General features: G+C 38.7%; 1 pseudogene; it reads right to left on the bottom strand.

Annotated features, from left to right (window-relative positions):
- Positions 1 to 58,277: 58,277 nt before the first annotated feature.
- Positions 58,278 to 58,480, bottom strand: LOC132684519 (small nucleolar RNA U3; annotated as a pseudogene).
- Positions 58,481 to 72,089: the final 13,609 nt, after the last annotated feature.

The raw sequence follows: 72,089 nt of genomic DNA, 5'->3' as shown, positions 1-72,089 counted from the left end.
TTGTGGATTAACTTATTAGGCATCTTACGTGCCTTTCTCTGCCAACTCAGGATGGGTTCAACTAGTTTCCTAGTGGTTTGTCCAGTCTAATTGAAAAATTAGCAAATGAAGGGGCTTCAGCTCTCTGGGGAAATTATTCCCCCAGCCTTAATGGATTTTGCTGCTAGGAAATGTTTTTCTGATAATCTGACCAAATTTTCCTTCCACAATTTTATCTTATTACTTTCAGTTTGGATTTAAAACCATCTGAATGCTCTCTTTTCCTTTTAAAGAGCCACATAATCACTTAATGTTAAGATCAGTTTTTTGTTATTGTTTTTACTTTTTTACTTTCCAGACCCCGGGTTTTCACACATATTTGAACTTGGAATGTTTTTTTTGTTTGTTTGTTTGTTTGTTTTTGTTTTTTTCCCCTCTAGATGTGTTAGCTCCTACATTTTAGGTCCATTTAATTCTGGGCCTTTTTTTTTTTTTTTTCATCTGGGATTTAAGCACTTAAATTCCCCTTTTATTATCATCTCCCCCAAAGGTGTTTGCATCATGCCTCTGAAGAGAGTAATTAGTGAGCATTTTGTTCCCCTTCGACAGCCATCCATAAAGATATGTGAAATAAAGCTCTCACAATCTTGCTGGGTCCTCGGGGAGACTTCCTCATAGCTATGTTCTCTGCCATTATCATGAGTTACTTTTTCCCTTTCTTCCAGTCTTCAAAATCTGTTAACAGCAAAACATGCAAACCAACTAAAAATGTTCAAAGGCTTGTTTGTGAAGTAGTCAACAAAAGAGAGCCGATTAAAATGAGTTCTCTATTCAGATGTTATGGAGACTTAGTTCTTAAGGATCTTTTAAAACAGCCACTGCATGACAACTGGCACACTCAACAGAACCTTCGAGACTGGGTCTTGGCCGTTCTTGTTAATGGGAGAGAAATGCTTAGAGACGAGACCTTCCCCAGTGTATGGGGTATTGGGTTAAGGACTGAGACAGAAGATTTGGGAGGAAATGTTTTTATCTATGTCTGGCAACTCTTGATTTGGAAGAGGCATTTATTCTAAGATGAAAAACCCATTTCTGTGTCCTCGGGACAGTATCATTAGCCGTTCTTTGGTTCCAAAGATCATCGCCCAAAGTGACATTCTTTGTGCGGTCTTGTTTGAAAAGGAGTGTCATGGGCGAGGGAAAGATGGTGGGGGAGAAAAAGGGTGAGGAGTATGAGCAAGTATTTAACTATTATAAATGTCGTTATATATATAGTCATCATGTATATAAATGTCAATATACATGTGAAATGTCAATATATATGTGTGTGCATGTATTTTATATAGCTACATGTATATATTACATGTAGTTTTATATATTATAAATGTTAATGACATTTATAATAGTTAAATACTTGCTATATAGCCCAGACACCCTCTGGAAATGTTAAAAACAAGGAAAATCTCTCATTCTGAATAAGGCAATTGTATTCAATAAAGTGTCTTCTGTCCAAGAGAACCTACCCCCAAAGCAGAGGTGCACTGATACCCACACACTGTTTTAAAGACTGCAGGTATCACTTTCTCTTATGTCTTAGCACAACCCAGTGAGAGAAGGTCAAGTGTCACTTCCAATTTTCAGGAATAGGAAAATGAGAATTAGAGAGTTTTACCGACTTGTCAACAGGCCCATCTGAGTAAATACTGTAGCTGAATTCAAACTCAGGGTTATCAGATAGCTGAGCAAGACTTCAACCACTGTATATATCGTTCTTATATGTGATAATATATGTAAAATGTCATGCCTGGCCCATAGCTGGTGAGTATTATACATTGACTATTACTACTAATATGAATTCATGGTGTGGCTTGTTTTTATTTTTATTTTTTTTAAGATTTTGGTTTTTTTTTTTTAGTGATCTGTATACCTGTTGTGGGGCTCGAACCCACAACCCCGAGATCAAGAGTTGCATGCTCCACTGACTAAGCCAGCCAGGGGCCCCAATTTCTTGTGTTTTTGTTTGTTTGTTTTTAATGTTTATTTATTTTTGAGACACAGAGAGACAGAATGTGAGCAGGGGAGGGGCAGAGAGAGGGGGAGACACGGAATCCAAAGCAGGCTTCAGGCTCTGAGCTGTCAACACAGAGCCCAACGTGGGGCTTGAACTCATGAACCATGAGATCATGACCTGAGCCAAAGTTGATTAACTGACTGAGCCACCCAGGCGCCCCCAATTTCTTGTTTTTAGCCAACATTCATTTTTTTTTTAAACAGCAGCTCTACCCAAAATGTGAAGGTAAAACTCTTCTAAGAGACCACTATAGACTTGAAGATACACAGAAAAAAAAAAAAAAAAAAAATCGCACCAGTAAGTGTATTTGCTTGTTAAGCAAGCAAACAAACAAACACAACTTAAAGTGACACTGTGGTCACCTTGCTGTGTCGTTAGTGAGCTTTGTGACCCCCCTGAGGCAATTCTTCCAGGTAACATTGTCCATGTAAAATGAGATAGCTGGATTTGGGATACGAGGATATATGTGAAAGCACCTGGAGGAGATAAAGTTGCTATGGGGAGGCACACGCATGGGATTGTGACTGTCACTATTCCAGACTTTCCATCTGGACCTGTGGGGGTGCTGAATGGTGGCCCTGAGAAAAGATATGTCCGTGTCCTAATGTCTGCAACTTGTGAATGTTACCTCATTTGGAAAAAGAGTTGCGCAGATGTAATCAAGTTGAGGCTATAAGGAGATCATCCTGGATTATCTGGATGGACCCTAAGTCCAGTGATAAGTGTCCTTGTAGGAGACATCTAGAGAAGGCATACACACGGAGGAGATGATGTGAAGACAGGAGGAGGACAGGGAGCCATGTGGCCACCAGTCCGGGGAAGTCGGCAGTCAGGAGCTGAAGCAGGCTTGCCCAAATGGAGCCCCCAGAGGGATGGTGTCATTGTCAACAGGTTGATTTTGGACTTCTCATCTCCAGAAGTGTGAAAGAAGGGATATCTGTTATTTTCAAGCCAGTTACTTTGGAGTAATTTGCTATTGCAGCCTCGTGAAACTAATAAACTCTTAAAATGGTATAATTTCAACTTCTTTAACTGATTTAATTTAATTGAAGTTTCTAATTTACTCATAAAATGACAAATCGGAATGCATGACTCTTAAATTCCTTTCCAAGGGTGATGCTTAGTAAAATGTGAACCTTTTACCAGTGCATTTTGGAAATGTACCCATTTTAGAAGGTAGGGACTTGAGGCGTTAAAGAGGGTGGCTAAAAATGAGCGAGGCACTGAAGCTGTAGGTGTCCGAGGAAAGAAGGAGCCTTTGTAGAAAATAGACCATTCGTGATCGTTAGCTAGTCTTCAGCGGGGAGAAAAAGGCTCCGTAGGCTGTAGATAATCCATTTTCTACATTTTACCTCAGCAATTCAGGGTTAGATTCAAGGAATCTTTTTATGCCATATGTTATTTTTCTAGGCAGAACCCCCTCTATTTAAAGTGTATGTTTGAAAATAAGAAAATTCAGAGGGCTGTTTCAAGTGATAAATGTTAAGCTTTAAAATAGAATGTTGCTACTTTCCTACATATCTTGGTAACACAATTACACACATCATGTTTCCACTTTGGGATAAGTCTTTCTGTGAACTAGACAGTTTTTAGAAAGCGGACTAATTTATCAGTGGCATTTTATGGAGCTGTTAAAGACATTTTTGCCTGATTGAAAGTAGGTAGGATTGATGCAAACTCACTGGTACATATATATTTAGGGATAATATTTTTTTCCCACATTGAGTGAAAACAAATTGAGCAAAACTTGCTTTCTCTGTGAGTACACGTTAAAATTCTAGCGTCCTGAAAATGTAAGTGATTACGGACTAATTCAATAGCTTAGTTATTGGCTTCTGAGCCAAAGTGTTTTTGTGTTTTGAAAACAGTTTGTGATGTGTGATACGAAAGCAAAACAGAACAATAATAAACCAAAAGGCCGTTGAAAGGCATTTAAATGACTCACATGGAAAGGGGAATAGAGAATTCTGAATGTAGGTCCCATCCGTTAGGTTCTGTTTCTATCTAGAAAAGATGTGAAACCTCGAAGATAAAATTTAACATACTGGATACTTCAGAATAAAATTAATTTTAACACTGCCTGTCCTCAAACTCTGCCTTTAGAATGCCAAACTTAGCTTAGGAAAATGTACCAATAGCTATGCTCATCACGTAAGCAACATCAATTGCTTTTGGACTCCGCAAATGATGGATGATAGGCATGTTTCCAGAGGATGATTTTGATCATGTGATGTTTCTGGTCATTAATTAGCTGACAGATACCTGTTTGTTTAGACATTTGTTTAGACATGTGTCACGTAAGAACTTTTGCACATACTAGACAACTAGACATTGTCCTAGAGTGGCAGACTGTGACAAAAACCAATGACATGTTTCAGAGAGGTCCCAGTGCAGCAGGTGTTGGTCACACACGCAGAGATCAGCGAATAATCATGAAGGCAATGACAGATAAAGCGATACGGGCGTGGCTGGATGGCAAGAAGCCAAGGAAGCATAGAAGTGGGTGGTGTGGGGAAAGTACTGGGGCAAGAGCGGACCCCTGGGGTGGGTAACGAGTTGAGAATTATAGCAAATGTATGGAGAAACCAATGGCAAGGTCCCGAAGTCTAAACATAAACGACTAAGTCTAAACATAAGCCACCATGGTTTGCAATTTTATTTTCCTTGAATCACCCCATAGCATCTAGTGCCAGCAGCCCAGAAAAACCGTGATCTCGATTCCAGGAATTAATGGGGGCTAAACGTGAAAAGGGAGAGAGGTGAAGAACCTACATTTATTGTCTCTGTAGAGGAAACATTATTTAGTCAATTTCGTCTTTCAGTTATGTTTGGTGAAAGCTGAGCTTTTCCTTTCGCAGCCCTGTCATTGGCTTTCTGGAGTTAAATAGCCACACACTACAGAAACTGCCAACCGGCCAGTCGGAGAGAATGAATTCTAAATCCCATCTGAAGGGACCCTTTGAAGCTGTGTGTTGACTCTTTTTGGTTTGTTAAGGATGTTTCTGGCTCCTTCCATGAGAATTTGAGATGATATTTTAGAAAGCATCTACACCTCAATTTGTCAGAAAAATCAGTTTCTATTTTCATTTTTCGTCCCCAGGAAAAAGTGGCAGAGACTAACCTGGTGTGGGGGAATGAGGAAGGTATAGAACAAATCATTTTTAATCAAGGTAAGTGTCAATAGAAGTCATAAACAGATTAGATTTATGAGCCATCTGTAGATCTCAGAGTCTTTAAAGACTTTTCATGGAAGTCTAGTCATCCACATTTCTTTTTTCTTCTTCCTTTTTGGAAGAATATCCCAACACTTTTGGAATATGAATGCTGGGATGAGGCACAATAAAAACAATGGTTTCACCAAGAGGTGTTTAAAATACAAATAACAATATAAACTGATATTTGGGAGGTAGCGTGATTAAACCATATTTTTAAGACTAGAATTCCAACCAATTTGGTTTTGCATATTAGTGTTTAACACATAATATATACTTGGGGCGCCTGGGTGGCTCAGTCGGTTAAGCGTCCAACTTCAGCTCAGGTCATGATCTCGCAGTTCATGAGTTTGAGCCCCGTGTCGGGCTCTGTGCTGACAGCTCAGAGCCTGGAGCCTTTTTAGGATTCTGTGTCTCCCTCTCTTTCTCTGACCCTCCCCCTTCATGCTCTGCCTCTCTCTGTCTCAAAATAAATAATTTTAAAAAATTAAAAAAAAACATATACTTAAATATTAGTTTGCTGTTACTCTTCCCTTTCAGATTTGGTGCCTACCCTGACGATTGCATACGGGGGACTATGAACCAAGTTTATACCAGGCACTATACTAGGCACTGGGCATATAGTGGTGAACAAACCAGAGTGACATTGTTGACCTCTCGAGCGTATTTTAATTTAATTTAATTTAATTTAATTTAATTAATTTAATTTTAATTTAATTTTTTTAATGTTCAAAAAATCTATTGATTTTTAATTTTCATTTCTTAAATCCATTGCATTTTTAAAATGCAATTTATTGTCAAATTGGCTAACATACAGTGTGCTCTTGGTTTCGGGGGTAGATTCCCGTGATTCATCGTTTACATACAACACCCAGTGCTCATCCCAACCAGTGTCCTCCTCAATGCCCATCACCCGTTTTCTCCTCTCCGCCCCCTCCCAATAAAGTCTTCTGTTGGGCTATTAGGCTTTTCCTGTTTTTATCCTTTGCCCTGTAATTTAAGGTAATTTCACTAAAACTCAAGCCACTCCGTGCAGCTACCTTTGTGCATGTATTCAGGAAGGCAGCATGGGCAGTGAGTGCTGGGTTGGTGTGGGCAGAATAATAACACTTCTAATATTGTGGAATAATCAATGACTGTCATATTTACCTGCCATAGCTTTTAATCGCAGGCTTTCATAATTAAGATTATGCACACACACACACACACACACACACTACTTACAGTGATAAAAAAGAAATTTCTTGGAACATATAAGCAATCTTCTGCCCACCACTACATAGTCTAGGAGGAAGTGGGTAGAAATAGACAATTACCATCTCCATTATACGTGCAGCATTAGATTTGTGGGGCTCCCAATGGAGAAGACGAATCGAAAGTAATGCAAGTGAGAAAATAAGAACTGATGGCTATTCTTTTTGTTTTAATAGCACTTGAAGGGCGAGCATGGAAATTGGTCTTAAGGACAAGAGGATTACGTTTCAAAATGAAAAGTAGAAAGCAGTAGCATTACCACCCTCTGGCATCTGGAAAGCTTACTCAACTCTCCTATTGTTGCTTTGGTGAAAAGCAATCATACTTTAAAAGAGCTGCTTCTCTTAGCTCCTCTGTGATTCACAGCAGCTTGATCTGAAACCATGTAGGAGAAGCAAAATAAATCAGTGTTGGTCTCTGTTTGTATCTTCTCTAAAGTCATTCTGTATCCTTCTATGTACAACTTCCTAATTCAAGATATGTAAAATTTATCAGGATGACATCTGGATTGGGGGTTTGTCAATGAATAATTCAAAGAAGAAAATTTCACAAGCAAAAAACTCTTAATCTGGACCTTCCTTCCTACTTTGCTTCCTTTTTTAAATTTCCTTCCGTCTTTCTTTTAGTAGAGTCACAATGGTACTTTTTCATTTCTGGATATTTTTTTACATGAAGGCTTTTACACACGGGGCATAGGGTGTCATGAAAATACAGTTTAATCTACCCAGCAAGCACAGAAGGTTGTGTGTTAGGCATTGTTCAAGATGGTAAAATGTGCCATCCATCTGGGGGAACTGAAGTCTAACCGGAGACTAAGGAAGGAGCGTGTACAATAACACGCCCTGTAACGGAGCACCAAAACAGGACTTGTCCATATTCGCAGAAAGCGGTGATTGTTCTCAGTAGTGGAAACCCGAAAAGTATTAACCTGTTACGTGCTACAATGTGAGATGGGTATGAAATGCAGAGCGTTTACTATTACAGCAAGTCTGAGAGAGGGGACATTTTAGGCAGAGAGGAGTGTGGTGGAGGGCATAGAGTATTTGGAAAGTTAGTCAGTGGTAGAGAAGTGTCAGTCTTTAAGGCAGGTCCTGGCCACAGAAGATCACGTGTGCCTGGGAATGAGGCAGATGGCCGGAAGACAAGAGTGGTAGCAACGTGAATGATGGATTAAAGGATGGGAAGTCAGAACTTTGTTAAGAGGCCTCTGTGGGTGCCTGGGTGGCTCAGTCAGTCAAGCGTCCGCCTCTTGGTTTCAGCTCAGGTCATGATCTCACGGTTCGTGAGTTCGAGCCCTGCGTCAGGCTCTGCACTGACAGCATGGAGCCTGCTTGGGCTCGTCTCTCTTCTTCTGTCTGGCCTTTCCCTGCTCATGCTCTCTCTCTCTCTCTCTCTCTCAATAAGTAAAGAAACAAAAAAAAAAAAAACTTTAAAGAAGACTTATGTGATATACCTCCCCTGAATTGATTTAAAAAATACTAATGAAATGCTTTGAAAAGAGAAGTGGAGAGTGAACAGAATAATGGGTCTGAGAGACAGCGAGGAAACAGGAAAACAGGACTGGCCGAATGATGAAGCGTCATATCTAAGTCATATCTAGGGTGACTCAGGATGATAGGTTGACGGTGATATTCACAATCGGTACAGAAAATATAGGAGGACATAGAGAGTTAAGGAGAAAACTTATTGGAAAAAAAAACACGAAGTACCCATCGCCTTTTCATGTGGGATTATTGCAGTGGACTGCTTCCCTTATGTCTCTGAAATTATGGATGCAGAAGGATGGGCTCCTACAGATGTGGCTGTCACCACCCTACCACCTGGGTGTTAGGTCACTAACAGACCACCTGGGGAGTAAGTCGCTAACAGACAGTCTGAGAGAGATGGCTGAAAACATAGCCTCCAATAAGAATTGGGAGAGACAGAAAATAATCCTCTGCTGTGTGACAAGTGTTTTAAATCAATTAGAGACACAAGAGGAGAGGGGCCAAAGAGCCAGAATAGCGGCGCATACTGGAATTCAGAAAAAAAGAAATAAAGCTTTACGAAAGAGCAGGGTACCAGTGTTACAAAACGCTATGGAGGGTACGAGAAGTGTAACTGAGACAATACTACTATGTTTGATCGGGAGCGACCCGTTAATTTTTTTTTTTTTTTTTTTAGTGTAGTTGACACACAATGTGACATCAGTTTCAGGGGTACAGCATCGTGATTCAACCGGTCTGTATATTATCCTGTGCTCACCACAAATGTAGCTGTCGTCTGTCACCATGCAGCACGATCACAATCCCATGGGCTGTATTCCCTCTGCTGTGCCTTTATTCCCTTGAGTTAGTCATTCCCTAACTGGAAGGCTGTGACTTTCGGCACGTGTCTCAGCAAGGCGAGACAGTAGTGGGCTAGGTGAGGAGGGAGAATCAAGTCACAAGGGCTCGTGAAGACTCTTTAGTTCAGGTGGAGGCAGAAGGTTTGGCTTTATTTTACTAAGTTTGCAGGCGAAGTGAAAAAGATAGAAAGCTTAAAAGAAAGCTAGTTAGAAGAGGGATATGCAAATCTGAGCCTGTTTATAGGGAAAGAGCATAAATCGATCCAGTAGGGACATGAGCCGAATGGATAGCTGATAGAACAACACATTGTTCTAGGCAGGAAGGTACCCAACAGAGATATTCTGACACTCCTAACGTTGGCATTTGTGAAAGGACGAGTCTTCCTCTGAGGAGGTTAGAGCGAAGGAAGAAAGGCATGGAAAAAACACAAAGACCCTCGGAGGAGAGCAGGGAAGTGGAGAGCCCATGTGCCAGGTGTTCTTGCTCATTTCAGGGAATTGTCAATGAGGTCATCGTTCATCTGTTACAATTTATGGTTCCAGGGAGGGCTGGGGACTTCAAGATGCTGAAGAAGGTTTGGATCGGTTGTTATAGTGAGTGAATAATATAGAGTCGCAAGTCAAGTTTGAATCGGTTGCGTTTCTCATGAGATCACCAAGTTGAGAGACTTTCCCCCCGTCCCCAGCCGTGCACCTCGGTACACACAGGAGTGAAGGGAACAGACAATGAGGATTTCTCGGGGCTAGAATTGGGGGGAGTTGAGCGTGGAGCCTGCAGCAAGCACTACAGTGCAAGAACCTTCTCAACCTCCTAAGAAGTGTCAATGAGAAATCGCCAACTGGGTTGAAGGAAACGTGGATTCAGATGGGCATGACCGATCACCACAGCGTGGAGGCATCAAAGGCAGGAGGATCCCAAGAAAGGCACAAATGGGGTCCGGTGTGCATCGTGGAGCAGCAGCACGTGGTACTCAGGTTGCGGCCCTGATCAGAGCCCGAGAACTCAAAGAGAAGCGATTTCAGGGGGGACCCAACTGGGGTGTGGACCAGCCAACGAACGGGTGCGCTGGAGTGGAGATGGAGGTCACTGGAGTTCAACAGTTTTAAGACGTGTGAGGCCACAGTGTGGGTGATGACAGCCAAAGGGAGGGAATGAGGTTGCGAAGCAGGTGACGAAACCTCAGTGAGAAAAACTTCATCAGCGCTCACCCTGCCAGACAAAAAACGGAGGAGGTTGGCTATTTAATTATCAGGTTAGCTATTTATTTCCATTTAGGTGGGGGCTGTTTTCTGGGGAATTTTTTACCATGTGCTGTGTCAGTTTTGGGCTGAGTCCATGGGTTTCCTACAAACTCAGACAGCCTTAATGTGTTTTATGGAAACAGGATCATGCACAGAAGCATAATGACTGCTAATCCAGTCCGAACTAGAGCCTTGCATGCCTATCTTGGGGCCTAGATGAAAGCTGTACCTTCAGACAAATCCAGTATAGGGCAGACGAGGTGGCAGAGAGAGCTCAAAATCATTACTGTGTATCCGAGATGTAATTTTCAAGGAAAGAATCAAGGGGAACATATTTCTTGAGTTTAGTCTTTTTTTTTTTTTTTTTTTAATTTTTTTAATGCTTATTTATTATTGAGAGACAGAGAGACACAGCATGAGCAGGGGAGGGGCAGAGAGAGAGGGAGACACAGAATCTGAAGCAGGCTCCAGGCTCCGAGCTGTCAGCACAGAGCCCGATGCGGGGCTCGGACTCACAAACCGCGAGATCATGACCTGAGCCGAAGTCGGGACGCTCAACCCACTGAGCCACCCAGGCGCCCCTAGTCTTTTATGTATAAGAGGAATTAGGTTGAGCAATTGTGATTCTGGAGGCTGGAACTAGGATAAATGGATGGAAGTTATTGAAAGACAACATGACTTTCATTAAGTAAATGACTGACCCTGAGTCAGAAGCAGAAGACCCTGCTTCTTCTTGACATTGGGAGCCCATGCTATGGAAAGTGTTCTCAACAGACGAGATGATTCTTATACATCCCCAGGTCCACAGAAGAGCCTAACTGATATGGTTCCGGAGCTTGTTGGAAATGCAGATAAACTCTCAGGTTTATCTCTATCTTTAACAATCTCAAGCCCCAAACAAACAAACAAACAAACAAACAAACAAAAACAAGCCTCCTGAGCTTTGATTCTTCTTATTGAGTTGAATTTTGTAAGATTATTTTTATCAGGCAGCGCACCAAAGTTCATTTACGTGGGAAGAGCGTTGAAATGCTACATTTTGAAAAGAAAACTTCTTGGTGCCCCACGAACACTACAACTGCAATGATGGTTTGACAATGCTTTGCAAGCGACACAAACATCGGAACACCCCTGTGGCATTCTGCTTCCTTTCTGATGATTCAGTGATGAGTCCAGGGGTATCCTGTGGATTTCTTCATTACTAAGGCTTCATCGTAAACTGCTGGTGAAACACTGCTTCCAATGAGTGATGTAGAGGGAGAACAGATGCCATCTTGCTTGAGTGTGCTCTTGGTTTAGTCCCTCCGTTGGGGACACAAGTTCAGTGTGTCTTATGTTTATTACTGTGCTTTATCTAAGGTCGTGGAATTTTCCTTCTCAGACAGCTCAAGCCTGGTTTCACTTTTAAATGCGCAGGAGAAGTAACAGACAGTGAATCATGTATCAACAGGGCGAAGAAATCGATACACTGCGGTAGTCATTATTGCTATTTTTATTCTTTGTCCAGAAAGCACATTCCTTGAGTTTTTCTCTCCGAGTGGAAAGAATGTTTAATTAACATAAATATGACACAGCTCCCATAAAAATGAATAGGGCTTTGAGCTTACAAATCTCTCCCATGCCCTGATAATTGTTTTGTGTGTGGACAATAACAGGACTTCACGAGAAACCTCCACTGTCAGCAATGGTACATCATAATTTACAATGTCTCCCTTCCGAAGGGAGTTTTATCACTACTTAGAAAAGTAGCTGATTTATAGCAAGTGGCAACAAGCGAGAAATCATGGTGTTTACAGGGGAAAAAGCGATGGCAGAGTTTATTGTAAAGGCTCCCTCCTTTTAAATTGGGGAAGCATTTGCTGTTTGTCATAAATAATATGTTTGGCAATCTAGCTGAAGCCTTGTTATGTCCAATTGTCTTTTGTCTCATGTCAATTGCATTATGGACAATTTTTTTTTTTTTTTAATTATTGGTGTCTCTTCTTGCTTTGCAAGTACTTCAATAATATTTTTATATGTGAGGCCCAAATATGATAACAATGCCAAACAGTTTACTTTGTGTGTTTATTACTCTCAAGCCCTGCTCATTGTTTTCTTTTATTTACTGTTCACTTCCTTGTTTATCTTTTTCTTACTATTCCCACCCACACATCTCTACATTTATATTTATTCTTTTTTAATATAAGTCTAGTCCTCTACGTGAAACCACGAACAAATGTCAACATAAATCCCTCAAAAGCATGGAAAGATACTTACTAATTTTTGAAAAAAAAATCACTAGTTTTAAAAACTTGCTGCTTTAACTGGCTCTCCTTTGCACTCTTGACGATTTAAGCCATTTTCTCATTTGTTTATAAATTCTATTTTCTCTGGAGTGAAACATCTTTTTGCGATCTTTTCTTATGCAACTCTTAGGATTTGCAACAGGACCCTCTTCTTCCACTAATCTGCTTTTCCAAATGTATCCCCTTTTTCTCCCGTTTTTTAAAAAATTTCTTTAATGTTTACTTTTTATTTTTGAGAGAGAGAGAGACAGTGAGCATGGGAGGGGCAGAGAGAGGGAGGAGATACAGAATCCAAAGCAGGCTCCAGGCTCTGAGATGTCAGCACAGAGCCCAACGTGGGACTCAAACCCGCTAACCGTGAGATCATGACCTGAGCCAAAGTCATGCGCTTAACCGACTGAGCCACCCAGGTACCCCTCTCCCTGTTTTCTTCAGATCCTTGAACTCCAGTTTCATGGGGGCTGCTGACCCTCTACCTGCCTTGCTTACTTCAACTTGATGTCCTTCTTGACAGGATCCCTCTCTGTGAGGTGTCTTTCCCATAAATGTCACTCTCCTAAAGCATAGTCCTCTTTGAAGACCTGTGTCCAATGTATGCTATTTTCTTAACCATTTCAATGGTATTTCAGCTGGGGAGTCCGTTTCTCCATTCTCAGGGCTTAGGATACTCTCCTTCCCTAGAAAGCTCTCAAAACTTGAAGCATTGGATGATTCTCTCCAACATTCCATGGCTGTGTATCTGTTCATTCCCTCGTGAATCCATGGCTTTATTCTGTATGTATTACTGTATCTATTAATATATTGTATACACGTGAGAAGTTTGTGGAAGTCGCTTCCTGGAAGAAAAGAAAGGCTTTTTCTCTAAAAATGGCAATGGAAGTTATGGTAGTGACACATGCATAATCCTGCCCAGTGGCTCTGGCAGATGAAACAAATGCCATATAAATGGATTTGTCTACCACTGATGGGATGTGTCACGTTATTGTTTGAAGTCATGCAAACAAAAAATACGTGCGGCTGGGCTATTAGTATTTTTCTGTTATTAATAGCGGCGCCTTCCCTTTGTAAAAGGAGGAAATAAGAGAACAGAAACCACATCACAATACAAAATGGGAAAAGTACGCTAAAATAAATGCCGGGTATTCTTCATTTGCACTGGTCTACTTGTATCTAATTCCCTCAGAGTTCTAGAAACACCAAGAATGAGAATGTGACTATGATCAAAGTGGGGGAAAAAAAGTTTCTGTTTGGTATACTTATCAAGGCTCTCCTCCCCCAAGAATTGATAGATGGGAATGCCTCAGTTTGTGGCAGAATTGACAAAAGCGAGGTATAATATTGACATGTCCCCCCAGCATGCTAGGCCTTATCAGTTATTGCCTTGAAATAGAAGTTAAAACTCTAAAATGCCTATTGTGTTGTCAATGTCTTTTTACCTCATCAAAAGCTGCCATAATATTTTAATACTCTTGTGTTTTTCAACTATGGGGGGGGTATAATCATAAAAATATTACCATTTATTTAATTCTACTGTGCATCTCCAACCTTTCATTCCTGTCTCAGTTTCACACCTACTCTGCAAAGCAGGCATTCTTGTCACCTTCTTGTAGCTAAGAAAGTCAAGACTTAGAAAGGTTATGAAGTGTGCTCAAGGCTACGTTGTTACAAAGTAACAGAAATGAATTAGGGACCCTGGAATGTCTAATTCCAATCACAAACGTGGCCCTTCCCTGTACCCAACACTGACTGTCATAGGAAAACATAAGGCTTAATGTCCGTGAGGCCCACGAGCTAACCCCGTAGGGGAATCGCTTCTCTGTGTCTGGAACCTCAAGTTAAGTCCAGTTTATAAGTATAGTGTGAGATTGGCACTAATGGATGCTTTGTAAGGGTTTGAAAAATACTTCTTTGGTAAGGTTTTCCAGAATTTCTTACTTAACAAATTAAATGGTATTTTATTTTTCCTAATCAAGAGCTCTGAAGGCTTGTCTGTAAAACAAGGCATTCCTATGAGCCTGTTCCACAGGTCTATAACACAGGACGTGGCTAGGATCTAGTATGATCTCCTTTTTCTTCAGTTCCAGGATAGCCATGTTCCTTATTACAAGTTAAAACAAATTTGTTAATTTTGTCTGTTGGGTAATTGGATCCCCACTGACAGAAGGTGGAACTGATGTTATGGCCATAATACTGACTTAAAATAAGTTGAGCAGATGTTCTTGGTATTAGTTTACAGGGTATACGTCCAGTTCATTGATTTTATTTCTAAGTGAAGGGTTCTTCTCGGTTGTACACCTGCCAAACTTTGACCTCTGTACTCAAAATTAAAAAGGGATAAACTTTTTAAAAAAGAAATTGATTGGTGTTCTCATTATTGGAAGGCACACGAAAGTGTAGTGGGAGTCACCTTGGAGTTACTCCAACCAGGAAAGTCGGAGGATTATAACAACGAACGCAGTGAAATTCAACAATGTAGGTAGTCAAGCCAAGCAGATGAGGTAACAGTTATGAAACCCAGAGTAACCCAAGAAATCTGTGGCAAAAATAGATGAAGTTAGCCAGAGTGGTCCACAAGTAGGACCTGAATCAGAGATAAAGCTAAAGTCCCCATGGAGATGTATACATTTGCTGTTGAGACAAGTAGTCTCATTGTGAGAACAAAGATGAGAATAAATAGGCATAGGGACTGCTTATTCCTGAAAGGTCATAGAAATACAGAAACCACATTCCAACTTCACAGACCCCAAACATGGGCCTTTGTTTACACTCAGAGTGACTTAGACATACACAAACCAGTATGCCAAATTCTTACGGGAATATTTGTAATATACGCAAAATGTATTACCATGGCTAGAGTTTCCTTCTCCTGCGGTGAAATGTAAATGAAATACTACATTACGACCAGTCAGTTGACTTACTATAATGGTAAATAAGGCAGAAAAGTGCCTGGCCTTATTCTTCTAATAGGATAAAACTGATAATGGATGAGTATATCATCATGTAAACAAGATGATTTTAGATTGGTAAGAGGGCTATCGTGAAATAAATAGGAGCGATATGATAGTCTGTGGGGAGAAGAGATTTGCTATTTTAACTTGTTTTCTCCTAGAGGAATCTTCTCCGAAGAAGCCATTTACCTAAGACCTAAAAGATGATGATGGACAAATCCTATCACAATACAACGGAAGAGCCCCCTGCCAGCACCAAGATAAAACCCTTGTTCATACATGTTGATGACAGATTGTAACTTTCAGAGCTTTAAGAGAACATTTCTGGCACTTGTAATGGTAAGTAGAAAAAATATATATAATTTCTTTCCTCTTTCGCACCATTGCGAACATCATCACCATGCACCCCACTACAACCAACACCAATCACAACATTAATGAAATAATAATCTTTAGTCTATACCAAAGAAAATTGACTGCCCACAGTGTGCCTAGGATGGATGTACAAAGTAGCTACTTTTTTTTTTTCTATTTTAGAGCAAATAAGAAAGATTTATAATAGAGATAATCAACTATGATCTTGTCTGTTACTCATGTGTCATCAACTTTAATGGATGAAGTGTATATGGCTTTCAGATCAGATTTTTAGTTTGGTTCTATATGAAAAGAATTGGGTCTAAATTGGTCTAAAGTTACTTGAAAGTAAATTTTCGGGTATTGTTTTTAAAATATTAAGTATAGAATACATATAATACGTAGAAAAATTAGTGAAGAGATAGAACAAAGAAACACTTAGGGACATATTGGATTTTTTAATAAAATTATCTGCAATTTGAGGAATATGAAGAGTGTTGAAAGGAAAAATAGCTGGGAACTTTCATTTATTATATTACTTGTCACTACTCATAGACTACAAACAATCTGTATTAGAGGAGTTTTCTGAGAAATGCATATGATATTTCAAATGCTTTCTCAGTGAATTATTAACATTGAAAAGGAGTGATTAAAATCTTGGACTCTGATACTGATGCCTTTATCATCTAAAGGAAAATTTATGCCAGGAGTCAGATACTTTGTCATTAGAATTTCAGAACATTGTTTTCTTTTGGAATTTTTACCTTCTTATTTTCTTCCTCTAGAAAACATGCTCCAAAACACTTCTCAACTTTGCGTTTAATGAACAAGCAAAGCTGCTTTATCTTGCCTCCCTGTTTGCCAGTCCAAAATTCAAAAAATGAGGAGGTTGTATTAGATGATTTCTATGGTCCCTCTGAGTGTTAAAGCCTCGGATTCTGAAATCGTATGAGGATGATAAACAAAAATTCAGGGAATTTGCTTGGGTGTGGTTGGATAACATTACATTTGGCATTTCCCTGCAGTGCATCAGGGAGTGTTTTATTTTCATTAACATCTTTAATAGGGAAAATGTCATTTATTTGTGAACATAAACATGACTAATAAGTGATACTTTCAAAATAAAGGCAGAAGCACTGAGAAATTGGCTAAAGACTTTAAATTAAGAGAAACAAAGTTGGCTATTCAAGAGAGAGAAATTTAATCTTGTGAATCTAAAGATATCCAAAGCAGATAGGAGAAAACATTTTGGAAAACATTATTGGATATAGGAACATAAAAGTAAAAAGAAATTATAGATCACGTATGAATTATAATAAAATCTTCTAAGACAAAGTTACTATAGTTCTGGGATGCAGAGACATTTACCTAATAAACCTGCCAAGTTTTATGACTGATAACCTCTGTGATTCAGAGTCTGAGGGTAAATTTAAGACATGTAAACAGATAATAGGGAATTTTGACTTTTAGAGTTATTAATAGAAAAATGACCAGATATATACATTTTTCCACCAACACGTTGTCATAACAGCTAACCATTAACGTGATGTTGAAGAATGTGCCAAGCACCTTACATGCCTTCACTTATCCAGTTCTGCAAAAATCTACATAAGGATTTTTGCCATTATTTTTGCCATTTTACAGATAAGTAATTGAAATCATACAACCAGATAGTAGCAGAAAGAGGATTTAAACCCAGAGAAGCTTACTCCTGCGCCCTTTTAAGCACTTCGTCCGTGACTCCTTGTGGTGTTTGTATTTTGCAACTGTCACATACTAGTGAATAGAAACAGAGTTGGTCAACTTTGAGCACATTTAGCAAAGCAGGGCTTTATTAGAGCTGAACTTTGATACACTGCTCAGGGGCATCACATTTCCATTAGATTTTATATACAGGCTTCAAAGGCCACTGAAGGCAACAAACACTTTTTTTTTTTGTGAGTGGGTCAAAAGGTTTGTTCTCTGTGCTGATATTTTCTATTTTTGATAGCGATGGAAAATCTAGTTGATTTTTCAGTAGTTAACACTTGGATACAGACGATCATCTCACCTAATGTCTTACTATTATAGAAATTCTAACATTACTAAATGAGCACTAAAAATTTATTGATCTTCTGGGGCGCCTGGGTGGCTCAGTCGGTTCAGCATCTGACTTCAGCTCCGGTCATGATCTCCCGGTTTGAGAGTTCGAGCCCCGCGTCCAGCCCTGTGCTGACAGCTCAGAGCCTGGAGCCTGCTTCTCATTCTGTGTCTCCCTCTCTCTCTACGCACCCACCCCCCACACCACCTTGCCGTCTCTCTCTCTCAAAAATAAATAAACGTTAAAAAATTTAGAAAAATTATTGATCTTCTTATATGTTATGTAGTATTATCCTTAAATATATTCTCTCATTTTCACTAAGGAAGCTTTTGGTCAATTTATTCCAAGCTTATTGATTCAATTTACAGCATGAAGTGGTTTAAATTCATAACAACAGCTCCTGAAATGAATATTTTTAATCCTGTGTAGTATCAAATGCGTTCCTTTTACTTGTTTAATTTTCATCATACCCCCTAACTATTGTGACCATCACTTATTATCACATTCCCCAAGCCATAAACATCATGCTTTTATTTCTCAGTAGTTAATTCTAGTCATAAATCAATTTTAGAATGCTACATGTGGAGGTTCCCTAAAACTCATTTGGCTCACATCCTCATTTTCAGTAAAAATTATTGGCTTAAGTTATAATAATTATTCTTGCTGTAATTATAATAGCAATACTACGATGATAAGAAAACTGGTAGTTGATTTTTGAACCTACAGAGCCCCTTTACATGCATTATTTCATTGATCTCCTTCAAGCTTCCATGACTAGATAGAATAGATGTGACTATGATAAAACTGTACCAGTGGGAAAAGACAAGAGCTCAGAAGCTAGGCGATTTTTCTCGAGCTCATATAAATTATAACTAGGGGACAAAGATTCAAATGCAAAACTTCTGTTCCTCTTACCTTATGCTAGCACTTTATTTTTCTTCATTAAATAATTGTAAATGTTTCAATATTCTCTAAGTGATGAAGAACATACAACGAATACCCATGCGTTCAAAACCCAGCTCAACAGGGAAGACGTGATCAAAACATTGATGGACCCAACATGTTCTTCCACAATTTATTTATTCATTCATCTTTGACTGAAGATTTTGGTCTTATGGCAATGCTGTGACAGCATTCTTGTCCCTATACTTTTATGTGTTTTTTTTAAATGTTTATTTATTTTTGAGAGAGACAGAGACAGAATGCGAGTGGGTTAGGGGCAGAGAGAGAGGGAGATGCAGAATCCAAAGCAGGCTCCGGGCTCTGAGCTGTCGGCACAGAGCCCCACGTGGGGCTTGAACTCATGAGCAGTGAGATCATGACCCGAGCTGAAGTCGGACGCTCAACCGACTGAGCCACCCAGGCGCCCCTCTTATGATGATGCCTTGAAAGAGAATTTCGTGTGTATCTTGTAGGTATGAATCTACTTTATTGCATGAGTAAGTGTCCCAGCGTCATGGGTTGAATAGGGTACCCTTTTCCACTGACTGGCCTTCCTCCGTCATGTAACTGATATGTTATATCACAAGGTGAGCTTATTCTACTTTATTGCAATCAATGATATAACTATTTCTACCTGCCTATTTTGTGATTTCTATTTCTTTCTTTAGACTTGCTTTAATGTTCCTCTTTTCCTTCTGTTTTACTAACATGTTTTCTTACTCAATCTAAAATAAATCAATAGTTCCACCTTTCTTCAGAACAAACCTCCCACCCCTGACATATAATGCTCTAAATTTCATTAATTGGATAGTTTTTGCATCTACCAGTTTCATTAATTGGATAGGTTTTGCATTTACTACCCAAAAGTGATGGCAAGTCATTGAAACCTTGGTGATGAGTGGCATTATTGAAGCCAGGACCCCTCCCCTCTCCCCAAAAATCCACAAAACATCCTGCATTTCTGACCTCTTTTCGCAATTTTTCATGAGTAAAATGTGCCCCGATATGTTTGATGTGGCACTCCTGTATTTATCCTCCAAAGTAAAGAGCAGCATTTCAAAGTGGAGGAATTTATTTTATGTATATATATATTTTTAAAGATTATAAGAATTTCAGCAAAAGAAGACTTGTGTAATTGTTTCATTTTACAACATCCTCGGAGAATCCTTGGATAAACACCTGGGGTATGGCTGGGCTTCTCACTGTGTTAGCAACCCTCAGGCTAACATCTGGGAGTTCTAATATAGTTTTATTTTGGTAACGGTTCTCATAGCAGTATTTTCCTCCCCTTTCACAAAAATGAATGGATCTCAATCCTGGATGCTGAGAAAACTTAGCACTGGTGTTGACTATCAGAGAAGACTTGGAAATTGTGGTTTGTGGGCTACCATTCTTCAGACAAACAATCTCCCAAATCACCAATTTTAAGTAAAGGACTAACAGGCTCATCAAATCTCACGCTTTAATTGGTCTCAGTGTAAAGCAGTGAGAATCTTTAGAACCATAGTCACACTCAGGAAGTTGATCAATAGTCTCTAAAGGACTGAATTACATTAAAAATTAAACACAGGTAAATCTGTTAACTTGTCAGTTAAGCATCCAACTTCGGCTCAGGTCATGATCTCACAGTTTGTGAGTTTAAGCCCCGCGTCGGGCTCTGTGCTGACAGCTCGGAGCCTGGAGCCTCCTTCAGATTCTGGGTCTCCCTCTTTCTCTGCCCACCTCCCCCACCCACTCATGCTCTGTCTCATAAAAATGAAGAAATGTTAATTTCTTTTTAATTTTTTTTTTTTTTTATTGTAACGACACTGCTGAGAATGTATATATCTTTCCAGGAGTTTCTTTGGGGCACAACACAAAAGGAAAAAAAAATTTTCTGAATCAAACAGCATGAACTTATACAATTTTGTAAGATAATATCAAATTATTTTCCATTGTGAGGGTGACAAATTACATTCTCATCAGCAATGTGTGTGAATTCCCATTGACCCACATCCTTGTCAATTTCAGTATTGCTCATTTTTTTTTTTCATGGCTAACAGTGATTATGTCTTCTAAATTCTATCTTCAAAATATATTTCAAATCTAACCCGAGCAACTCTCATCTCTTAATTGGATGACAATAGGACAGACGGTCAGCTAGTGTCAACATTTTCTACTCTACCTGTGCGGTCAATTGTCCATTCATCTGAAACTCTAATCAAGCAGAATTTGAATAACAAATCAAGTCAGTTTCCTTCCTAAAATCCTCCCATGCTCTTTCAATGCACTTGGGTTAAAATCTAAGGCCATTCTTTCTGTCATCCAATATGACTGAGTCGCTGCCTTCCTTTCTTTTTTTTAAAAAACATCTTTTTAAAGTTTATTTATTTATTTTGAGAGAGAGAGCACAAGCAGGGGAGGGGCAGAGAGAGAGGGAGAGAAAGAGACAATCCCAAGCAGGTTCCATCCTGTCAGCACAGAGCCTGATGTGGAGCTTGAACTCAGAGCAGCGAGATCATGACCTGAGCCAAAATCAAGAGTCCGACTTGGCCAACTGAGCCACCCAGGTGCCCCACTTCTGTCACTTTCCTTTCAAATCTTGTCGCCTGCTTGTGAAATCCTTCTTTTAATTCCACACACTTGCCAAGCTCTTGCTCATCACAGGGCCTTTGCACAGACGGTTCCCTCTGCCTGGAAAACACCTCTCCTTACTTTCCTTTCGCTCATCCTTTCTTTCATATATCCAGCTTGCATTTTACCTCTTCTGAAAAGTTATCTCTCACCACACTATTTACATTAGGTTGCCCTTCCAAAGAATCGCTCGCTTTTACTTTTTCTTCATAAAATCCGAACATTTGGCTATTTATTATCTGTTCATTTTCATTTTTTTTCTCTACTAAACTGTAAGCTCCGTTAAGGTGCTTTATTCACCACTTTGTTCTCCTTTGTAATACCAGACCCCGGTATAACAGAGGTGCACAATCTACATACAGTATTTGAATAAACAAATACAACCTATGTAGGTTCTCAGAGTTACATCACTGTTAACAGATACACTGGTTTAAATTGTTTACATTTAAGGGGCGCCTGGGTGGCTTAGTCAGTTAAGCCTCCGACTCTTGATTTCAGCTCAGGTCATGATCTCACTGTTTGGGGGATCGAGCCCCACGTCAGGCTCTGCACCGACAGCATGGCACCTGCTTGGGATTTTCTCCCTCCCTCTCTCTGCCCTGTGCTGACAGCTCAGAGCCTGAAACCTTCTTTGGATTCTGTGTCTCCCTCTCTCTCTGCGCCTCCCCTGCCTGTTCTCTGTCCCTCTCTTTCTCTTAAAAAGATAAAATAAAACGTTAAAAAATAAAAATAAATAAATCTGCTACATTGAAATATGTAAAGAGATATTTGTCTTTACAGACAGTAAGTAAAACAATTTCAGAATATAGTGTGACAGCGATTGCTTTGCAACCATGTAGATATACTGAAAGTCAATGTTAGAAAACTCTGTCATGGATGTAATTGCTTAAATACTGAAAAAGAAAATCATCATAAAGCAGTTTCCCCAGCATGGATGCTCATGGTTAGTAAAATAATCAGACTCCAGACATCATATTAAAAAAGATTTTAAAAATCACATGCCCTCACTGCATACCACTATTTCCATGGCTAGAGTTATTTTAGAGGTCTTACTCTGGAAGACATTGTGCTCAGGGTTCCATGTGCATTATTTTATTTAATCCTCCCACCGATCCCATGAGTTAAACACTGTTATTATCCCAGTTTTATATGCGAGTAAGGCAAATCTTAGGAAGTTTAATAACCTGCCTAAAGCCACATGGCTAGAAATGATAGCGCTGGGGACTTCAACTTGGAGCTGTCTTAATCCAAAGTGTATGCTTCTAAACACTGTGCTTGTCTAGGGCCTTCTTTAATTAGCAATTTGAACTATCAAAACTATGTTATTATTTGAGAACTACTAAGCACTCAGTGCCTTTCAGCTCTCCTCCTACTCACTATCTTGATGATAGTATTTCTTATAATAAGAAACAGATATAAGAGGACTAAAAAAAAATGTAGGCATATTGAACACATAAAATATAAGTTAGAAGGAAGGAGGGGACCAAGGAAAACAAAAAAATGAGGTTTAAAAAGTCGAGAAATCTCTGTAGACCATAGTTACTTTGGAAAGGAGCAAATGTTCTGAATAAGCCCATGCCGCTGATGTCATAATTACAGCCTGGAAAAAATAATAATTAATGTCCATTGTAATGTAATGTCCAATATCCCAAGTCATGAATAATAGGGAATGTGTAGCACACTTTTAAAGGAGTCCTACGCTTCTCTTTAAAACTGAACTCTTAACTACAGAGAACAAACTGATGGTGACCAGAGGGGAGGTGGGGGTGGGGGATGGGTGAAGTAGGGGATGGGGATTGAGGAGAGCACTTGTGATGAGCACTGGGTATTGCATGGAAGCATTGAAACTATATTGCGTGCCTGGAACTAATATTACACTGTATGTCAACTTACTGGAATTTAAATAAAGACGTTAAAGATCAATAAAGCAAAACCGAACGTGTCTGCGAGTCGAAAGAACAAGCTTGACTCTCTGGAAATGAATTCTACCTGGAACAACTTGTAAGGACTAATAAAAAAAAAAAAAAAGTAAGGGGAGACGGTGACAGGTAGACTGAGTTGCACGTGTACTAGGTTCCCATTTAAGCACCTGCGCTGTCAAATATACAAATGAGCGAGAAATCGACACACTGTGTCTTTAAGGGAACAATTCTAGTTCACGGCACAATCCCTAAGTCCGCGTTCCTACCATCACTCAGTTTGCGTCTTCTCTCCTCTTGCAGCCTGAACTAATAATTCACTCCTGGCACAGTCACATGTTTACAACTGCTGGAGCCTGTGCCTCCCTCTCACCGGCTGCCCATCTTCCTTTAATAAGGTTTATCTTGGCCATATTTGCTCTGAGAGGGTGGGGTTCACACTGGGTTTCTCTTGCTTGTGATATCCTATTTTCCCGCACACTTCTGCCCTGTTCTTCGATCGTCCTAGCTGTGAAAAGGTATTTTTCCTCCAACTTGTAGCTAGTGGAGCAAAGCTGTGCCGATGAGGGAACATTCTATCAAAGTGCCAGGCTAGACAAAACGTCCATCTTGGACGCAGCCTCGGCCAAGGTGCAAACCATAGTCGTGTGTTGAGCCAACCAGGAGTCTCCCTTCAGCAAGCCAGAATCAGGGCTACGTTTGTACCAACCGGCAGTCGCTTTCGGCAAAACAGAGCAAAATTTGAACTGAGTTTCTTTCCATAGTCCTCCAATATGTATACTGGAAGATGTGAAGAAGGGCTAGCAAAACGGTACCAGACTCTCCACTCCGCTTTCTCACATCTGTCCTCCCTCCCCAGCCCCCCAAATAAAGACACCTCCCTCTTGCCCAGGCCAGACGGCCAGGCTTGGAGAGAGGATGCACTCAGATTGGCTTGCTTGCTTTAGTGTGTTTCAGGCTTCACAGGGATTCACGGATGTTCACATCAACTGGGAATAAGGGCACAATTAGAGTGTACTTTTTTTGGTAAGTTGAGAGAGAAAACCGGTATTCCTTTATAAAAATCCATCAGAAAGTCAATGTTGGGCTATCTCCTTTAAAGTCGGGGAAGAAAGGAAAAAAAATCCAGAAAAACAAAAAAGGAAGAGAAAGGAAGAAAGGAAAGAAAGAAATAGGTGGTGCCCAGAATTATCGGTATTGTTCTGAGTCTTCCTTAAACAATGGTTTAGCCAGTTGTCAAAGACTATAGCCATTTTCTGGTAAAATATTATGCATCTGAAATTAAGCACATTCGCCTTCTCTATCAGGGTAAGTGAAATGAAAGATTGTCCAGAGACTTTAAGAAATGAGGCGTTTCTATCAGAAGCTCATGTGGTAGAAACATCATATCATTTCGAGTCAGATATTCCTGAGTTTGCTTACTACTTATGTGATGTTGAACGAATTAGTTATCCTTTTTGATTTTCGTTTCCTTGTCTGTAAAATGGAGACAGAACCTATTTTATGACGTTCATGAAAAAATAAATTAGATAGCATACATACACCCATCGGCACATTAGACATGCGCAAATGTGTATTCTCTTGCTTATTCTCTTCTCTCCCCTCAGTGTGTGCACAGACGTCTTCGGGGGAGTGTGAATGGACTGTGTTCATTTCTTTCAACTTCTAGCTGAGCTCTGATCCCTTCTCTGTCTTTCTTTTCCATTTAAAGTAGACCAAGGGACTCCCACTTGGTTCTATTTTATATCTTATATTTTAACTTTTTCTTGCACCTTCTTGCTATCTAATTTTTATGGCTATTCGATACTGATGGCTGCAGCGTTTCCCATATCCAGGAAAAATATGTAGCTTCTAGCTTCGATAGTCCCAATGTGCCTACAGACTTGTAGGCGAGCGGACTGATTGTTTTATGATTGAGGGTCTGCAATAATTCGTTTTTAATTTATTTAACTTGTAGATTGTTAATGATTGAGCTAAGTGATGAAGAAAGATCAACTTGAACTACAAGACTTAACTCTGCTACAGGTTTTATAAACACATTTTAACAGTTTTGTTAGAATTGTTATCATATCATAAATGTGCATATCCCTAAAATATGTGTAATATTGGAAGTAGAATTTTTACGAAAATTTACCGAAACATATTTATGCTGTGATATTGCCCCGTTGGCACTCTCATAAAAAGTAGGGTGAATGTTCACTCTATTTCAGAAGGATATCATCCATAGTATCAGACCACATATAAAAAGTCAAATATACCTAAAACATAGCAATAACTTAATTCTGTGGTTCCATTTTAGTTTTAGAATTATTTTGACTAATGATGTAATTCTCAGACCCAGGAAAGTTAGGGGGATTATGTGAATAATTCAAGAGGGAAAAAGCCCAGTTGTGTAAGAGATCAGAATGAACAGGCTGCAAATAATTTTAGAGAAATGCATGGCAGTTTACTGTTTCCTTGCTGATGTAACTAATCATAATATGCTTTATAGGGCCATTTCTGGCTACGAATATGTGTTCCTCATGCTTAGTTTTATATTTTTCCTACCTCCTATAAAATAAAAAAGATTTATTCCTACCAGTTTAATAGTATTGCTCAACTCAACTTTACATACTTTGATACCTTTGGAAACATAATTGCATTTCATAACATTTGTAAGGTGATGGAAAAGGCTCAGTTTTCTTTCTTACTTTATTTTCCGTTTATTTGGAATGAAGGTAATATCGCATGACATAATTACATCTCTCTGGAGGATATTTCAGATCCTGACACCTCCTTGGTCTCCGCAATCAATCTTTAGAAGAAATAATACCAATCTCGCAGAATTCTGTAAAAGACAGTGCATCCAGCCGTCTACTTCATAAACTACTACAATGTCCTAAAAGTACAAGTTAAGCCAAGTTTGAAACAAAACTGTCAGTGCTTCTATTCTTATTTTATTTGTCTGGCCTGGGCCCAGACCGTTCATATATAAGGTGTTAAATATACCTCAAGTCGCACTATGGCAAAAACTATTGTAGGAATTTCCTTGTCTGCCACTAAGGTGCTACAATGCATTATTGAAAAACATGTACTCTTGCTGTCATAGCTACTAACAATGGTAAAGGGAAATACTTTAAATTGTAAACCTTAATTATATGAGAAATTGCCTTATATGCCTGTCTAAAGCGTAGGTTCCCCCCCCCCCACCCCCGTATGACAACTGTAAGTTTAATGCCATCTATAAAGAACTGAAGCCAAAAATATATTGTAACTATGTTTGGAGACAGATGTTAACTAGACTTATTGTGGTCAACACCTTGTAATACACACACACACACACACACACACACACACACATATATATATATACACACAAATATATGTATATATATATACACGTATATATATTTGATTCAAATATCAAATAATTATGCTGTACACCTGAAAATAATATGCTATATGTCAATTATACCTCAATTTAAAAAAAAAGGATGAGGCTGAGTTGGTTTTGATATCTAGATTTCAGAAGTGGGTAACCTCTGACGTATATAGCATTTCAATGTTTTATCAACATACATAGCTCCAAAATCTATTGTACAAAATCTATTGCACAAAATCTATTGTAAATAAAATTGAAACATTTAATGAGCCTTTGCATATTCCTTAAAAAAAAAATAACAACAACAACAACAACAACAAACAAAACAAGAAAAACAGGGCACCTGGGTGGCTCAGCGGGTTGGGCATCTGACTATTGATTTCAGCTCAGGTCGTGATCTCACGGTTCATGTGTTTGAGCCTTGAGTCGGGATCTGTGCTAACAGTGTTGACCTTGCTTAAGATTCTCTCTTTCTCTGCCCCTCCCCTGTTTGCTCGCTCTCTCTCTCTCTCTCTCTCTCTCAAAATAAATAAAGAAACATAAAAAAATGCAGATCTCTGCTTTAAAAGGTTTACTGCTATATTTAGATTTTCCAATTTTACTTAAGTTATTTCTAGGGTAACCAAATAGCAGTGGGCAATAGTATAGACAATTATTATTTTTTAAACTATATCCCTTTTGTTCATTTATGAATTTGAATCAAAGCCGAAAACCCAGGGTATTGTTTGAACTTACAAACCTAAAGTTGTCAAATATGATCTTTGCTTATACTTTTTCTTTTACTTTCCCTTCCTTCCTTCCTTCGTACCTTCCTTCCTTCCTACCTTCTTTCCTTCCTCCTTTCCTTTCTCCCTTCTCTTTTCTTCCTCTGCCTTCCTCTCCTTCCCCTCCCTCTCTCTTTCATTCAGTCATTTTAAAATATCGAATGTCAGCAAAAAGTGTTATCAATAAACATATCTTTCTCTGCAATTGAAAGCCATCTTGGGGCTGTTGTATGTAAGTGATGAACCACTGAATTCTACTCCTGAAACCAACGTTGTACTGTATGTTAACTAACTAGAATTTAAATGAAAATTTGAAGAAACAAGAGGGGGAAAGAAGCCAACCATTTCTGGTTTGCACTTTAAATGAACAAATACACATCTCTGACAACTAGAAATACTTATTTGTTGTAAAATCTTTATCCGAAGAACAATAGGCAAGTATTGCTTTTTATGGAAGGATCTAAACTAAACTACTTGGTCAGTGATGCCCTAGTCATTCTATATAAAACTGTTGAGCAACAGTTTTTTCTATCTTGACTTTCTCTTCTGTTCTCGAGGTTAATCACCATTCCATCACATAAAGAAACTAATTTTCTTAAGATCCTGCTCAAATAACATATTTTACTCCATAGAATGCCAACACTTAAACTTGAGAGATTTTTGTATCCAAAGAAAATAGTGAAAATGAGGTGCTGGCATCACTTGAATTTAATGGAGTTTGCATATATTTTTTTTTTCTTTGACATGAGGCTTTACGAATTCAGTCAGTGTGACAGACTGCATGCCATCTATTATCTATGCCGTGTTCCAAGAAAATGTAAAGTATTCGTGAACCTCGTAAATTAATGTATCACTTTGGAAAGTATGTGTGAGTGTGTGTGTGTGTGTGTGTGTGCACTTCTTTTCGTATATCACCAATTAGTGAGCTATAGAAGTTTTTAGCTTTAAGCTAACTTTCTTTGATAATGAGTTGCTGAAATATTTCTTTAGAAAACTGAGATCCTTTCATCTTCTGACCTATTGCTGTGCCCTTCGTGATAAATTTGCATACTCTTGGCAAGTTTTTAATCATTTTACTCATTGATTAAATTTGTTTTCTTTTTCTGTTAAAGTTTATATATTTCTGAGAGAGAGAGAAAGAGAGAATGAGCAGGGGTGGGGATAGGGAATAGAGAGAGGAGAGAGAGAATTCCAAGCAGGTGCTATGACCAGTTCAGAGCCTAACTCCGGCTAGATCCCACTACCTTGAGACCACGACCTGAGCTGAAATCAAAGGTTGGACGCTCAGCCCGCTGAGCCCCCTAGGTGCCCCTTCTCATTATTTAAATTCCTTAATTGAATAGAAATTAATTAAAATAACAAGAAGCTAACTAAACAACGATTCATGTTCTTCAGTTTTCATTAAGGTCTTTATATTGTTCCATTTACTTTTCACAATTGCATGATGAACCTATTATTAGGATAATGTTCATTTTACATCCGAAGAATCTAAATTTCAGATAAATTAATTTGCCGTGGTTACGTAAACATTCACTAGAAGGAAAGCCTGAAACCTATTTCTCTCAATTCCTCTCTGAGAAGGTTCTTCTATATTCTGTCACAGCATGACCGCCTCATAGAGGTGCAGGAAGTACATGGACTTGGCTCTGTCTTCTCTTGTGTTTTTGTTTCTCCAATCTAACCTCTATATTCACCCTTTATGAATGCAAATCTGATCGTGGAACGTGCTGTTTAAAGCCTGCCTTTGGGTTCCCATTACTCTTAAGATCAAGGTCAAGGTAATTTATATGGTCCATGAGTGATTGCAGCCTTTGCTTAGCAGACCAACCTCATTTTACTTTTCCCGGTGTCCTCTATACGTCAGTCACATTGGCTTTTATTCCAATTTTGGACTTTTGGCCACAGAGATTTCCAACATGGTGGTGCCATTTTCTACATTGCTATCTCTATCCATTCTCACGTTCCCGATACTGTCTTTCTGACTTCCTCCAGATCTCTGGTTAATAGCACTTCGCTGAATCTCTGAAATGTCCTTCATATCCCTAGAGTCTTCATATACAGAGTAGGTGGCCTCCCGCACCCATGTAAACCGCAGCTAGGCTTACTGTTTCTCTAGAGTGAATTTTGAAACGACATAATCTAATTGCACATTCAAATTGGTTCACTTTGAGTTTGGGTCTACCCTCTAATGTCCCCTGCCTCCTACCAGTCTCTGTCTTCATGAAATTTAGTTGAATGCAGACTACAGGGGATTCTTCAGTCATGCGCCCTTTGCAGGGTAGAGTGAAACGCTTCTGTAGAAGAACATTTGATCTCGTTTCTTTTTTCTTTTTCACTAAGTTGATATACCTTCCTTAATAACTTGCATGTTAAGTACTTTAAAAAGTACTGAAATACTTGACACTCTGTTTTTAAGAAACACTATACGCTATGCTATCTGGTGAAAAATTTCCAGTCTATAAACAGCACTTTGGTTACTTCTTTCAAATGGCTATTGATACATGGAATGGATTTATACATGATTCTATGCTCCAAAGTACAATCCCCTGTTTTGTTGAATCTCAGGACTGTTTTCTAGACTCAGCAGACATTGTGTTAGAGTTTCCAGATGAGTTTCCAAATTCTGTTGACTTTAACAATAAATCTTGCTAGTAGCTGTTTTCTGGAAAGACTATATGTATTTTTTTTTACCATAAAAATAAAGTATATATCTGCTGTTTTCAGCTTGGCAGGCTCTATATACATTGTTCTCCGCTTTGTGGGGTGACTGCAAACTCAAATGTAGCCAAGTGAAAAATGAGCTCTGGTCAACTTGGTCAGCTAAAATGTTAACTCCATTAACCAAATTGGATCTTTCCAGGGATTTCATCAACTTTTTGAACTGGTTTTTAATTATTCATTCAGTAGGAGTTATGAATATTCAATAAAGACCATTAGTAATGGACATATAGGTCACAGATGAACAATGAGCATCCAGAGCGGTGCTAGGCACATAGTAAGTGATCAATTAAACTGTGTTGAATGAAACACACCAGATGATGTGGAGGAATCCCACAAACATGCTGAGTTAAAAGAAGTTAGGCACAGGACAGTGATATTATATGATTTCCATGAATCACGAAAACAAGCAAAACTAATCTATGTTGTTAGAATTCAGGGCATCGGTCAACTACTGGAGAGAAGCAGGCGATCATCAGAAGGAGGTGGAGGTGAGAGGTGCCTGGGTGGCTCAGTCGGTTGGGCATCCGACTTCGGCTAAGGTCATGATCTCACGGTCTGTGGGTTCGGGCCCCACGTCGGGCTCTGTGCTGTCAGCCTGCTTCAGATTCTGTGTCTCCCTCTCTCTCTGCCCCTCCCCCGCTCAAGCTCTGTCTTTGTCTCTCTCAAAAGTAAATAAACATTAAAAAAAAAAATACGGAGGTGGAGGTGGCCTCTGAAGGGCTAGCAATGCTCTGATGGCTGATCTGCCTGCTGATTACAAGATCTCCTTCGTCTGTGCAAATTCAAACAGCTGAAGCGTTGTGATGTGGGTATGCCTTCTAATTTAATAAATGCCGAAAAATATTTGAATGAAGATGCGATATTTTCTATAACTGTAATATCAATGAAGAAACATATATTAAACTTATACAAGGAAACTGTCTTTTCTGCACAGTTACAAAATACACTGAAATCTTGGGTGTTGCTAAGTCCTTAAAGCAAAAATAAAAATATATCATCAGTGGACACTCCTGACATTTGACAATTGTTGATGACTTAGGGGTGGAACTGTTTCTCCATAACATAGCAAGCGAATCCATTAACTCCATTTCTATTTTGTACACCTTTTCCAAATATCTATAAGGACACATTTATTAACAATGTGGCTCTTTGGTTCCTTGATGTCAATGAATTATAAATAGGATAATCTGACATCAGTTCCTTAGGAAATTTTGCATACACTTTTTTTGGCAAGAATTATACAGATACCAGAGAACTTTTTGTTCATTTCTTCAATAGCTCATCATCTCCTAACATATAATTACTGCATTTTTACTCATCTCTTACCAAGAATATAACTACCTACGTGATATGAAAAAGATCTAGAGGGTAATAATTATTAGACACTTGTTTGTTTAGCTGAGTTATGGGAATTGATCCCAAGGACACATAACACAGAAATACGGATGCAGCCAACTCTTTAAAATAGCTACACAGTCGTGAACTTAGGAGGCTGAGACGTAGTTTGGAAACACAAAAATAGTTCATAACCACAGGTGCATTGACATGGATTCTGTGGTAACTTCCCAGACTTCCCATTCAGGATGGGAATGGGAATTCCCACTGCCCCAGTTACTGGGAGTATTGGCTGCGGATAACCATAAGCTGATTTGCTCTTGGGAGCTAGGCTCAGGGGAAGGGATCTGCTTAGCAGAAAAACCTCATACCTCCTCCCAGGGGGCAGACCTTTCCCAGTGACTCACTGAAATGGTGCCTAAGGGCCTGGCCCGTTGGCTTAGTGAGTGACAACACTGAAGGGTCAGCCATTCCCCAGAGCCCCTCTGGAGATCATTGCAAAGACATCAGTGTTCACTTTCACTCTCTGCCCCATGGGTCCTATTGCCTTCACCACCCTCCCCCACCCCCCACAGGTGTTGTTCCCGAAACCAATCCCCTGTATAATCCCTGCATGTGAACTTTGTTTAAGAGTCTGTTTCCTGCGATTGTAATCTAAGACAGTTAGTACCAGGAGTGGTTTGAAAAACAAGTTCGTCAAAGGGGATTTTAAAGCTGGGTCACTCTCCTGCTAGCTGGTTCTGCAAAATCTCATCAAGGCTGGTATGTAGCACATGGTTAGATCCTCAAGCTGTAATGGTACGATTGTTGAAATACCAGGACTATGAGCAGGGATGAGATATTGGCGGAAGAGAATGCACTGATGGGTAACATGCCAAGTTTTTGAGACATGAAGGCAAAATGATAAATATAAGAACTATAGAACTTGAGAGTTGTTGGAGGAAATGGATGCAGAAGAAGAAAACCATGGAAAGCTGAGAGTGATTAACCCCCAATTAAAGACTAATTGTGAAAGCCAGAAGCCTTGTGGGTAGGTTATAAAACAGAGAATCAGTTGGGGCGCCTCGGTGGTTCAGTCGGTTAAGCGTCCAACTTGGGCTCAGGTCATGATCTCAGGGTTTGTAGGTTGGAACCCCGCTTCGGGCTCTGTGCTGAAAGCTCGGAGCCTGGAGCCTGCTTCAGATTCTGTCCCTCGCTCTCTCTCTGCCCCTCCCCCTTTCACACTCTCTCTCTCTCTCTACCAAGAGCGAATAAACATGAAAAAAGAAAAAATAGAGAATCAGTTGGCTGGTTGGTCAGTAGCCTGGAAAGAGAAAGATTAGAAGGTTAGGGAAAAGAAGATTTAAGAGAGTGTCCTATAAATAAGCCTGCTGGAGGGGGAAGAATCATGAAACCATCTTTGCATGTTAATGCCTGCGAGAAAAACCTTTTTTTGCTCTAATTTCTAAGCCTTCTTTTGCTATTATTTCTTCTCTGTTTAAAGAATTTCTCTTAGCCAGTGTTTAGTGATGGGTTTACTAGAAAAAATACTTAGTTTTCCTTCATCCTTCACTCCTGAAAGATGATTTTGCTGGATATAGAGTTTATGGTTGACAGTTCTTTTCTTTCACTTCTTGAAAAATTGTGTTCATTCCCTCTGATCTCCATGGTTTGAGAAAATCACTGTCCTTCAAATTGGTGCTCCCCTTCTCATCTCTCTCAAACTGCTTTCAAGATTATTTCTTCGTCTTTAGAGAAGTTTAACTTTTAGGTGTCTTGGCATGGATTTCTTTATTTTTTTAAATCTTTTTTAATGTTTTTACTTATTTTTGAGAGAGATAGAGCACAAGTGGGGAAGGGGCAGAGAGAGATGGAGACAGAATCTGAAGCAGGCTCCAGGCTCTGAGCCGTCAGCACAAAGCTGGATGCGGGGCTTGAACTCATGAACCATGAGATCACGACATGAGCAAAAGTCAGGCGCTTAACTGACTGAGCCACCCAGGCGCCCCCAGCATGGATTTCTTTAGCTTTATCCCTGTTGGGGGTCTGCTCAGTTTGTTGAATCTTAAGTTTGTCTTTCACAAACTTGGGGGAGTTTCCAGCCTTTTTAAAAATGTGAATACCTTTTGAGTCCCACTCTCGTCTTCTAGAACTTTGATGATACAAATGTTAGCTACCTTTTTTTCTGTTGTTCAGATGGAAGAAATTCTATGGACACGTTCTCAAGTCATCTGGTTCCATCCTTTGTCCTCTCTAATATTGAGCCCATTCCGTGAGGTTTTATTTTCTGATTATTGTGTTTCGCAGTTCCAGTTTCCTTTGAGTCCCTGTTTATAACTCGCATCTCTTTGCTTGAGATTTTTTCATTTGCTGGATAAAATGTGCAATTGCTTGCAGAAGCATTTTCATGATGGCTGCGTTAAAGCTTATGCCAGATAATCTCAACATTCGATTCATCCGTGTTGGCCTCTGTTTAATATCACTTTCCTCCTTCAAGTTGGGCTTTCCTCATTTTTGGTATGAGGGGTTTTCTATTGCACCCTAAACATTTTACATAATGAGACTTTAGATGCCACTTGATCTGTTAAAGTGTAGTACAGGGGCCAGGTGGGTTTTTATGGTCAGCTTCCTGCTTGGCCCATCGGCACGACACAAGCAAAAGTAGAAAATGGACTCACATCATCTTGCTGGTGGGCGATGGGGTGTAAGCTCATTTTCTTGCTCAGCCCCACTCACACCGGGGGAGGAGAAGGAGAAAGGAGCTTCATCTCTGCCTACCTGGTTCTGTTTCATTGATGCTGGGCAGAGGTGGGAGCTCATTTCCCCCCGGGGCCCTAGAGACACAAGATGGGGTGGGGGGTAAAACCCTGTGTAGCGCTGTTTCCCACAGCTTCGTTCAGGCTGTTTGCTGCCATGTGGGGCTGGAGATTCAGGCCTGTTGATAGAGGGGAAGGCAGAAGCGGCTAGAGATGGGGCGTGTAGGGGGCTGACACTCAGTGGTAAACTCTCGCGTTAACTTTTCCTCTGAGTGGAGAATGGAGGCTGTTTCCTTGCTGGCCCCAGGGAACCCACCCTTGTTGGGAGAGTGGGGGCAATACTGCCTGCTCTGCAAACAGGGGATTGAGATCAGCACCCTATTTGGTCCCTCTTACACTCCCCCCCGGGATGAGTCAGATCGATACCACCTGCTTCCACCAGGAGAGGGTTGGGAGACCAGCTCCCTGTTCTGCCTTATTGACAACTCCCAGCTGGGAAGCCGCACCTGTTTCTGCAAGGCTGGGAATAGAAAATTAGTTAGTTGTCTTCTGAGCTCTGCTGACCTCGCTGGGTGGGGAAAGTCGAGTCTTGCTGCTTGCTTCTGCGAGATGGGAACTCCGGTCAGCCTCCAGCTCAGCTCATTGAAAATGTGGGTAAGAAGAGGGCAGATTGCAGTGTTTCTGTTGGTGTTTGGCTGGAGGAGGGCAGCAATTACCTAGACCGTTTTTCTGCCATTAGGCCACCCTTGTCCTTTGGCTGGGGAAAATAGACTTTTCTTTGAACACTTTTGTTTGCTTTCAGCCGGTCTGCTGGCAACGCCAGGTTAGAAACGCCTGCAGCACACTGTCTGGGATGTATGGGAGGTAATAATACAACCCAGGGGACTGATTATTGTGGGTTCCTCAAGTCCCAATGTCCCTAGGCAGTCCACCTACTTCTTGAATCTTTCAGACCCTTTTTAGGGTTGTTATTTCCAAGATTTTAAAACCCTAACAGGGAGAACCTTGACTGCATGGGGTCCATCTTGGTTGGAACCAGGTAATTGACCTTTTGCCTCAAGGAGGAAGGAATCTGAAAGCCCCACCTCGCTCCAGAAATCTTGTTGAAAATATTGAGTACATCAAATTTTGGTCCTTCCTCATGTCTGACTTCTTCAAAGGAGCTGTTTGTTCCTAAGAGCACTCCACAGCAAACTAACTGCTCTTAAGTCTGTATCTAAAAGTCTGTTTTCCACAGAACCTGATATAAGACCTTGACTTGCTACAGCTAAGCAGAAGTTAGTCCTGTAACCTCCACTTTCCAAATATGGTGCCCGTTTCCTTTCAGTCATAGCATCCAGTATTTCTTTTTTTAATTTGTTTTTATATATGATTTATTGTCACATTGGTTTCCATGCAACACCCAGTGCTCATCCCAACAGGTGCCCTTGGGAGGGCACCTGTTGGCATCCAGTATTTCTAATGGGACTGTCACTCTACTCTCTCCATATTTACTTGCCGATTTTTAGTTATTGTTTCTGCTTATTTCTATTACTTTCTGTTGTTGTTTAGCTTCTCCCACACACTCCTAGGAATCTCAGAGTCTGACATTTAAAATCCTTGTGAAAAACTGAATTGTTACAATGTTGTCATGTTGAGCTAATGAAAAGCTCGTTGGAATAAGCTGTCACATAGAATTCTTGTCAGCCCAGAGTGTGTTAGTTCTAGATTAGACAGTCCGTTCATCCCCGGTTCAATTCCCTATGACTGGCGGGGCTGAGAGATGAGATCTCCCTTTGCCGATTCCCTCAGCAGGATTCTGGATTTGAAGAGTTTTGGAAGGAAATGGTGGCTTTGACCTATTTCCCCCTTTCTTCACTTTTCAGTGTTTGAATTCTGTGTTGGCCACTCTCTACTGCATTTGCTTTTCTTTTTTTCTTGTGTCTCTGCAACTTATACACTCGATTTCTTTATCCAAAATTTGGCACTGGGTTTGTTTTCCTTTCCTGGGTGGCATCGCCGACTCCACCCACAATATTTCCATATGCTAGTATACTCCGAGGCAGGAAGGACTACCGGTAACTTTCCAGTAAATTAGCTTGAAACATGCTAATTTGAACCATCGCTGTATCTGCAAAGAGAAATCAAACCTATAAGTCTTCTGGAAACTGAAGATTTACTTAGAATTATGACCATAACAGAAATGCCAAGTTCTATAGCTTCTACCTATTAAGCTCATTAAGGGTGGGTTTTGCGTATGGCTCCTGTCTGCACACAGAATGTACCAAAAGCAAAAGGGCAAAAGGGCAAAAGGCAGTGAGACAAGGAAAGAGCCACCCGGTAGTTTGCTATCAGACACTTAAATTAACCCCATTCCTTGTATTCCCCAGCTAAGAAATGGACAAGAAGCCTCTTCCAAATTTCCAGATGTTTAGCAGTCTTTATCATGATATACTTTTTGATCCTTATTTTTTCCCCCTGTAATCTTTGATGTATCCCCTGCCTCCTGTGTCCTTTACTCATGGAACTTTCTAACCTGTGTGTGTGTGTGTGTGTGTGTGTGTGTGTGTGCGCGCGCGCGCGCGCGTGCTCGGGCACGTGCGGTTTTATTGGCCAAGGTTTGGTATTTTCTTGATTTATATATACAGAGATGCACGGTTCCTACCATATTTCCAAAGCAAAGTAAGACTATTACTATAATATTAGCAGAACAATTAAGCCAAAATTATTTACACCAGTAAATATTTCTAGATCCCTATCTCCTTTGTAGTTGATATAATCTGAAAGAAAGACTGCAACATTGATAAATAAAAATAAAAACCCAGGGAACTGATTACACCCAAGTTTAATTTACACCCAAGTAAGGGCCTTAGCACATGTGACTTAAAAACTAGATAGCCTCAAAGGTCCCTTGCTACTTTGTAAATCATTAATGATGCTTTTTAAGCACTCTATCCCTCCCCGCTTTTGTTTTTCCTCTTTAAAGCTGTAACTACTATAACTCCAAGAAAAGAAATGCATCAAGAGAGAGGAATATATCAAAATCAAGCTCTGGTAAATGCTGAATTGATCAGTCTATAATAGTAATGCAAGATACGACCTCACAATCCCTTTTACAAAACACCAAGCTTTGTCTTAGAAACAGATTCACTTTAAGCACTGGTTTCCATCCATCAAATAGCGTAGAGAACAAAAAGCGGGCCATGCCAGGAGAGTTTCAGCAGCGTGAGAAACTCAATACATTCTTCATCCAGAAGTTGTAGGAGGCAATATATTTTTTTTTCCTCAGTAGATTTTTAAAATGAGAAAACCAAGACTCCTCAAATGAGTCATACACCAATAACTATTTTCCCATGTAACTTTTTAAATTAGAGTTTGAACTTGAAGCTCATGAAAGTGAATTCAATGTAAATTCCTATTACTGGGTTGAGGGTGCGGGGGTCAAAGTAAAGTGGTGAAGTTTAGGAATAGCATATCTTACAAGTTGAATTTTGAAATGTTCCTTTTGTTTTAAATTACTCCTATCGCATCAATCTCATTTAACTAAATAGCTGTCATTCAGGTTAGCTTGGGAGCAAAGACAGCATAAACCTGAATTACTGTTGATGTCCACTGGGGACATTTATCAAAATTCAATATTTAAAACTTTTTTTAATGCTTATTTTTGAACGAGAAACAGTGCAAGCAGGGGAGGGGTAGAGAAAGAGGGAGATACAGAATCTGAATCAGGCTCCAGGCTCTGAGCTGTCAGCACAGAGCCCGATGTGGGGCTCCAACCCACGAATCATGAGATCATGACCTGAGCTGAAGTTGGAGCTTAACTGACTGAGCCACGCATGTGCCCCAAAAGTCAATATTTTAAACGACAAAGGGGCCCGAGTCATCCTCATTGATATGTCAAGCATGAGATAGACACTTACAGGAAAAAGTTTATTTAAAATTGGGATAATTTCACTTGTGGTCCCCAAGCATTGCAATTTTTTGTCTGACTCAGCAGTGGTAAAAATGGACAACAGTTCTTTCTCTTCTTTTCTCCTTTTTTTCCCCTATCTTTTCCTGGACACATTAATTTGTAAAGAAATTTTCCTCTATAGGTCTTCCATAGTAATCACCAAATAATTTAAAATCTCTGGAAAACAGATTGGTTTGAAAAATCTACTGCTTGTGTATATTGTTTTAATGACTAAACCATATTTTTCTCAGCCCTGAGAAGCTCTAACTAGGTGCATAAGGCATGATGTATATTGCTTTTATTCCCAGTAGAAACAATTGCACACTATAAAGATGAAAGTCAGGCAGAAGTAATTAATTTTGTTTTTATAAAGACTCCCAAACTCCATATTAAACTGTCACATAATTAATGAATTGATTAACTAAAGTGTGTCATATCCTCTATCTTGGTGTGCAAAAATTTATACATTATCTTTTGTTGGCAGTAACTTGTCTCTAAGTTTGAAGATTAGTATCTAGAGTGACACATAGATGTTTCTCCTTAATTAAGAAAATAATCCAAGCTATGTAACTTAGATGATTATTTCTGCTTCAACGTTGTGTGACAAAGAAGTCTTTGCCTTACAATGATTATGCTTTTAACTTGATGATATAAATTTGAAACAAAGCCAAGAATACTCATCATAAGATAAGCACAGAAGTAAAGATAACTTCATATAGGGTTGAATTAGTTAGACTTGAGACCAGTGTATATGTCTGATGTTGTAACATTTTCAAAATATTGTCCTATCTATATAAGTAATAAAAGTGTATTATACATATATATTTTTCACTGTAGTAAAAGTTGTGAAAACAAATGAAAAATATAAACGCAAACAAAATTACTCAAATTCCCATCAATCTAAAATAACCACTATTAACATTTTGGTATATATTTTCCTAGAACTTTCCCTAATCATTTTTAAAGGGATCATATTACAAATACATTTTTTTTTTTACTTTCTTGATTGATCTAACACTAGATTCTGAACAACTTTCAATGTCAATGGAAAATCTATATCACTATTTCATTGTTTGTATAATATTCCATTTTTTAAAGTATCATAATGTGCTTAACCACACTCCTATGTCTTTTTCTCTGTAATGATTATTTGTACATGTTTGTTGTTGTAAAAGGATTTGGTCATTTCCTTAGGGTGAGTTTTTTCCATTGGAATTACGAGAGTTAAAGGAAATGCATATTTTGACAAGATCAGTTTTTAATTGGGCAGCAACTAATCAAAACTCTAGGAAATGAATTTTGCCAAGAAAAGGCTTACAAACCATCCTTTATCCCTAGGATGACTACCTACCTGGATACCTCATGCCTTTGTGATTTTTGTTTCCTTCCACTTTTGACAAATTTTATTTTTGTTATCCAATTGCTAATTTTTGTTTTTATTCAGGTTTTAATTTAAATTCTAGTTAGTTAGGGCATCTGGGTGGCTCAGTCAGTTAAGCGTCCAACTTCGGCTCAGGTCATGATCTCACGGTTCAGGGGTTTGAGCCCCATGTCAGGCTCTGTGCTGACAGCTCAGAGCCTGGAGTCTGCTTCGGATTCTGTGTCTCCCTCTTTTTTTGCCTCTCCCCCACTCATTCTCTCTCTCAAAAATAAATAAACATTGAAAAAAATTTAATTCTAGTTAGTTAACATCTAGTGTAATATTGGTTATATTACCAATATACCACTATACCAATATAGTGTAAAATTGGGAATATAATTTAGTGATTTATCACTTACATATAACATCCAGTGCTCATCACAAGTGCCCTCTTTAATGCCCATCATTTAGCCCATCCCCCGTCCACCTCCCCCTCAGCAACCCCCAGTTTGTTCTCTACAGTGAAGAGTCTCTTAGGTTTGCCTCCCTCTCTGGGTGTTCTTTCCTTCTTTCCTTCTTTCCTTCTTTCCTTCTTTCTTTCTTTCTTTCTTTCTTTCTTTCTTTCTTTCTTTCTTCTTTCCTTCCTTTCTTTTGTGAGAGAGAGAGAGCGAACATGCACATGGGCTGGGTGGGGGAGAGAGAGAGAGAGAGAGAGAGAGAGAGACTCTTAAGCAGACTCCATACTCAGTGCAGAGCCTGATGTGGGACTCAATCCCACGACCCTGGGATCATGACCTGAGTGAAAATCAAGAGTCAGACACTCAACTGACTGAACCACCCAGGTGCTCCTCCCCCTCTCTTCTTATCTAACTTTTCTTTTCCTTCCCTGTGTTCACCTGTTTTGTTTCTTAAATAACACATATGAGTGAAATCATATGGTATTCGTCTCTGACTTGTTTCATATAGCATAATATTCTCCAGCTCCATCCACATTATTGCAAATGTCAAGATTTGATTATTTTTGATGGCTGAGTAATATTTTCTATCTATCTATCTATCTATCTATCTATCTATTGCATCTTTTTTTAAAAATTTATTTAATTATTTTTGACAGAGAGAGAGAGAGAGAGAGAGAGAGAAAGCAAGCAAGCACACTTGCATGAGCAGAGGAAGGGAAGAGAGTGAATCCCAAGCATGTGCAGACCCCAATGTGGGGCTCAATCTCGAAAACTGTGAGATCATGATCTGAGCTGAAATCAAGAGCGGATGCTTAACTGACTGAGTCACCCAGATGCTCCTATATATACCACATCTTTTTTTTTTATTTTAAAAAATATCTATTTATTTTTTGAGAGAGAGGAGAGCAGGAGCAGGAAAGAGAAAGGGAGACACAGAATCTGAAGCAGGCTCCAGGCTCTGAGCTGTCAGCGCAGAGCCTGACGCGGAGTTCTAACTCATGAATCACGACATCATGACCTGAGCCAAAGTTGGATGCTTAACTGACCGAGCCACCCAAGCGCCCCCACATCTTCTTTATCCATTCATCAGTTGATGGTCAATTGGGCTCTTTCTATAATTTGGCTATTGTTGATAATGCTGCTATAAACATCAGGGTGCATGTGCCTCTTTGAATCAGTATTTTTGTATCCTTTTGTAAATACTTAGCAATGCACCTGTTGAATCATGGAGTAGTTCTATTTTTAACTTTTTGAGGAAACTCCATACTGTTTTCTAGAGTGCCTGAACCAATTGCATTCCCACCAACAGCGTAAGAAGGTTCCCCTTTCTCCACACCCTCACCAATATTTGTTGTTTCTTGAGTTGTTAATTTTAGCGACTCTGACAGGTATGAAGTGATATTTCATTATAGTTTTGAGTTATATTTCCCTGATGATGAATGATGTTGAACATATTTTCATGAAACAAATTGATTTTAAATGAATATTCTGTGATCTATAGGAAATATGTCCCTTCTAACCAATTGCTGATTGATTATGTAGAGTTCTTAACCAGTGACTGCCAACCCCATCAGGGATCTGAATTTCTGAAAAAGGAAATACCCTGACTTGTAGACTTTGACAATTTCTTTAGTGTGAATACTCCTGCCATGGCCTATGTAAAGCTACCACCTGACTTGAAAAATTCTTCAATGATTAACAAGCAACTTTCACAAGCCCCAGGAGTCTGTTAAAACTCACCACTGCCCTGGGCAGGGGTCCTAAGAGGGGTCACAGGACTCTTCATAATATGTGTGATCTCATTGCATGTCAGAGACTTCAGTGGCTAAGCAGTGTCAAAGGCCATTACCACCTCTCTCTCTGCCTCTTCCTCTTTGTTTCCTGACTACATGTGGGGACAAAGAATCTACATAAACTTACTTTAGGACATAAAGACTTGGCGAACCTAACTCATAGCCCACTTTCCTCCCAGAGTTGGAACACAGTATAGCAAAAATCACAATACTGGTATCATTTGGAGACCCTTTTCTCCATTCTGCCATAGGAATTACTAACAGATGAATTCACCAAATGTTGGTGAAGAGCACGATCTGCGAGCACACTCAGTGTCCCCCTTGGGAGATGTAACAACTGTCCTATTTAGTATCTGGATTAGTAAACAATATGAATTATTAATCCTACTCCCAAATGGAGATACCGCTTGTAGAAATACTTTGTAAGCTATAAAGGGGAAGAGCCCCATCAGCTTTTATTCTTTTGTGTAGTCTTGATTCTCTTTGATTTTTCTTTTCCCCCCCGTGAGAGTCCAAGTTCCTGATTTGTTCTCTCTAAAAGTTGAGAGAATGCGAAAAATCAATTTTTTTTTTTTTTTGCTAAAATCAAGGTGCTAAAAATCAACCACCCATCGGAGAGTGCTAAAATTCCAACCACTGCATTTGTTACACTTGGTTCCAGAGACCGCATGTTTGGAGAGAGCAAGTTGAATCATTCATGTCCCTGAGTTTACAGCCATCAGATGATCATTGTAATAGCAATTGTTCACATGAGCTGAGAATTATAGAATTGTTGGATTTGTTCAAACTCCATGTCCAAAATGTCTCCCAATCATTGCCTTTGTGCTTAATTAAAGTCAGTTGTTTTTCAGTTTTTTTGGCCAACTGTACTAAAGTTGAGATTGAAATCTGTTTTTATTTTTATTTGACGCCGAGCGAGCAAGCTATCAGCGTATGTCAAATCTAAAGCAAAATGCATCTATCAATACACATATGTGATCTTGCAAGATGTCCCCAAACTGGGCACATTCCTGAGGAGGAGAGAAAAGGGAATCGACAAAAATGACTTTTGCTGCAAGTTGAAATCCTTTCATGATAACAAAAGCCTCACAAAAAAAAGGACTGGACTTGGTCCATATTTTAGGAATTTGCAGATATAAAGAGTTACTTATCTTCTACTCTGGCTCTGCAATGCATAGTGTGAAAATATTTGCTGTCAGGAAAAAAAAAGAAAAAAAAGTTGGAATGCATCGATTTCACTGACAGGGAGAGACCAAGAAACCCTTCTCCTCTTTGTCTTTTTGGTTCTGACTTTTACTCAGTGTTTGCAATATGACAAAAACATTGGTTTTTATCCATCAACCCTCCCTCATCCCCTCCAAATTTGTTTGAATCCCACAAGTATTGTGTTCCTCTGGCAGGTAATTCACTATGAAGACATATGCTGTGTAAGTCCTGCTTGCTCAGATTCCTAACACGAAGCAGTTTGATATAACATAGCTGATAGGCTACTCTTCCCTCTTCTTTCTTTTCCCCTGAAATTTCATCAAGTTTTAGGCAAAAAAGCATATGAGGTCATATAACACATATGCCAATAAGATATTAATTTCTAAAAAATGCATCCCAAACATTTGAGAGTGTTACAGGAACACTTTCTCAGTTAACTCCCCAAAGGGTGGAACACCAACTAAATGTGTCTGTAAAAAGTCGTTTGTAAAGCATGTATTACATTGTGTTCAGATGAATGCGGTTTTAGGAATGTTCTTTGAGCACGCTATGCAAATACAAGTGTCTCAATCTCAGTATTTGTCATGAATGTCCACTCCTCAAAAGAAAACATTCCAAGCCCTCAAAATTGTATCATTTAGGTAGTGAGATAGTTGGAACCCTTTAAAACCTTTGTCAGCAGAAAGATACTTCAGCCCCACTCCTTGGTTTTGATTAACCCTGCTTTCTCAACGTTCTTATTATTTCATATTATGTAGACACTGGAACTTAAGCAAAACTTGTGGTGCAGAAAGGGTTGAAAAATCTTGATTCCATTTGAAAAACAATTTGAGCTGCTATTTGTCTAGTTGCTTCTTAAGTCTCTTGTATAGCACACATTTATGTAACTTTGAGGTTTGGTATTGTTGCCTAAAATTTCCTGTGTTGTACGGTAAGAAAATATACAGGTTAGTGATGGGGTGGGGGGGGTGTGGGAAGAGGACTGGAGTTGTCCACTGCTCTTGCCCAGATGAGCTGGCATTGAGGAATCAATGCCTAGAATTGCCCACTAGCAGAGTCCAGGGGTAAATTATTTTCACATTGAGACCTTTCTTGAAGACATAACCTAATTTGAGGCTCTCTGTTTTACTCTCCTAAAATCTGCAATTTTCTGAGCACGACTTGTAGTAATACTTATAGTCACGTATAGTACATTTTCACGTATTTGTTCAAATGATTGTGCCTTCCATGTTGAAACCCTAAGCTCTACATGAAAGAGCTAACCATGAAGTGTCCTTGGCTTTTTCTTTACCCCCAAATCTCCCTCCATGTTAACCCATTTTTGTCCTGCTATTTTGTTGTGATTTCCAGGGAAGTTCACTAGACATAGACTGAGTGTCATCTCTTCTCTTCTATCCACATCAAGATTTCTAATCAGGCTACAGATTGGCTGCTCTATAGGTAGATGCACAGTCCTGGTCCAAGAATCCATAGACTGAACTCTTATTATTGTTCTTGTTGGTAATGAAGACTTTAAAATCATAGTGACATTCAGATAAATGTCACATAAACCCAACTTTTCCTAGAGTTTTTGTGCCTCATAGATTCTCACGTAGATGAAGGATTTTCTCTTTGAAACAACCAAATTACAATCATTAATGTTCCCTGTAGATAACATGAGAATTACTGCTTTTTCTAACATTTTATTATGAAAATGTTCAGATATAGAAAAAAACAAGTTGAAAGAAATTTGTAGTGATCTCACATGTGACAATAGATTCTACCATTAACATTTTTATTATACTTGTTTTATCCGTTATTTATGTATCCATTCTTTTTTTATATCTATCAAACCATCTTATATTTTTGATGCATTGCCAAGTGTAGACATCAGTACGCTTTAATCCTAAATGCTTCAGCATTTAAATGAATGTAGTATTAATACATTAAAATATTAAAAATGTCTAGTTAATTTTGATGTGAAATGTTAGAGTTGTCATAAACTATTAAAATTTTTAAGAATTAATGCATGACCTATAATCACTCATAGATTATTCCTATGATTTTTAGAGACTTTGTTTGCATGTATTTGTTCCTATTACCAAAACCACCACAAAGTTTTTTTTTTTTTTTTTTTTTTTTTAAGTTTATTTTTTGGGACAGAGAGAGACAGAGCATGAACGGGGGAGGGGCAGAGAGAGGGAGACACAGAATCGGAAACAGGCTCCAGGCTCCGAGCCATCAGCCCAGAGCCTGACGCGGGGCTCGAACTCACAGACCGCAAGATCGTGACCTGGCTGAAGTCGGACGCTTAACCGACTGCGCCACCCAGGCGCCCCCACCACAAAGTTTGATGGAACCATTCATGGTGATGCAAAAGTCTATCAGATGCTCCCATTTACTATAATGGGATCTGAGAAGGTAATCTTCTGGTTACTAAGCTGTTTAACTTGTTGAGCTTTGACCACTAACTTATTACCACAACCATTATGAGTTCCACAAACATAATTATCTTCAACGTACCAAATTACAGTGAAAACTACAAATGGCTATATCAATTTTACCTTATCATTGTGGTCTCTTGAATTCTTTATTCATTGATATTTTGTCCTAAAATATTTGAAATTTACATCCAGAAATGCATTTTTGTTGACTGTAATCTAAAAGCATAGACATAGATTAATGTGTTTCATATTATTCTAAAAAGCATGGAGAGAAAGATATGAACACATTAATTCAATTAGACAAGTATTTATTTTCACGCATCTGCCATGGGTCCTAGACCCCGGCAGAGTTAGAAAGATAGGGATGGCTAGTCCTTGGAAAAATCAGATGAAAGAGTTTTTAGTCCTATCAGTTGCCAATGTAAAAATTGTGAACATTTGGTAAGAGAAAAATTACATAATTGGGGAAATGTTCTAGAAATGGGATTTGGAAAAATATGTTGGATTCAAAATGGATAATGAACAAAAAGACCGAACTCTGGTAAGATGCTGCTATAATTAGTTAGTTTTTGAGTTATACTCTGTACGTTGGTTTAAATAACTCACATGTAATAACATTTAGTCCTCCCGACAAGTATGTGATCCTGATCTTTTCATTGACATGTTACAAGCATAGACACAGGTGCAGAGAAGTTAAGAGATTAGACTAAGATTATAAATAGAGTTAAGAGACAACCATAGGTGCAAAGCCAACGAGTCAAGCACCAGAACATGTGCATCTAACTACAACTCTAAAATCACGCAAGGTTAAGGAAGTAGTGGGTACGGAAAGAAAGGATCAGTCGAGTAAAACAGAACTTTATCATTTTACCTAGTGTTAGTTGACGAGAAACAGGAGTTGAAAAAGTCAAAGCTACTATGTTTGAGCTGGTCCCTGAGAGATTCACCTGCTACATAAGTCGGAAGAATAGAAGTTTTGATTTAGCAACTTGCGAAGCGTTCACAGACCAAGAAGTTAAAACATACACAAGAGGCTGCTTTGGAGGATTTCAATCCTGAGAGGCAGAGGCTGGAGAACTGAAGTAGAAATTAATCAGAATGCATACCGAACATATCCAAACAGTATTTATTGCACTTAACCAACAGGTTAGCTTATAACCAAAGTAGCCAGTCTTTGCACAGTGAAGTCAGAGGCGAGGGAATCACGATGAAAGAGTGGTTTCTACTATTAGAATTCTCATTATAGGGACGTGAACTAATCAAAAGTTTAACATACTTTTGATTAGTGAGCTTAGGAGATTGGAGTAAGGTTTGGGCCTATTAGGGACCATGCTGTATTGACACCTGTGCTGCATTAATCGTTTTAATAAGCTATGTTTGCCCATAAAATATTTCTAGTTTATGGGGCACCTGACCTGGGTGGCTCAGTCGGTTAAGCGTCCGACTTCGGCTCAGGTCATGATCTCGCGGTCTGTGAGTTTGAGCCCCGCGTTGGGCTCTGTGCTGACAGCTCAGAGCCTGGAGCCTGCTTCGGATTCCGTGTCTCCCTCTCTCTCTCTCTCTGCCCCTCCCCTGCTTGTGCTCTATCTCTCTAAAAAAATAAATAAACATGAAAAAAAAATTTTTAATGTTTCTAGTTTAATTGTGCCACTGTGATTTTTGTCAATCACACTGTAATTTGTTTGTCAAGAATCAACAAATAGGTAAAGAAGTCGCTAACGTACTTCTACGATGCACGTGGTAAAAACACGGCTTTGACCAAAGATAAATTACATAGAAAATCTGAACTACTGCAGAGGAGTCTTTGTTTGGGAAGAGGAGTGGTTGGTGGAGGATAAGCTCCTCCTCTTGCAGGGTCTCCCTCCAACATCTTAGAAATTGAGACCAGCTCCTAACAGAATAAGAAACCAAACAAGTGAAACAAGTATTAGTAAATGGGAAAAGATGGGTAAAATATTTAATGGAGTTTTGCAGCTGTGGTAAAGCATGTCCAATAGCAGTTTAAGGATCCTGATTGACTGGATGTTGTATAGATATGCCCTGTACTCGGGGTGCCTGGGTGGCCCAGTCTGTTGAGTTTCTGACCCTTGACTTTGATTCAGGTCATGATCTCATGGTTCGTGAGATTGAGTCCCTCATCGGACTCCATGCTGATAGAGTGGAGCCTGCTAGAGATTCTCTCTCTCTCCCTCTCTCTCTCTCTCTCTCTCTCTCTCTCTCTGCCCCTCCCCTACTTGCAATCTCTCTCTCTCTCTCTGCCCCTCCCCTACTTGCAATCTCTCTCTCTCTCTCTCTGCCCCTCTACTTGCAATCTCTCTCTCTCTCTCTCTCTTTCAAATAAATAAATCAACTTAAAAAAAAAAAAAAGAGATGCCCTGAACAAATCTAGGGTTTGCCACTTATAATTAGTCATCAAAGATTTGTATGTTGCTTAAAATAATGGTCAATCAAGTTTTCCAGAAGAGTAAGATGACTGATTTTAGGAAGAAGTCTCATCTCAAGTAGCTGATATGCTGCTGTACACAGTATAGCACACATTAAACATTCAATGAATATTAGTTGCCTGAACAGCTCAGCAAATGAATAAATGAAGGAATGAGGAAATCATGGATGGGTGGCTGGATTGGTTGGAAGACAGATTAGAGGAATAGGTTCGTAAAAAGGAATTTGACCAAGAAAGCATGTAAGTACAAGGCAAACTACAAACCTTAGATCCAAGGAAAAACACAAAATGGGAAAATATAGGACTGATTTTATTCAAGTTGAATAACAGAGATTTTCAGTGTAATACATCCTTCAGCTTAATCATGTCAACATGTTAAATTAATGGAAGTGCATTAGGAAATAATTAGTAATAGCTCTAAAGTCCCATTTATTTATTCTTCCCTAATTATTTCTCAGAGGACTTGAAGTAATTGTGTTGCCACGTCAACTATTTCCTCTCTGGGTAATGCTTGGTAAATACAATCAACATTTATCCTGGCTGAAAAAAATTTGTTTTTTACAAACATAATGCACGTGCATCGTAGAAAATATATTTACTTGATAAAACCATGCTTCGGAAAGGGGAAGCGAAAGCAAGATGAAGCCGAAATTGAAATACTTGTGCTGTTAAGATCTGTTCCAATACTCCGACTTCAATGAACTAGCCAACCACAATTGACTTTGGTTTGAGGGTTTGCTTTCTATTAGCAATAAGATCCTGGTGTTCATGCAAAAGTATTAGGCCAATATCGTGTGTCTTAATCCACTCCAGCCACTGTAACAAACTACTGTAGGTCGCGTGGCTTATAAACAAGACACATTTATTTCTCACAGTTCTGGAAGGTCCAAGTTCAAGGCACTGGCAGATTCTGTGTCCGGTCAGGACCCACTTCCTGGTTCACAAACAGCACCTTTTCCTTTTTACTGTGTCCTCCCATGACGCAGGCAGATGAGGGAGCTCTCTGGGATCTATTTTATAAGGGCAACAATCCCATTTGTGAAAGCTCTGCCCTCATGACCTCATCAATCCAGAGTTGCCATGTTTAAATAGCATCATATTAGGGAGTAGGTTTCAACATACGAATTGGGGGGGGGGGGCATAGTCTATAGTCTATACCATGTGTCAGACCGCACTATAGGCTATCATCTTTAATGTGTGTATGTGTATTCCTGATTGAAAAAAATATATCCTAGTGTTCTTTGTTAGAAGAATGTAAAATAGATTGTGAGGTTGTAGTGGAAATAAGACTGATTTCACAAAGAAAAAAAAAAAAGACTTTTTTCAAGGTATCGCATGAAACAGTTTCACTCACTATTAATTCGATTTAGCAAATGTTGCTTATTAGCCCTAAGCTTGGCACTCAGTGAGCTAACCAAAATGAATCCTGTTTTTCTCTGCTAATATAAATTCCAATTTTTGTGAAATATACAAGCTGGGATTTGATGTGATTATTCCCCCTAACCTTGAGCATAATTATAAACTGGATCCCGAGAGAACTCCTTAAAAATGAAAACAGAGTATTTTACGTGTTCCACATAGATAGGTAGGTTTCCTAATGGAGCCCAGAAATATTCATCTGTCTGTACCTTGTTTTTGGAGAGAGAGCATTCTGATGATAAAGACCCCCTGGGTGTACCTTTTTATTTCTTTCTTAGTAGTTGGGAAAACTTTATTAGCTACAGTAGCTACTGGAAATTTCATTTAATTCAAAAAAAAAAAAAAAAAAAAAAAGGCCATGCCCAATGACCTGAATACCTTACACATTAGAAAAGGACACAGTCTACCAGTGGGGGCGGGGGGAGGGCGGGCAATGTAAGTCCTTGGAGAAATTGAAATTCAGGGAAAACATAAACCAAAGTGTTTTCTATTAAAGGAACCATCTTCAATTAAATATATCTAACAATGCTTACACAATGGCTTGTAAATGTATGCCCAAAGCCCATGAAATAAAAGTTAGAGGACAACATTCCATGCTATTAAGTTGTCTTTATTGAAAGAAACATCAAACAGTGATGTCAAATACTCAGGGGCCAATAACATTCTTTCAAGAAACTGACCTACTTTCTTTAGGATGAGGCTCCAGTTTTCCCAAATCCTTGTCATTTGGATTTTGGGAGCAAAAGTAGACACTTCTATTTTGTATTTATTGTTAGAAACAAAACTTCTCTTGCAGTGTTGTTGTTGTTTCTTTTTCTTCATTTGCAATCAGAAAATAATGGTGTAGAAAGCAAATATAAAATAATGGGGTCATAGAAAGTCAAACATCAAATTTATGCGGAGAAGTTTAGAAACACTATGTTACATTTGAACTCTCTAAACATGACACAACAACATTGGAATAATGCAATAGCTGGTTGAAAGTGAATTTATTCATTTTATTATTATTATTTTATTCAAAATAAAATTATTTTTATCTTTCACACATAATGTGAGAAAGTTTGATCAAGAACTGTATATTGACGTCCTAGAGAAAGATCTAAGACATAGGTAAGTATACTTCTGGAAAGTGTCTATCTTGAGAACAATACAAATAAAATATTTTAAAGGAGTTGCTTCCCCTACTGAAGTCAATACCATCATCTAAGGGTTATATATTTAAAGTTGAACTTCCCTACTGATGTTTAGCTAATAGTTGTTCTATTTTATAAGACTTTTTACTCTCAGGAAGACCAGAAAGAAATGTCCTCCAGGAATGGATGAAACATTTTTCTCTACTATTGTTAAGCTTTTCAAACTTGAAAATGCATCTGTTTATGAAAGCCACTCCATATATGCTTAACCTTATCCACACCAAAATCTGTACCATTCACGCTTGGTAGAAAAGTGGTTGCCAGGGGATTTCATGGCTGTGTGTGTGTGTGTGTGTGTGTGTATAAATATATAACCACAATTTTTGATTACATGGTTTCTAGCAATGTTTTCAGACACCATCTTGTTTTCAGCTGCTGTAATAGAGTACAGCCTCAATATTTACTAGAGCCAAGTTATAGGAAATTATGTATTGATTTCTAGGAAACAGCATCCCAGAAATAAAAGTATGTAAACCTCTACATGTGTGGTCATGAACATCCATAAATAAAGTAAATGTGGAGACAAGTATAGGGTAGCCTTGACTTATCAAAAGTTAAATCTTTTGAAAATTCAAATAAGGGAAAAGAGTAATGGGAATGAGAGATAACTAGGCCACCCAATAATAAATACACAAAACTTTGGGGAATAGTAAGGAGAGGTGAAAAAAGAAAGGAATCTGATTTAATGGGACCATCCCTATTAACACCAATGTTACACAGACTTTATTTTCAAGCATCTGATAGGTCTCAACTTTTGCTAATGTTGCATGCTAAACATATGTTCTAAAATGTCATCGGAAGAAGACTTTTTCCTTGATCTCAATTTATCAAGTGCTCAGTATTAAAGGGGGACATATTAACAATTCTGTCTACCTGCTAGAATAAATATGGCCTTGGTACATGTTCACAATGTGTTTTTAGATTTTTTTTTTTTTCTGAATGTATTTATCTAATAGTTTATGTTGAGTTAGAACTCCACGAAGTAGCCCAGAGTGCAATTCTGTCCCAGGCAGTAAGTGCATGACCAATTCGAGTCTTAGGGCAATGCTTATTCTTGAAGATTGATTCTCTGAAAGGAAAGTCTTGTTCTATTGCTGAACTTCTAAAAGAATTCAGCTTGGAAGCAGCACTTCATTATTCTTGCTTAATGTGTGAGCCAGAAAACAGAGGTATGAACGGAGAATACAGTTCTTTTAAAAAGATAATTGGAAATTAAATATTAAACGTACTTAAGAGTTTCTACTTGTTTCTAAAGTCACTGACACAGTGAGATCATTTGAAATCCCATTTAATGGAACCCTAATGGATTATTGGGAAAATAGTACTGTCCTGCCATCATGTTGCCCTTACATTAGTAACAGATTTAACATTGACCTGAAACATTGTTCTTGAAATGGCAACTGTTAAACGGGAAACACGTATTTTCTTTCATTGTTTCAATATTCTGTTTCCTAACAATCGTGTCCTAGTAAATGATATTTATGACACTCACATGACGAAATTAAGACCTAGGCTTGAGACCATGTATTTTATATTAAAAACAAACCAACAAAAAAAACCACTTATCAGATAACAAAGCCATAAATATGATTCAGAAAAACAGATTGAGAGGATTACAAATGCTGAATGCAGCAGGAAAAAGCCTTAAAGAAGTGCTTCTATTGTTTAATTAAAGACCGCTTAAAATTAGTGAGAAAATTGAAAAGCTCAGTCTCGCAAATAGATTAGAACAGATTTTAGCACTGCTGATAAGTGACTAGATTATCAGAGGAAAGACCTCCTTTGAGTTAACATCTAATGGAAAACACTGATATTTCTTAACAGTATGATGGTAAGCCAATAAGAATTATGAATGCAGATCATGACTATTTCTCCATATGAAGTATTATCAATAATTCTTCCAGAGGGGGATTATCCAATTAAAATATAATATGCAAAGTCACCTTTTCTAAATGCCACATTAAAGTAAAAAGAAACAAGTAAATTTAATTTGTTTACCCAATATGTCCAAGAAATTTTGATTTAAAGATGTAATCACTATAAAAATTCCTTTGTGTTGTGTATTTTATGCCTACAGCGCATCTCACTTTGAAACAGTTGCATTTCAAGTGCTCACTGGTCCCACATGCCATGATGGTACGTAGTTATGTGGTTATGATAATACTATAGAGTCTTGTCAACAGTGTCCCTGCCCTCCATGGACGTAAAGTCAAATTGAGAATAAAGGCATTGGGTTAGTGTATAGTACTTTTAAGACAGATTGAATTTGTTCTGTAAACTAGTGGAAGACGGGACAAGGGAAATATGATGATAATTAAGGAAAAGCAGATTTAATTAAGCAAATTGGTATCACATATTTGTTCAGAAATGGATCCTGTAGCCCTGAAATTGGACTGAAATCTTTCCTCACTGGACTATTCGAAGGAGCCTACCTGATTTCATCTTGGAGGAAACATAGGAAATTCCTGAGTTGAGAGGGGAGGTGCTTGTATGCAATATTCTTTCCTGGAGTGTAAGATTCTTTCCTGGAATATTCAGAGGAGTCAACCTGATTTCATATTGGAGGAAACATAGATTTCTGAGTTGAGAGGGAAGGTGCTCCACCTGGTATGTAAGATTCTTTCCAACCATACCATAGCATGGTTATATAATTATGGAAGGACTTTGTCATTAGAATTATTTTTATACTGTAAATGCATGATTTCAAACTATTTGAATGCATTGAGATATACATAGCCTCAATTCATTATTTGATTTAGAAAGGATTTATTCTACGGTATTATTTCAGCATCAAGAATTGGAGCACACATTAATGATAGCTGTCACTAAAAAGCTAATAAAACCATCTATTTTCTCTAAAGCACTTTCGCCTTGGTTCCATTCATTAGACTATTTCTCCTCCCCCAGACAAACTCTATTATTTTTATATCAATCCCAAATTTGGCCGAGTGAGAAGAGTAAAAAAGTACTGTCCTCTTTCAGGCCAAAGAGAAATATGATGGGGAAGAATTTTCTATTTCTTCCCAAAGTATACCTTATAAATGTCACGTCACTACTTTGTTTAAATATTGTTTAAACTCAGAAATTTGACAGCTGATACATTCACAGAAATTCATCATGAGTCTTTAAGCCAACAATTTACCCTAGTTTACATCAATTTCTACTTGATCTATCAGACTTTGATTCCCATAGAAATGGCTCATCTTTAAATGTTAACTTTCATTGCCACACTTCCTCAGGTTTTCCTTACTAAAAAAGTGATTTCTGCTTCCTCCTTCTTATGTAAAACTAAGCACATGCATTGTTGGCCAGTCTTAGACTTCTACCCTAATCTAATATCCTTTCTTTCCAATTTTGATGTCTCGAGATTAGTGAGTCTAGTAAATAGATCTAATGGAACATAATGAGCATTTAAAAGTTACACTGTTTACATAATTGTAATAGTCTGTTTATATGAATAGAAAAGAATGTGGCTAGCTGCCTACACACAGCTGGAAATGCAAACATGATTCAATTAGATAGCAAGTGTTCTGTTTTAAGACTGATGAAACAGAACGAGTTTATACCATGGGGAATTTAACACAGAGCATTAACACTAGTGGTTTCAATACAGGCATCACAGACATCATAAATAACAGCATGAAAATAATAACATGCTATAGAATTGGAACTATTTTACTCCATTACTGGACAATGATATTGTCTTGCCTATTATGGGTATGTGGATGATGTTAAATACTGATATATAGAAAAATAAGATCTTCAAAGAGTAGGGCTTAGAAAAAAATAGAAATAGAAGTGAGAGCATTCAGAGGGCCATAATTCAATAAGTCTTTAATTGAATTCTTTACAAACTGATGACACAATATTTCCAGAGTCAATTTTTATAGAAACAAACTATTTTGGTTCTATTTGAAAATGAAGAAATTAGAAATATATTACTGTCTAGATATATTCTTTTTATTTTTATTTATTTATTTTTTTTTAGTTTATTTATTTTGAGAGGGAGAGGAAGTGTAGTGGAGGGGCAGACAAAGAAGGAGAGAGAAAACCCCAAGCAGTGTCCACACCCAGCACATGGTCAGAATATGGGTCTCAATCCCACAGTCGTGAGATCATGATCTGAGCCAAAACCAAGAGTCGGATGCTTAATCAACTGAGCCAAACAGGTGCCCCTTTATGGATATGTTCTATACAAATTCTTCAGCAATCAAAATAAAATTTACAAATGCCTAAAAATAATCTTGGATTTTTCTAGCTGTACTGTCTCTTTATCAAGAAAGTACTTGTTCTAGAAACCCACGGCTGACTTCTACTCAGGTCTCATCGTCCAGGATAAGATTATGGGATCATAGGATTATGCCAAGCCTCTGGATAGAAAGAACTGGCTGGATGGGGCACCTGGGTGGCTCAGTCGGTTAAGCATTCGACTTTGGCTTGGGTCATGGTCTCCTGGTTCAGAAGTTTGGGCCTTGCGTCAGGCTCTGTGCGGACAGCTCAGAGCTCAGAGCTTGGAGCCTGCTGCAGATTCTGTATGTGCCTCTCTGTTCCCAACCCGCTCACACTGTGTCTGTCTCTCTTTCAAAAATAAATAAGCATTAAAAAGAAATTTAAAAAGAAGTGACTGGGGAGAGGACAGGGAAAAATGGTCAACTCATCATGATTTTTACTTTTTAAATGTTCAGTCCAGGGATATTTCTCCCTCAGATAAAGCAAATACGTTAGCACGTATGAAATGGAATGACAACAGAGTCTACCAAAATAGAAACTTTGTTTGTTTTACTACTTGCCTATAGCTTCTTTCCATTTAGACTTCTAATTCGTCCACGAGAGTTTGGCTAGCTATATTTATGAAGATGAGGGTTTTAAACAGATATACAAGATTAAAAGAGAAGAGAAATGACAAAGAGGTGCATTTACTACAGGTTGGAGGGAACTGGAACAAGGAGGATGTGATCTATTTTAGATGTCTTTTTTACCCTCTGTTACTTGGTCTCCCAACCTGTTCTCCATACTTCATCTCACAATTAAACATAACATCATCTGCTTACAATATAATATGACATTGGTAAGCTAGAGGCATCTAAGATCAAATACTTCTGATTATAAACATAATCTTCTCCTCAACAAAACAGGAAATTTTTTAAATAAAGTTTATTTTGAGAGAGAGAGAGAGTGTGAGAAAGAGAGAGAGAGCAAGGGAGGAGCAGAGACAGAGGGAAAGAGAGGATCCCAAGCAGGCTCTACACCATCAGAACAGAACTTGATGAGGGACGCCATCCCACAAACCGCGAGATCATGACCTGAGCTGAAACCAAGAGTCAGATGCTTCACTTACTAAGCCACCCAGGCAGCCACCCCAGAAATTCTTCTTTAAGTTGATCTATTTATTTTGAGAGAGAAAGTGTGAGTTGGGGAGGAGCAGAGAGAGAGGGAGAGAGTCCTAAGCAGGCTCCACATTGTCAGCATGGAACCTGAAGTGGGGCTCGAACCCATGAACAGTGAGACCATGACCTAACCCAAAGTTGGATTCTTAACTGACTGAGCCAGCCAGGCACCCCCAAAATAGGAAATTCTGAAATGAGAATAGAGATTGGGTTTGATATGACAATTTTTTATAATTGTTAGATTTCTGCTCATGTTAGCACAATACAGTGTAGTTTCAAAATTCATTTCTTGAATAACCAGTCATTCTTGTGTCAGATCCTTGTTTGAGGGAGACCACTGTTATCCGATTTGTTTTAATTTTATTTTTTTTAATCTACATCCAAATTAGTCAGCATATAGTGCAACGATGATTTCAGGAGTATATTCCTTAATGCCCCTTACCCATTTAGCCCATCTCCCCTCCTACAACCCTGTCAGTAACCCTCTGTTTGTTCTCCATATTTAAGAGTCTCATGTTTTGTCCCCCACCCTGTTTTTATATTATTTTTGTTTCCCTTCCCTTATGTTCATCTATTTTGTCTCTTAATGTCCTCATATGAGTGAAGTCCTATGATAATTGTCTTTCTCTGACTGACTAATTTCACTTAGCAGAATACCTTCTAGTTCCATCCACATAGTTGCAAATGGCAAGATTTCATTCTTTTTGATTGCCGAGTAATACTCCATTGTATATATATACCACATCCTCTTTATCCATTCATCTGTTGATAGACATTTGGGCTCTTTCTATACTTTGGCTATTGTCGATAGTCTGCTGTAGACATTGGGGTGCATGTGCCCCTTTGAAACAGCACACCTATATCCTTTGGATAAAACCTAGTAGTGCCATTGCTGGGTCATAGGGTAGCTCTATTTTTAATTTTTTGAGGAACCTCTATACAGTTTTCCAGAGTGGCTGCACCAGTTTTCATTCCCACCATCAATGCAAAAGAGATCCTTTTTTTCCACATCCTCACCAACATCTGTTGTTGCCTGAGTTGTTAATGTTGGCCATTCTGACAGGGGTAAGGTGCTATCTCATTATGGTTTTGATTTGTGTTTCCCTGATGGTGAGTGATGGTGAGCATTTTTTCATGTGTTGGCTGGCCATCTGGATGTCTTCTTTGGAGAAGTGTCTAGTCATGTCTTTTGCCCATTTCTTCACTGGATTATTTGTCTTTTGGGTGTTGAGTTTGATCAGTTCTTTATAGATTTTGGACACTAACCCCGTATCTGATATGTCATTTGCAAATATCTTCTCCCATTCTGTCGGTTGCCTTTTAGTTTTGCTGATTGTTCCCTCTGCTGTGCAGAAGCTTTTTATTTTGATGAGGTCCTAGTCGTTCATTTTTGCTTTTGTTTTTCTTGCCTCTGGAGATGTGTTGAGTAAGAAGTTGCTGAGAGCAAGATCAAAGAGGTTTTTGCCTGCTTTTGCCTCGAGGATTTTGATGACTTCCTGTCTTACATTGAGGTCTTTCATCCATTTTGAGGTTTTTTTGTGTGTGTATGGTGTAAGAAAGTGGTCCAGGTTCACTCTTCTGCATATCGCTGTCCAGTTTTCCCAGCACCACTTGCTGAAGAGGCTGTCTTTATTCCATTGTATATTCTTTCCTGCTTTTTCAAAGATTAGTTGGCCATACGTTTGTGTGTCCATTTCTGAGTCTTCTGTTCCATTGATCTGAGTGTCTGTTCTTGTGCCATATTATCCAAATTGTCAACCCAGATATTCACCAAAGGAAATATTCTTTATGATAAGCTTAAACCTGCCCAGAAAAGAAAATTGCTCTCTGAAACACTTCACAATATTTTTGTATATCAAATATATTTAAACCTTTTATAATAACATTTTTATTAATGCCTTATGACTAGTGAAAGGTCCAGAGGTGACAAGTTTGCTTAGTAAGTGACGTTTTCTGTTTTGCTGTCACTGTAGAGAAGTCTAACCATTCACCAAAACCTTGTCTTTTTATTCACACTATAAAGTTATAGCTGGAAGGGAGTCGCCAAATCAATGATTACATTTGCTACTTCCACACCACCCCCTCATTACTATGGGTGGTGATTGTATTGGTCATTGTATTGGTACCAGTCATCAGTCAATTGAATGAAAGGAAAGGTGGCCGGTGCCACTTTGGGACCAAGGCTTTTCAGAAGCGGGTGTGCCTTCCTCACGGTCTGACACCTTCTGCTTGATGGCTGTTGATGACAGGCCCTATGGGATGCTAGAACAGCAGAATGAAAGGTGTCTAGGGCCAAAATGGCAGCATGGATGAAAACAGGTCCCTTATCCCAAACGGCTTGCCCAAGAATGAAATGTGAATGAGATACGAACTTTCATTAAGTTGAGCCCCTCCATCTTTAAATCTATTTTTACAGCAGTTAGCTTATCCTAACCAACAGGGCTTTTTTTTTTTTTTTTTAAGTCTTTTCATTGTTTTTTGTTTTTGTTTTTTTGTTTGTTTGTTTGTTTTTGACTTTTATTCCCCGCTCAAATGGTTTCCCTTCCCTCTTGGTCGAGGGGAGAAAGACCATCAACAGCAAAGGGCAGCTGCAGAAGCAATACCCAGAACGAGCTTTACATTCTAGAAAGGACCCTGCACTTCCTCTTTGTGGTTTCCAGTCCTGAACATGTACCGAGAAACTTCTTTAGTAACAAGCTATAGACCTGATCCCTGAAGGTAGTCTTTTATTTTATTTTTTTTTTGACATTTTTGGTAGAGAATGTTAAATGATCAATCAGTGTCTTCTAGATTGCAATTTCCATAACAGCAAGATTGGTGTTACTTGTCAATTGCTAAGAAGTTACAGTGCCTATCCGTTTGCAAGCACTTAGTAAGTGTTTAATTAATCAAAGAAACAAATACCTTAGACTAAAAAAAAAAAAAATGGTGCTCATTTTTTTGTGTGTGACCCAGAAACAAACATATGGCTCTTACATCATTCGCAAGCATCTAGTGTTTGTATACCTCAACCCAGCTAGAAGGTTTCTCCCAGTGGTTTCTGGACAGAACATTCCCAGCTGTTTCAGTGCCGCATAGCAAAGCTCTGACAGCTTTCAGAACAAGAGGCAATATTAGTTAATAATCATTTGCACTTGCAACTATCTTATTTCATGACAGTGAAACTTATATTCCTCCGGGTATGGTTTCCTTTGGATTGGTGTTGCTGAACTTTAGCATTCGCTGCTAGGCTCCAAGCTGTGACTATAAATCCCTTTGAGTTATTCACTCTTCATTCCCACTCAACATGTTCTAATTAACTCATAATGAATGCTCCCCAAATACTGCACATCTGACATCTTTTTGTTAATCAGAATGGGGTAGGACAGAAGTCGTTCCACTTTCTTTTCTGCTAACCAGCCATCTTTTGGCGTCTTTCTGTATCAGATGAGTTTGGTGATGATACGTCTTAGCTGACACCCGTCTCTCAGCTCCATCAATGGACCCCAGTTGTACCTTTCATTCTGTATACCAGGATATAACCAGAAGTGACAAAACTTCAGTGCAGGGAACACCACACACACTGACTGCACAGGATTCTTGAGGCTGTCTGGCCTGAGAACATGTGTGTGTGTGTGTGTGTGTGTGTGTGTGTGCAATAATGCGGAGCCTATTTTCAGGTATTGTGTTCTGAAGAATATCCTGATCTTTTTATTAACATTCTTGTTTTTGATGTTTTCATTTGCATTCTGAATTTGTTTCCAAAAATTCTAGCATTTGTTTGTTTGTTTGGGTTCTGGAAAGAACCCTATTTCGACTGTAGTTGAGATAGCAGATAGACGACGAATATGTCTGCTTTTTAGTTTTATGTGGTATGTGTGGGATGTTTGTGTATGTGTGTTTGGTCCTTTTGTGTTGCTATGGTTATTTTTTTAATGTTTATTTATCTTAAAGAGACAGAACTGGAGTAAGGGACAGGCAGAGAAAGAGGGAGGCAGAATCCAAAGCAGGCTCCAGGTTCTGAGCTGTCAGTACAGAGGCGGACTTGGGGCTTGAACTCATGAACTGTTAGAAAATAACCTGAGCCAAAGTTGGATACTTAACTGACTGAGCCACCCAGGTGCCCCTATGGTGCTAGAGTTTTTTTTTTGGGGGGGGGAGGGGTTAATTTATTTTGAGAGACAGTGCAGAGGAGGGGTAGAGAGAGAGGGAGAGAGAGATCCCAGACAGGCTCTGCACTGTCAGCATGGAGCCTGATGCAGGTCTCGAACTCACGAACCGTGAGATCATGACCTGAGCCGAAACCAAGAGTCGGACGCCTCGCCAACTGAACCGCCCAGGTGCCGCTATTGCTATAGTTTTTAAACACATTTTGGAATGATCAGAAAATCTTAGGATTAGAAGAAACTTAACTGTCCAAATAATTCAACCTCTCATTGTCTGTTAGTGATTCCTGCACAGATGTTGTTTAAAACAATAAACCTATTTGACAGATGAAAGGTGATATTGCAAGTCCTTTCCTGATGTTGTTAAATAGAACGTCAGCCTTGCCTTGTACCTCCTAATGGTCATTGTCATACTGACTGGTGCTTCAGCTTAAGAAAAAAAAAATTAAGCCAGAATTTTTATAAACAATTTGGAATAGTCTTCCACTTTGAAATGAAGTTTTGGAGTTGTATTCAAAGAATTCTAGAAACTTGTAGAACAAGTTTGAGGCTATGGCTCAAGGACATACATATCAGCAGTTAGTATTCCTGACAATACGTCACTGGATCTCAGAGTTCAGGGTCCTAAGTTCTAGAAGGATGGTAGAGAATACATCGAACATAGATAGCTGTGAAAGCTTTAGGTGATCGTTCTAAAAGCACTTCAGGTTTTCTCAAATGTAGAAATCTAGAGGTTTTGTATTTAAGCTTTGTGCTTTAGATTAAGATGACATAAATTAGATCCTTAATTAGTATTCTTTCCACTAACAGCTTTGATAAACCTTTGATTTAAGATACCATAATATAGGCAGAATAAAAGCAAAGTATGTCTCAGGTGGCTACAGCTTGGCACTGATCTCGGCCAGCCAAAGCTCTAACTTTGTTGGATTGTGCCAACAATTATTGTGGTCTGTTTAACTTATTTTGACCTACTTTATATAAGGACTATTTCATATACGTCTATTTTTATGCTAATGACGTAAATCCTAAATGGCCGAAGCCTATGTCAAATTGTACAGCAGAGGTTGTAAAAATACCAAAACTAAACTTGAATGTTAAATCCTGAATACATGGTCATGATAGTCGGTCAGAATGATGATAAAATTTAAAGGATCATAGAACAAAAGCAAAAAATGATTTTGGGTATTCCAAAATAAGTGAAATGGCAGTATTTCACTCCTGCTTCTCTTAATCCCTACTGTTATGCTTGGGTTGTGATAAGTCATAGAAGCTTGGTCTTAAAAGATGGCTAGATATTAGGGCACCCAGGTGGCTAAGTCGGTTGAGTGTCTGACTTTGGCTCAGATCAGGATCTCGCTGCTCATGAGTTCGAGCCCCGCATCAGGCTCTGTGCTGCCAGCTCGGAGCCTGGAGCCTGCTTGGGATTCTGTCTCCGTCTCTCTGCCCCTCCCCTGCTCACGCTCTCTCTCTCTTTCTCTCAAACATAAAATAAAACATAAAAAAATTAAAAATAAAATAGATGGTTAGATATGAATCATTTGTGAGGGTTAAGACCTGAGACTTCAGGAGGATGAGAAACATCTTGGACAATGGCTAGAATGGGGGTAAATCAGGGCACTTGAGGTATGCTCTAAGGAGATAATCTAGGTTATCAAATGATGAGATTGGCGACTAGAGTGACAGCATAAGAGTGCAAAGGAAATAAACCCTCAAATTCAGAACACTGACAGGGCTTAAAGCTACTTACTGACAAGGGGGCAAGAAAGATCATAAATCAAAGATGACAAGAAATTCATCTGGAAATTGAAAAAGGAGTGTATCCCAAAGATTCCATGGAATTTGATAAGATAACCAGTTTAAGCTTTAAGAAAGCAAACTGCAGCAAGCTGGATAATTCTGTGTCTAGCCAACAGTTATCTCTGATGAAATGTTGTGGAGATAAAGGGGAGTTGCTCATCTCTCAATGTCAAAGTAAAATAAACACATTTTCTTCAAAGTTATGACCAATAACTCGATTTTCAGCATGTTATTAAAGGAATCTTGACATGTTTTCAACTTGGGCAGTTTTGTCACTCTTCTTTAACTGTTAAGAATGTTATTTGGCAACCATGATTAGAGTTCTAATTCGAATCTAATGATTACCCTTGCAAATCAAGTAAAAATGAACAAGTTTTTGAGTACGATATGTTCAAAAAGCATGAATTTAACATTTAAATTCTTCATGATCATACTTCACAAAAATAGTTCCAGTGTATGTGACTAAATGGGGGCACAAAACTTAGAGGGTAAAATATATGCAATAGTTGTTATCTGGTTAGTTCTTCCTTTTAGCAGCTATTTAAAGACAAACGAAACCAAGCAAACAACTTTAATTGGCTGAGTTTGAGGTCTGCTTTCTACATTTCTGAGTGTCTTCCTTCAACTAAGTATTCAGTTATGTGAAATAAGAAAATATGGGGGAAAAATTACTTGGTCTGTTGTGCCTAATAGATGATGTTTAACACACTGACAAAAAAAATATGTACTTGAACAGAAATTTTATGATTTAGGTCAATTATACACTTGGGAAGGGCAAATTTTGTTGAATATGGAGTATGTTGAAATGCTCAAGTTATTTTTCACATGTTTTGGGTCTTTTTTATTTTTAAAGAGGTTTTTCTCATTATTTAAAAACCCAGTGGAATTGTAATGGAACTGGGAAATGTAATCCATATGTTTTGGAACCTGTTACAATTAAATCATCAAATTACCATTCATTTTTTGACCACTTAAAATACAAGATCTTTTTATAAATGTATATACACCCACACAAGAAAATAATGCTGAACTCGTAGAATTACTTTTTGATTAAATATTTCACTTCCAAATACTTATTTTCAGTTTAATGTTGAATGGCATATTAATCAAGTACATTATATTAGGATAGTGATATGTATTTAATGTATTAATAATTATTACTAATGTGTCATCAGTGGTAATATATTAAATTGTCAAGAAAAAATTTACTATTAAGTAGGCAAAAACTTTCGTTCAGTGTTCATGTGTCTATCCCTGATTCATTATCTAAACATGTAAATATTTTTGCAAACAAATCTGCCCAAGGGTAAAATGCTTCCAGGTTTACTCAAATCCATAACTATTCTGTTGATGTCTTTAGAAAAAACAGTATTTTTAAGTAAGCAATAGAGTTTGATGTATGGTGTCTTTGTTATAATAACTATTGGATAAATTCTTCATTCCATCATGTTTGACCTAGAAGTGTAATATTCCATGGTTTTGTGAAAATATTTCAGAGAAAAGTTGGTTTTTCTTTCTTCATGGAGTAAGAACATCTATTCCCATATCCAAGACTTGTCTCTGGCATTAAACAGGCTATTTAGAGAGAGAGAGAGAGAGAGAGAGAGAGGGAAAACTATAAATACATATCATGTTGTTGGAAGAATCCTTACTTTTTCACTTGCATTCATCGTGGATATGGCCGGATCTGGGTTATCGTTTCTCCTTTGCAATGAGGTCAGTTAAGCTTCATTGACGAGTGAGTCATACTGTGGGTTGGGTCTTTCTAGGGAGCCCTCTTCCTTTGCCTAACTACTCTTGTGGGTATTAAAACTGCTTTTTACTTTTTTCTTAAAAGAGCTTTTCTTTTGCTTAGCTAAGATTGAGAGAATTTTAACAAATATTTCTGACATTAGAGAGTATTTACTCAAGGAGCTCTAAATTTGAACACTGAAGTAAATCATTAAAGAATATAGCAGCATTTGTCCTTCCTAAAGAAGCAAATTAAGCTACTACCTCAGTAGAGAAACTTGGAGCATTTAGGAAAATACAGGTTGTAGGGTGTTGCTGAAGGAACGTTCTTAAACATTGTATGTATTCAGTTTGTGCAAAAACATCGGTATGATTTTTATTATAAATATACTTTGCATTTGAAAGAGTTTTTTAAATTCCTATGAAACCTATGTTTTTAAAATTATAGTTTTATATTATAATCAAAGAATGTAGATGGGTGTCACATATGATTTCTAAATAACTACTCATGTTCTGTTACGGCTTTCCTTGTGGAGGGCAAGGATATCGCTCTAACAACTACTCACGTGTGTATGTAATCATACTGTGGAGATAGCATGTCTGTGGGAACGTAGAATACAGCCATGTGGTTTAGATTCTGGAATTGTGTATTATGAAATCATTTGCAGCCCTACCCTGAACTTCCACAGAGAAAAACCACAGATGGGAGAGACTCATGGACATTGTAGTTTAAAAGCTCTTGATGGGGGAAGAAAGGATGGAGATAAACTAAGAAAGCCAGAAATCTCCTCCCCTCACAATTGTTAGTGTCCTGGATAGAGCATAGACCTGGAGTCAGACAGATGGAAACCTGGAGTTTCCACTGGCCAAATTATTCCACTTCTCTGACTCTTGTTTGTCCGTTTTTAAAAGAGAAATCATACTACTGAACTTTCGTATACATCTAAGCGTATAGAAACTAGTAGCATGAGATAATTGGTTGTGCATGTTTTGATTTCCCTTCCAACCACACTACCATATATGAAATGTCACTTTCATTCGTTTTTTATAAATGGTCAGTTACAATCAAAGCGAAATGTTGTATGCAAAATCCTGGGACATGTTACATTTCTCATCTGATAGGAAGTCACTATTTATCAGAAGACTCAGGTAATCACCCCAATGAGTGTATTAGCCAAGCGAATGTTCTGTGTGCAAGATAATTAAGAGAATACTAAATCTTTACTGAATCGACGATGAAAGATAACTGGTGATCCAAAAATTGTGCTCTTTGTTATTTGCCTGAATGAGTTGAAAACTCCTGTCCGCACAAAAACCTGAACACAAATGTGTATGGCAGCTTAATTCATAACCGCCAAAGCTTGAAAGCAACCAAATGTCCTTCAATACGTGAATGGATAAGTAAACTGTGGTCCATCCAAAGAACAGAATATTATTCAACACTAAAAAGAAAGGAGCTATCAAGCCATGAGAAGACATGGAAGAAACTTAAATGCATATCACTTAGTGGACAAAACAAACAAACAAACAAACAACAAACAACAAAAACAACCTGAAAAGGCGATAGATTGTATGATTCCTACTGTACTACATTCTGAGAAAGCTAACTAAGGAGACAGTAAAAAGATCAGGGTGGCCAACTGTTTAAGAGGAGGGAGAGATGAACAGGGAGAGCACAAGGGATTGTTAGGGTGGTGGAACTATTCTGTATGATACTACAGTGGTGGATATATGCCATTATACAATTGCCTAAACCCATAGAATGCACAAGAGGAAGAATGAACTCTAAACTATGGATTTTGGGTGGTGACAATGTGTCAACGTATGTTCAGTTGGAACAAATATGCCACAGTGTTGTGGGATGTTGATAACTGGGGAGGCTGTGCCTGTGCAGAAACAGAGGTATACGGGAATTCTCTGTACTTCACCCTCAGTTTTGCTGGGAACATAAAGCTCCTTTAAAAACCTAGTGCTTTTACAGGGAGGCTTTATTTACTCATCTCCTTACATAAAATAAACATATGTGTTTTGAAAATTTTAAGCTAAAGATCCTCTATGCATTAGCTAATTATCTGCAAATACATGGAAGCAAATCACGTATTATGTTGTACAAAGACACAAGACCACACACAGCTAATACTAGAGTCATATAGTTCAGTGTCAAAATGAACTTATAAAACCATCTGAACAGAGATGTAGCAAGGAGCAAACAATCTGAAGGCTGACAATGTCTCACGTGTTCTCAACTGGACCAAACACACCAACAGAAAGACTGGAAGGTAGCTTGACTCTGTAGGTCTCTTCATCCATAAGGACTGGGGGACAGGGAACCTCCGTAGAACGTGTACCAAAGCTTAGCTTCCTGGATGAGGAAGGTGTCTATTAGAGGAACTTCAAGAGCGGGAATCAGTCTTTTTTCTGCTGAAAATCTCTGCTGCACTAAGCCACTTCTTCAGTCCTACCAAAGAAGAGTAGGAACTGAGCCTCCAGTGTCTCCCCTCACCCGATTTCAGGGGGAAAAAAAAGGCAACCTTAGTTGGAAGTCTACAATGGGCCAAAGGATTGGAAATGATATTCTCACTTACCTCAAAAGAACCCTGTGACAGATAATGAAATGTACAAAGAGAGTAAGTAAATCATCCAGAATGCCCAGCTAGGAAAGATTACGGCCTTGTGATTCAAACTAAATTTTACTGGCTCTGAAACTATGACCTTAATACATTCTAGCTCCTCAACAACTTAAAGGCTTAATGTTCCAATTTAAAGAGAAACAAAAATAGGACTCTTCCTGTGGAAAGTGAACCAGTAATAGCTTACTTAGAAAGGAAAGCCTAAGTATAACCATTTGACAACTTGAAGGGAGTCATGGTAACAGGTACTTATTGAAAACTAACTATGTACAAGGCATTGTGCTAATTACCCTAAATGCACTGGAAACCCGGAAGTAATGCTAAAAGATGAAGGTCAAAGTCTTGTTGGAGAGAGGCTATGGAGGCCCCAAGAGGCTTCCTGCTATGAGAAACCTGAAAATATAAGGAGTATCCTTGGTCCAGCCTCCAAGTATCCAATAGAAAGAGGGGCTCCGGAATTCTCTACACTCCTGGCAAGATCCCTACCTTCCCTACATGCTAATGTTCCTGGTCTACACAACCATGTAGGCCTTGAGACCTTCAAGAGTCACATTTCCTGTTTCAGCCCATCCCCACCCTTCTCTATCTTCTAACACTTTCTCACTCTGCCACCATAACCTCTTGTCTTGGTTGATTATATTGATACTGTGTAATTGGTGTCTCTGCTTCTCTTCCTTCTCCCTATGATGTCTTATGACTTAGCAACTTGATTAGGCTATACTATATTTCCAAGAGTGCTCCAGTGACGTCTGCTCCTACAGCGTGGGCCAGGAGAGACGGTCTCATACAGGCGGTGGAGGGTTTGGAAATAGGCAGCAGCCATTTGGTCATATAAGCACAGCTCCTGCCAGTTATTCAATCAAACACTAATCTTGGGGGCACCTGCGTGGTTCAGGAGGTTAGGTGTCCAACTTCAGCTCAGGGCATGATCTCCCGGTCATGAGTTCAAGCCCCGTGTCGGGCTCTGTGCTGACAGCTCAGAGCCTGGAGCCTGCTCTGGATTCAGTGTCTCCCTCACTCTTTGTCTGTCTCCCGGCCGCAGCGCTCTATTTCAAAAATAAGTAAACATTAAACAAACAAACAAACACCACTAATCTTGGTACTGCTTTGAGTGATTTTAGAGATTAATTAAGGTCCATCATCAACTGGTTTAAAATTAGAGCGGTTACCCTTGGGGCCTCTAACTTAAACATATGGAAAGTCTTTAAATGAGGATTTAGACCTTCTGTGGGGGAGGAAAGGATTCCACCTTGTGGACAGCAAGTTGCTATGTGTACCTTTGTAGACTACAATGGCGACTGCCCCCTGTGTGGTAACAGACATTAACATGACAATCCGTATAATGACTCCAAAGTAGGTTCTATTACACCTGCCATATGCAGATGACGAACTTGAGTCTGGGTAGGAAATGCCTATTTCAAGGCCACGGAGCTAACAAATGCTGTGTGTGGCTATAATCCCAGAGGGCTGACTTCAAATATTGTATTTAAATTTTTATTATACTTATAAATACTATTTTACTTATGTATACTCTTTTTTTTTTTTTTTTACAATTTCTGTAAATAAAGATGAGGCTATGCTTTAGCAATAATGGGAAAACCTCACAGGAGTGCATCAAACATTACTCTTCAAGGAGATATTACCAACATTAAGTTGAATTAACTTTATGTACATACTGTCTAACTAAAATGCAACTATGATTTCTATTTAAAAAGTCTTAAACTTTTCACCGGTGTTGTCGGATAAATATGAAAGAGTTACAAAGAAAAACAGTTCTATTATTATGTCATGAATAATCTTATTTATGTAATAATATGGAGAATTAAATTTCGATCATTAATTTAGCCTTATAATTAAAACTTTTGGGAGATTTCTCTCTCTCCCTCTCTCTCTCTCTCTTTCTCTTTTTTTCTAAGGAGGCTTCACTCCCAGCACAGAGCCCGACAGAGGTTGAACTCGCAACCCTGAGATCAGGACCAGAACTGAGATAAAAAATTGGACACAACGCACTGAGCCACCCAGGCGCCCGACTTTTGAGAGATTTAATACCTGCTTTCGTAAGAGATTAACAGGACTATTGTCAAGCCCTATTAATCAATTGAAAATCTTCACTTATTTGAGTTTAAGTCTTTTTCTTAATATACAGTGACGAGGAACATGGGGCAAGCTGAGGGCAAAGTATAGGCTAACAGCACCCCCTCTACAAGGTAGACTTTGTGTGATATTCCTCAGACACCTCTGGCTTCCCAAAAATAGGGTAAAGGAAAGAAAACAAATGATTGACTGATAGAGATCACAGTCATGCAGGACAGGAGCCTCCTTCAGTTTACGGATAACTTCGTAAACCGCAAGAAGGCAATCTTAGCCAGAGCCTCATCTCCAGAAACCTATAGACTCCGTTTCCTGGAGCCCTAATATCACCCTCATCAAGATGTAAAGGGGTTTAGGTGCTTGCCATGGTGATGGGGGAAACAAAGGCAAATGAAAAACTAAATTCCCTTACTGCCTGTAGCCCATGGACAAGTCATTGAAACAGGCAGAGTGATCTCCCTCTAGGAGTTCAGCTGCTTGGACGATGACACTTTGCTTAGGGCAAAGGGAATCTTGGCTTAACATTATCCCGACCCCGCGGGATCCTGTGAGTCTCTTTAAACACATAAGGAGGTTTGCAAAGGAATTTTTATCTTTAACCCCCAAGTATATGTTGGCAATTTTACTCCAAGTGTATGGCCCCTGATATAACTCTGAAGGGTCTCATGACTGAGGTTTTAGTTAACAGCAATAAATGATGTTTTCCTAACAGCTAGCCCCTCAAGGTTCTGGAAACCTTGCTTCCAAAATTCCTTAGGGATTTATGCTGTCCCTAACCCCCTCCCAACCTGAAGGTATATAATCAGTCACCCTTCACAACCCCAGTGCAGCTCTTTCTGCCCATGGGTCCTGTCCCTATGCTTTAATAAAATCACCTTTTTATACCAAAGCCACTTCAAGAATTCTTTCCTGGTCGTTGGCTCGGAATCTCCCATCACCCCAAAACCCCATCATATAGTGTTTCTTTTTACACATGGTTTATTTCCTATGTACATTCATGAACAGATGCGTCTATGTCCAAGGAATTACACAAATAGCATGAATTCTAACTTGTAGGAAGTTAGATTTGACAATCTCCTAGAAAATCAAAAGACTATAACACGTACATTTACCAATTCAAGAAAATGGTGAGAAAAAGAGTCAATAACGTAAAATCATATTTTTAACAAAATTAGGTGAAAAGTGAAAGAATGCATAGTTTCAGAATTTGCTTGGGTTTCATTGAAGAAACTAATGTCACTGTTAGGACACATACTTGGTGTTGAACTATACTAAGTCATATTTTAGTATGTTTGTATGTATGTATTTATTTAGTGTCAAGGTCAGGCATTACCTATCTAACCTTGAATGTCAAATTAGATTTTTGTTATCCTGTTTGTAACATATTAAAAAATCAACTGACCATCTTGATGAGGGAGCATAAGGCAAGCTGACCAGCTGCATCAGCCCCCCACACCGTCCCCTGCCCTCCACTCCCCTAACCCGGCACCCCCCAGGTGGGATATGTGTGATATTCCTCAGGCACTCCTGGCTGCCAAGGATAGAGGAAAGGGAAAGAAAACAAATGGTTAAACGGAGTCTCCATCAGTTTACAAATATCTTAGTAAAATTACAAGAAAAGGACAATCTTAACTGTAGCCTAATCTCCAGGATCGCCCTACTGTCTTCATGGTAAGGCTTTGCTAGAGGGAAAAACAACCTTAGACTGACAATAGCTAAACCTCCGGTAATCTGTGGATCTTCTTTACCATCTGAAAATCCCTTTAAGAAACTTCAAGCTTTATCTCCCTCAACTCCATAGCGTGTAACTTTATGTCGCCCTTCTCAACCCCACTGTAGCTCTTTCTGCCCAGGGGTGCTGTCCCGTGCTTTATGAAAATCACCTTTTTGCACGAAAGACATATTCAAGAATTCTTTCTTGGCCATCAGCTCCGAACCCCCACCACCACTCCAAAACCCCACCAAGCTCAGCACCAACCCACCAGCTCCAAACAACACTACAAGATTAGCATCCTTGCATCACCTGGGCTGCCTGGCCTGTTGCTCATTACTTTCAATGGCAGATGTGTATTAATCCACAGTGTAGGCTTTCAACATTTTGTTTGAAAAATATGCAACTAGTTAATATTTAAGAGATCTCTGTTCTCGTGGAAGTTTGCAATTGTCTTTATCAAAGCAAGTAACTCAAAGAAACAGTAATCCAAACTTCCACATTTGCTACAGAAGATTTGATATTAAATATTTATAGGGGCACCTGGGTGGCTCAGTCGGTTAAGCGACCAACTTCAGCTCAGGTCGTGATCTTGCGGTTTGTGGGTTCCAGTCCCGTGTAGGGCTCTGTGCCGACAGCTCAGAGCCTGAAGCCCGTTTAGGATTCTGTGTCTCCTCTCTCTCTCTTCCCCTCCCCTGCTCATGCTCTGTCTCTTTCTAAAATAAACATTAAAAAAATTAAATATTTATAATATTTAGTATGTTTTATTTATAAATATTTTAAATGTGTTAATTATATAGTCAAGTAGATTAAGCGTCCAATCATTTTGGTATAAACTGTTTACAGCAAATCCTCATTTATAGACAAGTGGCCATCAGTTCAATGATATCAGAAACACATTTTGCTAAGAGGCTCTGATTATTTTTCTTGTCCTTCACATGGTGTCACAGGTTATAATGATTTTAGCATAGTCAGGACTAGCCATTTGGAATCATAATGATTTGTTCCAGAGGGCTTAAAACATTCTTCGGTTTCTGCAAATTTTAGAAAAACGTTTATAATAATTACACCTGGACATAGACTTTGGATATTATTCCATTCTGCTACTTATTCTACTAAGATGAAAACTGAAATAAAATGAAAGCTTCCATTGTATCAATTTTGTCTCATGTGACTGTTACAGGTATTGGAACAACATCTATTTTTGGAATGAGGCCATAAATGCAGCAATGTCATTTAAATTTGTCTGAAGGCAGTCAAATACGCTGTAAGCTTAGATTTTAAAGTTACTTCCTTCCAAATTTCCAGGTATAAATTAAGTCATGGGAATATAATATACAGCTTGGCGACTATAGTTAGTAACTTTCAAATACGCAATATAATATTATGAGAATAGATCCTAAAAATTCTCATCACAATTTTTTTTTTGGTAACTATGTATGTATGGTGATGCATGTTAACTAGACTTATTGTGGTGATCATTTTACAATGTATGCAAATATTGAATTATTACGTTGCGTACATGAATCTAACATAATGTTGTATGTCCATTATACCGGAATTAAAAAGAAGTTACCTTATTCCAATTGGTTGAATTGATTTTGTGTATAGACCTCTATATCTTATGATACAGGATTCTGGGGACAAAGATAAACATCCAAAAATTTACAGAATAAAGTTGAGTTGTAAAGAATAGGGACGAGTATGTTACCTTTTAATGAAATACTTACATGTTGCCATTACATAAGTGTTTCTCTAAGATCAGTGTGGAGTGACAGGGGTTTAGAAATGGAAAACAAGTCAACCCCTTACAAAGGATGTGGCTAAGTATTCACTGAAGCAAATAAAAACACTTCCCTCATTCATTCCTTGATGTCTAGTCATTGGTCAAACAGCCCGATTCATAAATGGATCTCACAGAAGGCAAACCCAAAGTGTCTAAAGGAAATTCACTTTAATGAATTCAAAACCACATGTATATTAGACTGTTTAATGTAACAAATAAAGTCCTGAATGTTATGTTTTGAGCATCAGACAACCTCAGTTCTTAAATCTTGCATAGAGAAAGAAACCAAATGTTCAGCAATTTCATCTGTGTGACTAATTTTGAATTGCACAGAAAGTAATGTAAGTGACTACTTAGTGGAAATATATTTTTCACAAAATATAGTTTGTCCACTAATAGACAGAATCATTACAGATACACATGCATATTTGTACTAGTGAAGTG

The sequence above is a fragment of the Panthera onca genome, chromosome C2 (assembly GCF_046562875.1).
Source record: "Panthera onca isolate mPanOnc1 chromosome C2, mPanOnc1 haplotype 2, whole genome shotgun sequence".
NCBI classification, from domain to species: domain Eukaryota; kingdom Metazoa; phylum Chordata; class Mammalia; order Carnivora; family Felidae; genus Panthera; species Panthera onca.
The sequence above is the reverse complement of the archived record's forward strand: the minus strand, read 5'-3'. Positions and strand labels throughout refer to the sequence as shown.